Here is a 72089-nt window from a genome sequence, read left to right as displayed (position 1 = left end):
ATACTGATTCTGGCTCTGACCTCTCATACTGATTCTGGCTCTGACCTCTCAGTCTGATTCTGGTTCTGACCTTTCATACTGATTCTGGCTCTGACCTCTCAGACTGATTCTGGCTCTGACCTTTCAGACTGATTCTGGCTCTGACCTTTCAGACTGATTCTGGCTCTGCCGTCTAATACTACTTCTGGCTCTGACTTCTCCGACCGATTCTGGCTCTGACCTCTTAGACTGATTCCAGTTCTGACCTTTCATACTACTTCTGGCTCTGACTTCTCAGACTGATTCTGGCTCTGAACTCTCATACCGATTCTGGCTCTGACCTCTCAGACTGATTCTGGCTCTGACCTCTCAGTCTGATTCTGGCTCTGACCTCTCATACTGATTCTGGCTCTGAACTCTCATACTGAATCTGGCTCTGACCTCTCAGACTGATTCTGTCTCTGACCGCTCAAACTGATTCTGGCTCTGACATCTCATACTGATTTCGGCTCTGACCTCTCATACTGATTCTGGCACTGACCTCTTATACTGATTCCGGCTCTGACCTCTCATACTGATTCCGGCTCTGACCTCTCATACTGATTCCGGCTCTGACCTTTCATACTGCTTCTGGTTCTGTCCTCTCATACTGATTCTGGCTCTGACCTCTCAGTCTGATTCTGGCTCTGACCTCTCATACTGATTCTGGCTCTGACCTCTCATACTGATTCTGGCTCTGACCTCTCATACTGATTCTGGCTCTGACCTCTAAGACTGATTCTGGCTCTGACCGCTCAAACTGATTCTGGCTCTGACATCTCATACTGATATCGGCTCTGACCTCTCATACTGATTCTGGCGCTGACCTCTCATACTGATTCCGGCTCTGACCTCTCATACTGATTCCGGCTCTGACCTCTCATACTGATTCCGGCTCTGACCTTTCATACTGCTTCTGGTTCTGTCCTCTCATACTGATTCTGGCTCTGACCTCTCAAACTGATTCTGGTTCTGTCCTCTCATACTGATTCTGGCTCTGACCTCTCAGACTGATTCTGGCTCTGACCTCTCATACTAATTCTGGCTCTGACCTCTGTCTGATTCTGGCTCTTACCTCTCATACTGATTCTGGCTCTGACCGCTCAGACTGATTCTGGCTCTGACCTCTCATACTGATTCTGGCTCTGACCTCTCAGTCTGATTCTGGCTCTGACCTCTCATACTGATTCCGGCTCTGACCTCTCATACTGTTTCTGGCTCTGACCTCTCATACTGATTCTGGCTCTGACCATTCATGCTCATTCTGGCTCTTACCTCTCATACTGATTCTGGCTCAGACCTCTCATACTGATTCTGGCTCTGACCTCTCATACTGATTCTGGCTCTGACCTCTCATACTGATTCTGGCTCTGACCTTTCAGACTGATTCTGGCTCTGACGTCTAATACTACTTCTGGCTCTGACTTCTCAGACCGATTCTGGCTCTGAACTCTCAGACCGATTCTGGCTCTGACCTCTCAGTCTTATTCTGGCTCTGACCTCTCATACTGATTCTGGCTCTGACCTCTCATACTCATTCTGGCTCTGACCTCTCAGACTGATTCTGGCTCTGACCTCTCATACCGATTCTGGCTCTGAACTCTCATTCTAATTCTGGCTCTGACCTCTCAGACTGATTCTGGCTCTGACCTCTCAGACTGATTCTGGCTCTGACCTCTCATACCGATTCTGGCTCTGAACTCTCATTCTAATTCTGGCTCTGACCTCTCAGACTGATTCTGGCTCTGACCTCTCAGACTGATTCTGGCTCTGACCTCTCATACTGATTCTTGCTCTGACCTCTCATACTGATTCTGGCTCTGATCTTTCAGACTGATTCTGGCTCTGACGTCTAATACTACTTCTGGCTCTGACTTCTCAGACCGATTCTGGCTCTGAACTCTCAGACCGATTCTGGCTCTGAGCTCTCAGTCTGATTCTGGCTCTGACCTCTCAGACTGATTCTGGCTCTGACCTCTCAGACTGATTCTGGCTCTGACCTCTCAGACTGATTCTGGCTCTGACCTTTCAGACTGATTCTGGCTCTGACCTCTCAGACTAATTCTGGCTCTGACCTCTCATACTGATTCTGGCTCTGACCTCTCATACTGATTTTGGCTCTGACCTCTCAGTCTGATTCTGGTTCTGACCTCTCATACTGATTATGGCTCTGACCTCTCAGACTGATTCTGGCTCTGACCTCTCAGACTGATTCTGGCTCTGACCTCTCATACTGATTCTGGCTCTGACCCTTCAGACTGATTCTGGCTCTGACGTCTAATACTACTTCTGGCTCTTACTTCTCAGACCGATTCTGGCTCTGAACTCTCAGTCTGATTCTGGCTCTGACCTCTCATACTGATTCTGGCTCTGACCTCTCATAATCATTCTGGCTCTGACTTCTCAGGCTGATTCTGGCTCTGACCTCTCATACCGATTCTGGCTCTGAACTCTCATTCTAATTCTGGCTCTGACCTCTCAGACTGATTCTGGCTCTGACCTCTCAGTCTGATTCTGGCTCTGACCTCTCATACTGATTCTGGCTGTGACCTCTCATAATCATTCTGGCTCTGACTTCTCAGACTGATTCTGGCTCTGACCTCTCATACCGATTCTGGCTCTGAACTCTCATTCTAATTCTGGCTCTGACCTCTCAGACTGATTCTGGCTCTGACATTTCAGACTGATTCTGGCTCTGACCTCTTATACTGATTCTGGCTCTGACCTCTCATACTGATTCTGGCTCTGAACTCTCAGTCTGATTCTGGTTCTGACCTTTCATACTGATTCTGGTTCTGACCTCTCAGACTGATTCTGGCTCTGACCTCTCAGACTGATTCTGGCTCTGACCTCTCATACTGATTCTCGCTCTGAACTCTCAGTCTGATTCTGGTTCTGACCTTTCATACTGATTCTGGTTCTGACCTCTCAGACTGATTCTGGCTCTGACCTTTCAGACTGATTCTGGCTCTGACGTCTAATACTACTTCTGGCTCTGACTTCTCAGACCGATTCTGGCTCTGAACTCTCTGATCGATTCTGGCTCTTACCTCTCAGTCTGATTCTGGCTCTGACCTCTCATACTGATTCTGGCTCTGACCTCTCATACTGATTCTGGCTCTGACCTCTCACACTGATTCTGGCTCTGACCTCTCATACCGATTCTGGCTCTGAACTCTCATTCTATTTCTGGCTCTGACCTCTCACACTGCTTCTGGCTCTGACCTCTCATACCAATTCTGGCTCTGACCTCTCAGACTGATTCTGGCTCTGACCTCTCAGTCTGATTTTGGCTCTGACCTCTCATACTGATTCTGGCTCTGACCTCTCATACTGATTCTGGCTGTGACCTCTCACTGATTCTCGCTCTGACCTCTCATACTGATTCCGGTTCTGACCTTTCATACTGCTTCTGGCTTTGACCTCTCATACCGATTCTTGCTCTGACCTCTCAGACTGATTCTGGCTCTGACCTCTCATACCGATTCTGGCTCTGACCTCTCAGACTGATTCTGGCTCTGACCTCTCAGTCTGATTTTGGCTCTGACCTCTCATACTGATTCTGGCTCTGACCTCTCATACTGATTCTGGCTGTGACCTCTCACTGATTCTCGCTCTGACCTCTCATACTGATTCCAGTTCTGACCTTTCATACTGCATCTGGCTCTGACCTCTCATACCGATTCTGGCTCTGACCTCTCAGACTGATTCTGGCTCTGACCTCTCAGTCTGATTCTGGCTCTGAGCTCTCATACTGATTGCGGCTCTGACCTCTCATACTGATTCTGGCACTGATCTCCCATACTGATTCTTGCTCTGTCCTCTCATACTGATTCCGGCTCTGACCTTTCATACTGCTTCTGGTTCTGTACTCTCATACTGATTCTGGCTCTGACCTCTCATACTGATTCTGACTCTGACCTCTCATACTGATTCTGGCTCTGACCTCTCATACTGATTCTGGCTCTGACCTCTCATACTGATTCTGGCTCTGACCACTCATACTGATTCTGGCTCTGACCTCTCAGACTGATTCTGGCTCTGACCTCTCATACTGATTCTGGCTCTGACCTCTCAGTCTGATTCTGGCTCTGATCTCTCAGTCTGATTCTGGCTCTGACCTATCATACTGATTCTGGCTCTGATCTCTCAGTCTGATTCTGGCTCTGACCTATCATACTGATTCTGGCTCTGACCTCTCAGACTGATTCTGGCTCTGACCTCTCAGACTGATTCCAGTTCTGACCTTTTATACTGCTTCTGGCTCTGACCTCTCATACCGATTCTGGCTCTGACCTCTCATACTAATTTTGGCTCTGACCTCTCATACTGTTTCTGGCTCTGACCTCTCAGACTGATTCTGGCTCTGACCTCTCATACTGATTCTGGCTCTGACCTCTCATACTGATTCTGGCTCTGATCTCTCATACTGATTCTGGCTCTGACCTCTCAGACTGATTCTGGCTCTGACCTCTCATACTGATTCTGGCTCTGACCTCTCAGTCTGATTCTGGCTCTGATCTCTCAGTCTGATTCTGGCTCTGACCTATCATACTGATTCTGGCTCTGATCTCTCAGTCTGATTCTGGCTCTGACCTCTCAAACTGATTCTGGCTCTGACCTCTCAGACTGATTCCAGTTCTGACCTTTTATACTGCTTCTGGCTCTGACCTCTCATACCGACTCTGGCTCTGACCTCTCATACTAATTCTGGCTCTGACCTCTCATACTGTTTCTGGCTCTGACCTCTCAGACTGATTCTGGCTCTGACCTCTCATACTGATTCTGGCACTGACCTCTCATACTGATTCTGACTCTGACCTCTCATACTGATTCTGGCTCTGACCTCTCATACTGATTCTGGCTCTTACCTCTCATACTGATTCTGGCTCTGACCTCTCAGACTGATTCTGGCTCTGACGTCTAATTCTACTTCTGGCTCTGACTTCTCAGACCGATTCTGACTCTGAACTCTCAGACCGATTCTGGCTCTGACCTCTCAGTCTGATTCTGGCTCTGACCTCTCATACTGATTCTGGCTCTGACCTCTCATACTCATTCTGGCTCTGACCTTTCATACTGATTCTGGCTCTGACATCTCATACTGATGTCGGCTCTGACCTCTCATACTGATTCTGGCACTGACCTCTCATACTGATTCTGACTCTGACCTCTCATACTGATTCTGGCTCTTACCTCTCATACTGATTCTGGCTCTGACCTCTCATACTGATTCTTGCACTGACCTCTCATACTGATTCTGACTCTGACCTCTCATACTGATTCTGGCTCTGACCTCTCATACCGATTCTGGCTCTGACCTCTCAGACTGATTCTGGCTCTGACCTCTCAGTCTGATTCTGGCTCTGACCTGTCATACTGATTCTGGCTCTGACATCTCATACTGATTTCGGCTCTGACCTCTCATACTGATTCTGGCACTGACCTCTCAGACTGATTCTGACTCTGACCTCTCATACTGATTCTGGCTCTGACCTCTCAGTCTGATTCTGGCTCTGACCTTTCATACTGATTCTGGCTCTGACCTGTCATACTGATTCTGGCTCTGACCTCTCATACTGAATCTGGCTCTGACCTCTCATACTGATTCTGGCTCTGACCTCTCATACTGATTCTGGCTCTGACCTCTAAGACTGATTCTGGCTCTGACCTCTCATACTGATTCTGGCTCTGACCTCTCATACTGATTCTGGCTCTGACCTCTCATACTGATTCTGGCTCTGACCTCTAAGACTGATTCTGGCTCTGACCTCTCATACTAATTCTGGCTCTGACCTCTCATACTGATTCCAGTTCTGACCTCTCATACTGATTCCAGTTCTGACTTTTTATACTGCTTCTGGCTCTGACCTCTCATACCGATTCTGGCTCTGACCTCTCAGACTGATTCTGGCTCTGACCTCTCATACTAATTCTGGCTCTGACCTCTCATACTGATTCTGGCTCTGACCTCTCATACTGATTCTGGCTCTGACCTCTAAGACTGATTCTGGCTCTGACCGCTCAAACTTATTCTGGCTCTGACATCTCATACTGATTTCGGCTCTGACCTCTCATACTGATTCTGGCACTGACCTCTCATACTGATTCTGACTCTGACCTCTCATACTGATTCTGGCTCTGACCTCTCATACCGATTCTGGCTCTGACCTCTCAGACTGATTCTGGCTCTGACCTCTCATACTAATTCTGGCTCTGACCTCTCATACTGATTCTGGCTCTGACCTCTCATACTGATTCTGGCTCTGACCTCTAAGACTGATTCTGGCTCTGACCGCTCAAACTGATTCTGGCTCTGACATCTCATACTGATTTCGGCTCTGACCTCTCATACTGATTCTGGCACTGACCTCTCATTCTGATTCTGACTCTGACCTCTTATACTGATTCTGGCTCTGACCTCTCATACTGATTCTGGCTCTGACCTCTCATACTGATTCTGGCTCTGACCTCTCAGACTGATTCTGGCTCTGACCTCTCAGTCTGATTCTGGCTCTGACCTTTCATACTGATTCTGGCTCTGACCTGTCATACTGATTCTGGCTCTGACATCTCATACTGATTTCGGCTCTGACCTCTCAGACTGATTCTGGCTCAGACACCTCAGACTGATTCTGGCTCTGACCTCTCATACTGATTCTGGCTCTGACCTCTCATACTGATCCTGGCTCTGATCTCTCAGTCTGATTCTGGCTCTGATCTCTCAGTCTGATTCTGGCTCTGACCTATCATACTGATTCTGGCTCTGATCTCAGTCTGATTCTGGTTCTGACCTCTCAGACTGATTCTGGCTCTGACGTCTCAGACTGATTCCAGTTCTGACCTTTTATACTGCTTCTGGCTCTGACCTCTCATACCGATTCTGGCTCTGACTTCTCAGACTGATTCTGGCTCTGACCTCTCATACTAATTCTGGCTCTGACCTCTCATACTAATTCTGGCTCTGACCTCTCATACTAATTCTGGCTCTGACCTCTCAGTCTGATTCTGGCTCTGACCTCTCACACTGATTCTGGCTCTGACCTCTCAGTCTGATTCTGGCTCTGATCTCTCAGTCTGATTCTGGCTCTGACCTCTCAGACTGATTCTGGCTCTGACCTTTCATACTGCTTCTGGTTCTGTCCTCTCATACTGATTCTGGCTCTGACCTCTCATACTGATTCTGACTCTGACCTCTCATACTGATTCTGGCTCTGACCTCTCATACTGATTCCGGCTCTGACCTTTCATACTGCTTCTGGTTCTGTACTCTCATACTGATTCTGGCTCTGACCTCTCATACTGATTCTGACTCTGACCTCTCATACTGATTCTGGCTCTGACCTCTCATACTGATTCTGGCTCTGACCTCTCATACTGATTCTGGCTCTGACCTCTCATACTGATTCTGGCTCTGACCTCTCAGACTGATTCTGGCTCTGACCTCTCATACTGATTCTGGCTCTGACCTCTCAGTCTGATTCTGGCTCTGATCTCTCAGTCTGATTCTGGCTCTGACCTATCATACTGATTCTGGCTCTGATCTCTCAGTCTGATTCTGGCTCTGACCTCTCAGACTGATTCTGGCTCTGACCTCTCAGACTGATTCCAGTTCTGACCTTTTATACTGCTTCTGGCTCTGACCTCTCATACCGATTCTGGCTCTGACCTCTCATACTAATTCTGGCTCTGACCTCTCATACTGTTTCTGGCTCTGACCTCTCAGACTGATTCTGGCTCTGACCTCTCATACTGATTCTGGCTCTGACCTCTCATACTGATTCTGGCTCTGATCTCTCAGTCTGATTTTGGCTCTGATCTCTCAGTCTGATTCTGGCTCTGATCTCTCAGTCTGATTCTGGCTCTGACCTCTCATACTGATTCTGGCTCTGATCTCTCAGTCTGATTCTGGCTCTGACCTCTCAGAATGATTCTGGCTCTGACCTCTCATACTGATTCTGGCACTGACCTCTCATACTGATTCTGACTCTGACCTCTCATACTGATTCTGGCTCTGACCTCTCATACTGATTCTGGCTCTTACCTCTCATACTGATTCTGGCTCTGACCTCTCAGACTGATTCTGGCTCTGACGTCTAATTCTACTTCTGGCTCTGACTTCTCAGACCGATTCTGGCTCTGAACTCTCAGACCGATTCTGGCTCTGACCTCTCAGTCTGATTCTGGCTCTGACCTCTCATACTGATTCTGGCTCTGATCTCTCATACTCATTCTGGCTCTGACCTTTCATACTGATTCTGGCTCTGACATCTCATACTGATGTCGGCTCTGACCTCTCATACTGATTCTGGCACTGACCTCTCATACTGATTCTGACTCTGAACTCTCATACTGATTCTGGCTCTTACCTCTCATACTGATTCTGGCTCTGACCTCTCATACTGATTCTTGCACTGACCTCTCATACTGATTCTGACTCTGACCTCTCATACTGATTCTGGCTCTGACCTCTCATACCGATTCTGGCTCTGACCTCTCAGACTGATTCTGGCTCTGACCTCTCAGTCTGATTCTGGCTCTGACCTGTCATACTGATTCTGGCTCTGACATCTCATACTGATTTCGGCTCTGACCTCTCATACTGATTCTGGCACTGACCTCTCAGACTGATTCTGACTCTGACCTCTCATACTGATTCTGGCTCTGACCTCTCAGTCTGATTCTGGCTCTGACCTTTCATACTGATTCTGGCTCTGACCTGTCATACTGATTCTGGCTCTGACCTCTCATACTGATTCTGGCTCTGACCTCTCATACTGATTCTGGCTCTGACCTCTCATACTGATTCTGGCTCTGACCTCTCATACTGATTCTGGCTCTGACCTCTCAGACTGATTCTGGCTCAGACACCTCAGACTGATTCTGGCTCTGACCTCTCATACTGATTCTGGCTCTGACCTCTCATACTGATTCTGGCTCTGATCTCTCAGTCTGATTCTGGCTCTGATCTCTCAGTCTGATTCTGGCTCTGACCTCTCATACTGATTCTGGCTCTGATCTCTCAGTCTGATTCTGGCTCTGACCTCTCAGACTGATTCTGGCTCTGACCTCTCATACTGATTCTGGCACTGACCTCTCATACTGATTCTGACTCTGACCTCTCATACTGATTCTGGCTCTGACCTCTCATACTGATTCTGGCTCTGACCTCTCATACTGATTCTGGCTCTGACCTCTCAGACTGATTCTGGCTCTGACCTCTCAGTCTGATTCTGGCTCTGACCTTTCATACTGATTCTGGCTCTGACCTGTCATACTGATTCTGGCTCTGACATCTCATTCTGATTTCGGCTCTGACCTCTCATACTGATTCTGGCACTGACCTCTCAGACTGATTCTGACTCTGACCTCTCATACTGATTCTGGCTCTGACCTCTCAGACTGATTCTGGCTCAGACACCTCAGACTGATTCTGGCTCTGACCTCTCATACTGATTCTGGCTCTGACCTCTCATACTGATTCTGGCTCTGATCTCTCAGTCTGATTCTGGCTCTGATCTCTCAGTCTGATTCCGGCTCTGACCTATCATACTGATTCTGGCTCTAATCTCTCAGACTGATTCCAGTTCTGACCTCTCATACTGATTCCAGTTCTGACTTTTTATACTGCTTCTGGCTCTGACCTCTCATACCGATTCTGGCTCTGACCTCTCAGACTGATTCTGGCTCTGACCTCTCATACTAATTCTGGCTCTGACCTCTCATACTGATTCTGGCTCTGACCTCTCATACTGATTCTGGCTCTGACCTCTAAGACTGATTCTGGCTCTGACCGCTCAAACTGATTCTGGCTCTGACATCTCATACTGATTTCGGCTCTGACCTCTCATACTGATTCTGGCACTGACCTCTCATACTGATTCTGACTCTGACCTCTCATACTGATTCTGGCTCTGACCTCTCATACCGATTCTGGCTCTGACCTCTCAGACTGATTCTGGCTCTGACCTCTCATACTAATTCTGGCTCTGACCTCTCATACTGATTCTGGCTCTGACCTCTCATACTGATTCTGGCTCTGACCTCTAAGACTGATTCTGGCTCTGACCGCTCAAACTGATTCTGGCTCTGACATCTCATACTGATTTCGGCTCTGACCTCTCATACTGATTCTGGCACTGACCTCTCATTCTGATTCTGACTCTGACCTCTTATACTGATTCTGGCTCTGACCTCTCATACTGATTCTGGCTCTGACCTCTCATACTGATTCTGGCTCTGACCTCTCAGACTGATTCTGGCTCTGACCTCTCAGTCTGATTCTGGCTCTGACCTTTCATACTGATTCTGGCTCTGACCTGTCATACTGATTCTGGCTCTGACATCTCATACTGATTTCGGCTCTGACCTCTCAGACTGATTCTGGCTCAGACACCTCAGACTGATTCTGGCTCTGACCTCTCATACTGATTCTGGCTCTGACCTCTCATACTGATCCTGGCTCTGATCTCTCAGTCTGATTCTGGCTCTGATCTCTCAGTCTGATTCTGGCTCTGACCTATCATACTGATTCTGGCTCTGATCTCTCAGTCTGATTCTGGCTCTGACCTCTCAGACTGATTCTGGCTCTGACGTCTCAGACTGATTCCAGTTCTGACCTTTTATACTGCTTCTGGCTCTGACCTCTCATACCGATTCTGGCTCTGACCTCTCAGTCTGATTCTGGCTCTGATCTCTCAGTCTGATTCTGGCTCTGACCTATCATACTGATTCTGGCTCTGATCTCTCAGTCTGATTCTGGCTCTGACCTCTCAGACTGATTCTGGCTCTGACCTCTCAGACTGATTCCAGTTCTGACCTTTTATACTGCTTCTGGCTCTGACCTCTCATACCGACTCTGGCTCTGACCTCTCATACTAATTCTGGCTCTGACCTCTCATACTGTTTCTGGCTCTGACCTCTCAGACTGATTCTGGCTCTGACCTCTCATACTGATTCTGGCTCTGACCTCTCATACTGATTCTGGCTCTGATCTCTCAGTCTGATTTTGGCTCTGATCTCTCAGTCTGATTCTGGCTCTGATCTCTCAGTCTGATTCTGGCTCTGACCTCTCATACTGATTCTGGCTCTGATCTCTCAGTCTGATTCTGGCTCTGACCTCTCAGAATGATTCTGGCTCTGACCTCTCATACTGATTCTGGCACTGACCTCTCATACTGATTCTGACTCTGACCTCTCATACTGATTCTGGCTCTGACCTCTCATACTGATTCTGGCTCTTACCTCTCATACTGATTCTGGCTCTGACCTCTCAGACTGATTCTGGCTCTGACGTCTAATTCTACTTCTGGCTCTGACTTCTCAGACCGATTCTGGCTCTGAACTCTCAGACCGATTCTGGCTCTGACCTCTCAGTCTGATTCTGGCTCTGACCTCTCATACTGATTCTGGCTCTGACCTCTCATACTCATTCTGGCTCTGACCTTTCATACTGATTCTGGCTCTGACATCTCATACTGATGTCGGCTCTGACCTCTCATACTGATTCTGGCACTGACCTCTCATACTGATTCTGACTCTGACCTCTCATACTGATTCTGGCTCTTACCTCTCATACTGATTCTGGCTCTGACCTCTCATACTGATTCTTGCACTGACCTCTCATACTGATTCTGACTCTGACCTCTCATACTGATTCTGGCTCTGACCTCTCATACCGATTCTGGCTCTGACCTCTCAGACTGATTCTGGCTCTGACCTCTCAGTCTGATTCTGGCTCTGACCTGTCATACTGATTCTGGCTCTGACATCTCATACTGATTTCGGCTCTGACCTCTCATACTGATTCTGGCACTGACCTCTCAGACTGATTCTGACTCTGACCTCTCATACTGATTCTGGCTCTGACCTCTCAGTCTGATTCTGGCTCTGACCTTTCATACTGATTCTGGCTCTGACCTGTCATACTGATTCTGGCTCTGACCTCTCATACTGATTCTGGCTCTGACCTCTCATACTGATTCTGGCTCTGACCTCTCATACTGATTCTGGCTCTGACCTCTCATACTGATTCTGGCTCTGACCTCTCAGACTGATTCTGGCTCAGACACCTCAGACTGATTCTGGCTCTGACCTCTCATACTGATTCTGGCTCTGACCTCTCATACTGATTCTGGCTCTGATCTCTCAGTCTGATTCTGGCTCTGATCTCTCAGTCTGATTCTGGCTCTGACCTCTCATACTGATTCTGCTCTGATCTCTCAGTCTGATTCTGGCTCTGACCTCTCAGACTGATTCTGGCTCTGACCTCTCATACTGATTCTGGCACTGACCTCTCATACTGATTCTGACTCTGACCTCTCATACTGATTCTGGCTCTGACCTCTCATACTGATTCTGGCTCTGACCTTTCATACTGATTCTGGCTCTGACCTCTCAGACTGATTCTGGCTCTGACCTCTCAGTCTGATTCTGGCTCTGACCTTTCATACTGATTCTGGCTCTGACCTGTCATACTGATTCTGGCTCTGACATCTCATTCTGATTTCGGCTCTGACCTCTCATACTGATTCTGGCACTGACCTCTCAGACTGATTCTGACTCTGACCTCTCATACTGATTCTGGCTCTGACCTCTCAGACTGATTCTGGCTCAGACACCTCAGACTGATTCTGGCTCTGACCTCTCATACTGATTCTGGCTCTGACCTCTCATACTGATTCTGGCTCTGATCTCTCAGTCTGATTCTGGCTCTGATCTCTCAGTCTGATTCTGGCTCTGACCTATCATACTGATTCTGGCTCTAATCTCTCAGACTGATTCCAGTTCTGACCTCTCATACTGATTCCAGTTCTGACTTTTTATACTGCTTCTGGCTCTGACCTCTCATACCGATTCTGGCTCTGACCTCTCAGACTGATTCTGGCTCTGACCTCTCATACTAATTCTGGCTCTGACCTCTCATACTAATTCTGGCTCTGACCTCTCATACTGATTCTGGCTCTGACCTCTAAGACTGATTCTGGCTCTGACCGCTCAAACTGATTCTGGCTCTGACATCTCATACTGATTTCGGCTCTGACCTCTCATACTGATTCTGGCACTGACCTCTCATACTGATTCTGACTCTGACCTCTCATACTGATTCTGGCTCTGACCTCTCATACCGATTCTGGCTCTGACCTCTCAGACTGATTCTGGCTCTGACCTCTCATACTAATTCTGGCTCTGACCTCTCATACTGATTCTGGCTCTGACCTCTCATACTGATTCTGGCTCTGACCTCTAAGACTGATTCTGGCTCTGACCGCTCAAACTGATTCTGGCTCTGACTTCTCATACTGATTTCGGCTCTGACCTCTCATACTGATTCTGGCACTGACCTCTCATTCTGATTCTGACTCTGACCTCTTATACTGATTCTGGCTCTGACCTCTCATACTGATTCTGGCTCTGACCTCTCATACTGATTCTGGCTCTGACCTCTCAGACTGATTCTGGCTCTGACCTCTCAGTCTGATTCTGGCTCTGACCTTTCATACTGATTCTGGCTCTGACCTGTCATACTGATTCTGGCTCTGACATCTCATACTGATTTCGGCTCTGACCTCTCAGACTGATTCTGGCTCAGACACCTCAGACTGATTCTGGCTCTGACCTCTCATACTGATTCTGGCTCTGACCTCTCATACTGATCCTGGCTCTGATCTCTCAGTCTGATTCTGGCTCTGATCTCTCAGTCTGATTCTGGCTCTGACCTATCATACTGATTCTGGCTCTGATCTCTCAGTCTGATTCTGGCTCTGACCTCTCAGACTGATTCTGGCTCTGACGTCTCAGACTGATTCTGGCTCTGACCTCTCATACTAATTCTGGCTCTGACCTCTCATACTAATTCTGGCTCTGACCTCTCATACTAATTCTGGCTCTGACCTCTCAGTCTGATTCTGGCTCTGACCTCTCAGTCTGATTCTGGCTCTGACCTCTCAGACTGATTCTGGCTCTGACCTTTTATACTGCTTCTGGCTCTGACCTCTCATACCGATTCTGGCTCTGACCTCTCAGACTGATTCTGGCTCTGACCTCTCATACTAATTCTGGCTCTGACCTCTCATACTAATTCTGGCTCTGACCTCTCATACTAATTCTGGCTCTGACCTCTCAGTCTGATTCTGGCTCTGACCTCTCACACTGATTCTGGCTCTGACCTCTCAGTCTGATTCTGGCTCTGACCTCTCAGTCTGATTCTGGCTCTGACCTCTCAGACTGATTCTGGCTCTGACCTTTCATACTGCTTCTGGTTCTGTCCTCTCATACTGATTCTGGCTCTGACCTCTCAGACTGATTCTGGCTCTGACCTCTCAGTCTGATTCTGGCTCTGACCTCTCATACTGATTCCAGTTCTGACCTTTCATACTGCTTCTGGCTCTGATCTCTCATACTGATTCTGGCTCTGACCTCTCAGACTGATTCTGGCTCTGACCTCTCAGTCTGATTTTGGCACTGACCTCTCATATTGATTCTGGCTCTGACCTCTCATACTGATTCTGGCTGTGACCTCTCACTGATTCTCGCTCTGACCTCTCATACTGATTCTGGTTCTGACCTTTCATACTGCTTCTGGCTCTGACCTCTCATACCGATTCTTGCTCTGACCTCTCAGACTGAATCTGGCTCTGACCTCTCAGTCTGATTTTGGCTCTGACCTCTCATACCGATTCTGGCTCTGACCTCTCAGACTGATTCTGGCTCTGACCTCTCAGTCTGATTTTGGCTCTGATCTCTCATACTGATTCTGGCTCTGACCTCTCATACTGATTCTGGCTGTGACCTCTCACTGATTCTCACTCTGACCTCTCATATTGATTCCAGTTCTGACCTTTCATACTGCATCTGGCTCTGACCTCTCATACCGATTCTGGCTCTGACCTCTCAGACTGATTCTGGCTCTGACCTCTCATACCGATTCTGGCTCTGACCTCTCAGACTGATTCTGGCTCTGACCTCTCATACTAATTCTGGCTCTGACCTCTCAGTCTGATTCTGGCTCTGACCTCTCACACTGATTCTGGCTCTGACTTCTCAGTCTGATTCTGGCTCTGACCTCTCAGTCTGATTCTTGCTCTGACCTCTCAGACTGATTCTGGCTCTGACCTTTCATACTGCTTCTGGTTCTGTCCTCTCATACTGATTCTGGCTCTGACCTCTCAGACTGATTCTGGCTCTGACCTCTCAGTCTGATTCTGGCTCTGACCTCTCATACTGATTCCAGTTCTGACCTTTCATACTGCTTCTGGCTCTGACCTCTCATACCGATTCTGGCTCAGACCTCTCAGACTGATTCTGGCTCTGACCTCTCAGTCTGATTCTGGCTCTGACCTCTCATACTGATTCTGGCTCTGACCTCTCATACTGATTCTGGCTGTGACCTCTCACTGATTCCGGTTCTGACCTTTCATACTGATTCCGGTTCTGACCTTTCATACTGCTTCTGACTCTGACCTCTCATACTGATTCTGGCTCTCACCTCTCATACTGATTCTGGCTCTGACCTCTCATACTGATTCTGGCTCTGACCTCTCATACTGATTCTGGCTCTGACCTCTCAGACTGATTCTGACTCTGACCTCTCATACTGATTCTGGCTCTGACCTCTCAGTCTGATTCTGGCTCTGACCTCTCAGACTGATTCTGGCTCTGACCTCTCACACTGATTCTGGCTCTGACCTCTCAGACTGATTCTCGCTCTGACCTCTCATACTGATTCCAGTTCTGACCTTTCATAGTGCTTCTGGCTCTGAGCTCTCATACCGATTCTGGCTCTGACCTCTCAGACTGATTCTGGCTCTGACCTCTCATACTAATTCTGGCTCTGACCTCTCATACTGATTCTGGCTCTGACCTCTCAGTCTGATTCTGGCTCTGACCTCTCATACTGATTCTGGCACTGATCTCTCATACTGTTTCCGGCTCTGACCTTTCATACTGCTTCTGGTTCTGACCTCTCATACTGATTCTTGCTCTGTCCTCTCATACTGATTCCGGCTCCAACCTTTCATACTGCTTCTGGTTCTGTATTCTCATACTGATTCTGGCTCTGACCTCTCATACTGATTCTGACTCTGACCTCTCATACTGATTCTGGCTCTGACCTCTCATACTGATTCTGGCTCTGACCTCTCATACTGATTCTGGCTCTGACCTCTCAGACTGATTCTGGCTCTGACCTCTCATACTGATTCTGGCTCTGACCTCTCAGTCTGATTCTGGCTCTGACCTCTCATACTGATTCTGGCACTGATCTCTCATACTAATTCTGGCTCTGACCTCTCATACTGATTCTGGCTCTGACCTCTCAGACTGATTCTGGCTCTGACCTCTCATACTGATTCTGGCTCTGACCTCTCAGTCTGATTCTGGCTCTGACCTCTCATACTGATTCTGGCACTGATCTCTCATACTAATTCTGGCTCTGACCTCTCATACTGATTCTGGCTCTGACCTCTCAGTCTGATTCTGGCTCTGACCTCTCATACTGATTCTGGCTCTGACCTCTCATACTAATTCTGGCTCTGACCTCTCATACTGATTCTGGCTCTGACCTCTCAGTCTGATTCTGGCTCTGACCTCTCATACTGATTCTGGCACTGATCTCTCATACTGTTTCCGGCTCTGACCTTTCATACTGCTTCTGGTTCTGACCTCTCATACTGATTCTTGCTCTGTCCTCTCATACTGATTCCGGCTCTGACCTTTCATACTGCTTCTGGTTCTGTACTCTCATACTGATTCTGGCTCTGACCTCTCATACTGATTCTGACTCTGACCTCTCATACTGATTCTGGCTCTGACCTCTCATACTGATTCTGGCTCTGACCTCTCATACTGATTCTGGCTCTGACCTCTCATACTGATTCTGGCTCTGACCTCTCAGACTGATTCTGGCTCTGACCTCTCATACTGATTCTGGCTCTGACCTCTCAGTCTGATTCTGGCTCTGACCTCTCATACTGATTCTGGCACTGATCTCTCATACTAATTCTGGCTCTGACCTCTCATACTGATTCTGGCTCTGACCTCTCAGACTGATTCTGGCTCTGACCTCTCATACTGATTCTGGCTCTGACCTCTCAGTCTGATTCTGGCTCTGACCTCTCATACTGATTCTGGCACTGATCTCTCATACTAATTCTGGCTCTGACCTCTCATACTGATTCTGGCTCTGACCTCTCAGTCTGATTCTGGCTCTGACCTCTCATACTGATTCTGGCTCTGACCTCTCACACTGATTCTGGCTCTGACCTCTCAGACTGATTCTGGCTCTGACCTCTCAGACTGATTCTGGCTCTGACCTCTCACACTGATTCTGGCTCCGACCTCTCATACTGATTCTGGCACTGATCTCTCATACTGATTCTGGCTCTGACCTCTCATACTGATTCTGGCTCTGACCTCTCACACTGATTCTGGCTCTGACCTCTCACACTGATTCTGGCTCTGACCTCTCACACTGATTCTGGCTCTGACCTTTCACACTGATTCTGGCTCCGACCTCTCATACTTATTCTGGCACTGATCTCTCATACTGATTCTTGCTCTGACCTCTCATACTGATTCTGGCCCTGACATCGCATATATATGCGCTTATGCGGGTGTCCCATATATACATATATATATGTGCTCATGTATGTATGTATGTATATGTATGTATGTATGTGTATATATATACATATATATATATATATATATATATAGTTAGGGCTAGAAATATTTGGACAGTGTCACAATTTTCGCGAGTTGGGCTCTGCATGCCACCATATTGGTTTTGAAATGAAACCTCTACAACAGAATTCAAGTGCAGATTGTAACGTTTAATTTGAAGGGTTAAACAAAAATATCTGATAGAAAATGTAGGAATTGTACACATTTCTTTACAAACACTCCACATTTTAGGAGCTCAAAAGTAATTGGACAAATAAACATAACCCAAACAAAATATTTTTATTTTCAATATTTTGTTGCGAATCCTTTGGAGGCAATCACTGCCTTAAGTCTGGAACCCATGGACATCACCAAACGCTGGGTTTCCTCCTTCTTAATGCTTTGCCAGGCCTTTACAGCCGCAGCCTTCAGGTCTTGCTTGTTTGTGGGTCTTTCCGCCTTAAGTCTGGATTTGAGCAAGTGAAATGCATGCTCAATTGGTTTAAGATCTGGTGATTGACTTGGCCATTGCAGAATGTTCCACTTTTTTGCACTCATGAACTCCTGGGTAGCTTTGGCTGTATGCTCGGGGTCATTGTCTATCTGTACTAGGAAGCGCCGTCCGATCAACATGGCAGCATTTGGCTGAATCTGGGCTGAAAGTATATCCCGGTACACTTCAGAATTCATCCAGCTACTCTTGTCTGCTGTTATGTCATCAATAAACACAAGTGACCCAGTGCCATTGAAAGCCATGCATGCCCATGCCATCACGTTGCCTCCACCATGTTTTACAGAGGATGTGGTGTGCCTTGGATCATGTGCCGTTCCCTTTCTTCTCCAAACTTTTTTCTTCCCATCATTCTGGTACAGGTTGATCTTTGTCTCATCTGTCCATAGAATACTCTTCCAGAACTGAGCTGGCTTCTTGAGGTGTTTTTCAGCAAATTTAACTCTGGCCTGTCTATTTTTGGAATTGATGAATGGTTTTCATCTAGATGTGAACCCTTTGTATTTACTTTCATGGAGTCTTCTCTTTACTGTTGACTTAGAGACAGATACACCTACTTCACTGAGAGTGTTCTGGACTTCAGTTGATGTTGTGAACGGGTTCTTCTTGACCAAAGAAAGTATGCGGCGATCATCCACCACTGTTGTCATCCGTGGACGCCCAGGCCTTTTTGAGTTCCCAAGCTCACCAGTCAATTCCTTTTTTCTTAGAATGTAGCCGACTGTTGATTTTGCTACTCCAAGCATGTCTATCTCTCTGATGGATTTTTTCTTTTTTTTCAGCCTCAGGATGTTCTGCTTCACCTCGAGAGTTCCTTTGACCGCATGTTGTCTGGTCACAGCAACAGTTTCCAAATGCAAAACAACACACCTGGAATCAACCACATACCTTTTAACTACTTCATTGATTACAGGTTTACGAGGGAGACGCCTTTAGAGTTAATTGCAGCCCTTAGAGTCCATTGTCCAATTACTTTTGGTCCCTTGAAAAAGAGGAGGCTATGCATTACAGAGCTATGATTCCTAAACCCTTTCTCCGATTTGGATGTGGAATCTCTCATATTGCAGCTGGGAGTGTGCACTTTCAGCCCATATTATATATATAATTGTATTTCTGAACATGTTTTAGTAAACAGCTAAAATAACAAAACTTGTGTCACTGTCCAAATATTTCTGGCCCTAACTGTTATATATATATATATATATATATATATATATATATATATATATATATATATATATATATATACACACACACAGGGTGCTCACATATATATACTGGGTGTCCCAAAAAAATGCGCGCGCACATGTCGCATATATATGCGCTCGCATGTATATGGGACACCTGCGCACATGTGTGCGCGCATTTTTTTGGGACACCCTCTATATATATGCATATATTTATATATATAAATATGCGCGGGTGTCCCATATATATGCGCTCGCATATATATGCGCTCGCATACTTATGTATATGTATACATACATATACACGAGCACATATATATGGGACACCCGCGCATATTTATATATATAAATATATGCATATATATAGAGGGTGTATATGCGCTCGCATATATATGCGCTCGCATATATATGCGCTCGCATATATATGCGCTCGCATATATATGCGCTCGCATATATATGCGCTCTCATATATATGCGCTCGCATATATATGCGCTCGCATATATATGCGCTCGCATATATATATGCGGCTCTGACATCGCATATATATGTGGCTCTGACATCGCATATATATGCGCTCGCGCGAGTGTCCCATATATATGTGCTCGTGCATATGTATGTTTATATATATATATATATATATATATATATACAGGGTGCTCGCATATATATATGGGACACCTGCGCACATGTGCGCGCGCATTGTTTTGGGACACCCTCTATATATATGCATATATTTATATATGTAAATATGCGCAGGTGTCCAATATATATGCGCTCGCACATATGTATACTTTTTTTGGGAACCCTGTATTATATGCGTGCACATATATATATATATATATATATATATATATATATATACAGGATGTCCCAAAAAAATGCGCGCGCACATGTGCGTGGGTGTCCCATATACATGCGCTCGCATATACATGCGCTCGCATATATATATGCGGCTCTGACATCGCATATATATGTGTCTCTGACATCGCATATATATGCGCTCGCGCGAGTGTCCTATATATATGTGCTCGTGCATATGTATGTTTATATATATATATATATATATATATATATATATATATATATACAGGGTGCTCGCATATATATATGGGACACCTGCGCACATGTGCGCGCGCATTGTTTTGGGACACCCTCTATATATATATGCATATATTTATATATATAAATATGCGCAGGTGTCCAATATATATGCGCTCGCACATATGTATACTTTTTTTGGGAACCCTGTATTATATGCGCGCACATATATATATATATATATATATATACAGGATGTCCCAAAAAAATGCGCGCGCACATGTGCGTGGGTGTCCCATATACATGCGCTCGCATATACATGCGCTCGCATATACATGCGCTCGCATATATATATGCGGCTCTGACATCGCATATATATGCGCTCGCGCGAGTGTCCCATATATATGTGCTCGTGCATATGTATGTATATATATATATATATATATATACAGGGTGCTCGCATATATATATGGGACACCTGCGCACATGTGCGCGCGCATTGTTTTGGGACACCCTCTATATATATGCATATATTTATATATATAAATATGCGCAGGTGTCCAATATATATGCGCTCACACATATGTATACTTTTTTTGGGAACCCTGTATTATATTCACGCACATATATATATATATATATATATATATATATATATATATATACAGGATGTCCCAAAAAAATGCGCGGCGCACATGTGCGTGGGTTTCCCATATACATGCGCTCGCATATACATGCGCTCGCATATACATGCGCTCGGTAAATGGTAAAATATTTAATATATGGGAGTTGTAGTTTTGGAACAGCTGCAAGGCCACATTGACAGGTGACCCTGCAGCTGTACGGGGATGTATAGGGCGTTTTTTTTGTGGGGCCAGGTGTACTTTTTAGATATACCATTTTGGGAAATGTTTATTGCTTAGATCACCTTTTATTTAATTCAGAGGCAAAACAGAGAGAAAAACCCGGCGGTTTAGCACTTTTGATTTTGACGTTCTCTGTACATAAAAATATTAGTAGACCGGGCACTGTCAGACACAGGGATACCTAATGTGTATGTTTCACAGTAATGTTATACTTTTATATGTATTCTAGGGAAAGGAGGTGAACTTTTATTTATTTTATTTTTTATTATATTTTTTTTAAGTGGTTTTTTTTTTTTTACTATTTTATTATCCCCCGCCTAGGGGGCTTGAACCTGCAATCATTTGATTGCAAGTCCCATAGACGGCAATACAAGTGATTGCAATACAAGTGTATTGCCGTCTATGGGAGATTCTATACATTACTATCGCGGAGTGTCATAGACCAGCCGCGATAGTAATATATATCTATGACAAGCCTCGGAGCCTTCATTAGGCTCCCGGCTGTCATCGGAACAGGTCGGCTCCTGCGGCCTCGCCGTGCAGGAGCCGACCTGCATCACTAAAGGTATGGGGCCGGTGGGGACCGGCCCCGGGGCTAACTGACTGCCGGGACCTGTGGAGGAGGAGCGGATTTGCAGCATGGCCGCGCTACTGCCACCGCTGGTTTTCTTCAGCGGCAGCAGCGTGGCAATCTGCAGGTCCCGCCAGCTAAGACAGTCCCCGGCATCTGCTGTAATAGACCGGCGGATGCCAGGGAGTGTCTTAGCTGCCGGGGCCTGCAGATTGTCACGCTCCTGCCGCTGAAGAAAACCAGCGGTGGCAGTAGCGCGGCCATGCTGTAAATCCGCTCCTCCCCCCACATTCAGACTATAAGACGCACCCTCATTTTCCTCCGAAATTTGGGGGGAAAAAATATATATATATATATACATTATGTATATATATATATATATATACACGAGCCCATATATATGCGAGCCCATATATATGCGAGCCCATATATATGCGAGCGCATATACCGTATTTTTCGGACTATAAGAAATATATATGGGACACCCGCGCATATTTATATATATAAATATATGCATATATAGAGAGGGTATATATGCGCTCGCATATATATGCGCTCGCATATATATGGCTCTGACATCGCATATATATGCGCTCGCGCGGGTGTCCCATATATATGTGCTCGTGTATATGTATGTATATATATATATATATATATATATATATACTGTATATATATATATATATATATATATATATATATATATATATATACACAGGGTGCTCGCATATATATACTGGGTGTCCCATATATATGCGCGCGCACATGTGCTCGCATATATATGGGACACCTGAAGCACATGTGCACGCGCATTGTTTTGGGACACCCTCTATACATATGCATATATTTATATATATAAATATGCGCGGGTGTCCCATATATATGCGCTCGCACATATGTATACATTTTTTTGGGAACCCTGTATATACGCGCACATATATATATATATATATATATATATATATTTACACATACAGGGTGTCCCAAAAAAATGCGTGCGCACATGTGCGTGGGTGTTCCATATATATGCGCTCGCATATATATGCGCTCGCATATATATGGGACACCTGCGCACATATGCGCCCCCATTCTTTTGGGACACCCTCTATATATATATGCATATATTTCTATATATAAATATGCGCGGGTGTCCCATATATATGCGCTCGCATATATATGTGAGCGCATATATATGGGACACTCACGCACATGTGCGCGCGCATTTTTTTGGGACACCCTGTATATATATATATATATATATATATATATATATATATATATATATATATATATATATATATATGTGCGCGCATATACAGGGTTCCCAAAAAAAATGTATACACATTTTAGCAGCTGATATCTCAATTATTTATTCTTTCTTTACAGACTGAACCCATTAAACCGAGTGATGGCATACAGACTTGACTTTGAAAAAAGGAAATTTATTCTAAAATGCTCCTGGAAGTATGAAAACGCAGTAGAAGTGCAAAGACAATTTAGGAGGGAGTTTAACAAAGAACCACCTACACGAGTTACCATCACTCAAATTAGAGATAAGTTTGAAGCTGATGGAAATGTTCAGGACGTCCATAAGAAGCGTTCTGGAGGACCACGTACCTCGACAAGCCCCATAAAAGAAGAAAGATTACTGGAAACGTTTCAACGAAGTCCAAGAAACTCTTTGCGGCAAGCTAGTCGTGAGGTAGGGATTTCAAACTCATCAGTTCATCACATCATGAAACGTTGTCAGTGGAGAAGTTACATTCCAAGATTAGTCCATGCTCTTAATGACGATGATCCAGACCGAAGAGTACAGTATTGCGAGTGGTACTTGGAACGATGTAACGAAGATGCACACTTTCCCACAAAGATTGTGTGGAGTGATGAGGCCACATTCAAATTAAATGGTTCGATTAACAGACACAATTGCACCTACTGGGGACCTGAGAATAACACATGGTAGTGTGGAGGTGCCCCATCTTTCTTCTTTTATGGGGCTTGTCGAGGTGCGTGGTCTTCCGAAACGCTTCTTATGGATGTCCTGAACATTTCCATCAGCTTCAAACTTATCTCAAATTCGAGTGATGGTAACTCGTGTAGGTGGTTCTTTGTTAAACTCCCTCCTAAATTGTCTTTGCACTTCTACTGCGTTTTCATACTTCCAGTAGAATTTTAGAATAAATTTCCTTTCTTCAAAGTCAAGTCTGTATGCCATCACTCGGTTTAATGGGTTCAGTCTGTAAAGAAAGAATATAATTGAGTTATCAGCTGCTAAAATGTGTATACATTTTTTGGACACCCTGTATATGTGCGCGCATATACAGGGTGGGGCGCATATATATGTGCACGCATATATATGTGTGCACATATATATGTGCGCACACACACATATATATATATGCGCGCACATCTATATATACACACACAAACATATATATGTGCACACACACACACATATATGCACACACACATATATAGGCACACACACATATATATGCACACACACATATATATATATATATATATATATATATATATATATATATATATATATATATACACATACTAGCTGGTACCCGCGACTTCGTCTACGGTGATTGTAGAACTGGGTAAATACAGGTGCGGGTAAGGTTTTAGTAGTGTGTATAAGGTATGGGATATAAAATGTAACTTTGTATCTTGTTTTTGCTGTAATTCTGAGAATACGTGAGACTTTTGTGTTGAATGTAATGTGTAATGTGGACAGAGGTATTTATACTTTGATATACGACATTGTATGATTTGTTATTTTCCACCAGTATATGTAAGTTTTGGGCACAGGATACTCTGGAGCAAGCAACATAAAGTCTGGCCCTGTGCATGACAGTTTAGTAACCCATCATGTCCTTCACATTAACCCTTGTGTAAGAGTTACTGATATGTGAGAGACTTGGAGGTAATAATTAAGTATCTTCATTATTGAGGTCTTTTATTAGTACCTCCATATGTCTCACATATTAGTAACCTTTATATGGGGCACACAGGGGTTAATATGAGGGACATGATGGGGTTTGTTCCTATTAATGTGAGGCACATGGAGTTACTAACACTAAACGAATAACCCCAAATGCCTGACATTAATGAGAATAGGAAGTAAAGGAAGGGACCTGGGTGTTTCTTCACTTTGCTAGCAGCTTCCTCTCCTCCTCGGGAACGTTTGCAGGATGCAGACGGCAGGAGCTATCACTATAGCAGGCAGAGACCTGAGCGATTAAGCTCCACCCCCTGGGTTTCCTGCACCCCTCTCATTGGAGGGCAGTGAGAGAAGGGGAGTGTCCTTATGCCTCAGCTCTAGCAGAGCACTGAAGGGACGCTCCGACTTCATTTAACTCTTGCAGGTTCTGTGCTGCTGGTGTGCCAGTGAAATATGGCAGGAGTGCCACTCTTGACACGTGTGCCAGGGGTTGCTGACCTCTGCTGTAGAGGGTAATATGAATTTTGTGGCTTGCTATGGTCCAAAGTGTGTGAGATTGCAGAGATAGTGATGTGAGTTTGGGTTTTGTGGGGATCCTGGGAAAAACGTATGTGCGCTATTGTGACGAAAAGTAGCCTATTGTGCAATCCTGTGTAGTAACTATGTTTGTGGAAAATTTCAGCCAAATCGGTGGAGTGGGTTTTGCGTGATTGACCGCCAAACATCCAAATCCACAAACATTTCACAATTATAATATACTAGCTGGTACCCGCGACTTCGTCTGCGGTGATTGTAGAAGTGGGTATATACAGGCGCGGGTAAGGTTTTCGTAGTGTGTATAAGGTATGGGATATGAAATGTAAGTTTGTATGTTGTTTTTGCTGTAATTCAGAGAATACGTGAGACTTTTGTGTTGAAGTTAATTTGTATTTGAGCTGCTATACGGTGTTGTGAGAAACTTTACATAGTGACTTTGGGACAGAAGTATTTGAAGTTAACCCTTTCCCGCCGATGGCATTTTTTGATTTTCGTTTTTGACTCCCCTCCTTCTAAACCCCATAACTTTTTTATTTCTTCGCTCCCAGAGTCATATGAGGTCTTAATCTTTCCTGGGACAAATTTTTCTTCATGATGCCACCATTGTTTATTCTATATAATGTACTGGGAAGCAGGAAAAAAATTCTGAATGGGGTGGATTTGACGAAAAAAATGCATTTCTGTGACTTTCTTACGGGCTTTGGTTTTACAGCGTTCACTGTGCAACCAAAATGACATGTCCCCTGTATTCTGTGTTTCGTTACGATGCTGGGGATACCAAATTTATATGGTTTTATTTCCTTTTTGACCCTTTAAAAAAATCCAAAACTGTGTTAAAAAAATTTTTGGGGAAAAGTCGTCATATTCCGACAGCCGTAACCATTTTCGGGAAATGTTATTGCTTTGATCACTTTTTATTCAAATTTTTATCATAATCAAAACAGTGAAAAAACGGCGGTTTGGCACTTTTGACTATTTTTCTCGCTACGGCGTTTACCGAACAGGAAAAATATTTGTATAGCTTTGTAGAGCGGGCGATTTCGGACGCGTGGATACCTAATATGTATGTGTTTCACAGTTTTTAACTACTTTTATATGTGTTCTAGGGAAAGGGGGGTGATTTGAATTTTTAATCCTTTTTATTTGTTTTTATATTTTTTTTACTTTTTTTTAACTTTTTTTTTGCATTTATTAGACCTCCTAGGGGTATTGACATGGGTGGGCGATGTCGCGGATTGTCAGAGCGGTGGGGGTGGGCAAACATGGCTGCTCCGGAGCGTTAAAGAGAGCCTCCTGAAGTATCGTTAAGGTGAGGGGCAAAGTGGTAAAGTATATGTATATGAGATTGTGTGGGGTTAGGGGCGAGGCTGTAGAGGGCAATATGAATTTTGTGGCTTGCTATGGTCCAAAGTGTGTGAGATTGCAGAGATGGGGGTGTGAGTTTGGGTTTTGTGGGGGTCCTGGCACAAACGTATGTGCTCTATTGTGACGAAAAGTAGCCTATTGCGCAATCGGGTGTATTAACTATGTTTGTGGAAACTTTCAGCCAAATCGGTCGAGCGGGTTTTGCGTGATTGAGTAACAAACATCCAAACACACAAACCCACAAACATCCAAACTCACAAACTTTCACAGGATGTATCTTATGTCCAGGAATGTGTTTTTCCTATATTCTTATTGATAATCATATACATATACAATGTCTCTCTTGGCCAGTTCTGGCTCCTTCCTATAGACAGTCCACTCTACCGTAGCTGCTCCTGTAGTGAGGTGACTAGATTGGAGTTTCTGGCGGCAGCTCCTATTAGCAACTCCATTCTAGTCACTTCAGTACTGAACAGTCTACATTGGAGTTGATTCTAGTAGTCCCTGCCTCCAGCAACTCCAATCTAGTCACCTCACTAGTGAATTGTCTACATTGGAGTTGCTCCTGGTAGGTCCTCCCTACAGTAACTCCATTCTAGCCCGGTCACTAATGAGGTGACTAGATTGGAGTTGCTGGAGGGAGGACCTACCAGGAGCAACTCCATTCTAGGCGCAACCGTAGTTTCAGCCTAGCGCTTCCCGGCGAACATCCCCCTTAGAGTCACGTGACTAACACCGCGCACGCCCACAGATCACATGACTTTGACGTCATCCCAGGTCCTCTAGCATGTATGGTTGTGCAGGTGTGATAGGTAAGTTAGCGGTCGGGAATGTTTGCCTTGTCCGCAGCGCTGTGTTCCCCATCACTGGCTTTATTCTCTGTACCTGTGCGGACTTCTTGCTTCCTTAGTTATCTGATATTTTTTGCATGTGTGATGCTGAGCATTAAAGGGGCAGCTTTTTAGCCATCAGATGACCATCCTTAAAGGGCAGCTCCACTTGTTCTCCTAGTTAGCTCTCACCATCTGATGTGGTACAAAGATCTTGTAAGCTGAGTTACTATGACAACCATACCACTCTTGAGCCTCCTTCTTGGGTACAGTTCTAATGAATTGGACCAATGCTCTGTATTCTGCTGTGGTAGAGTCATCATATTGTATAGTGAGCAGCTGTCCCGCCACATTGTCATATCACACCGGACAACTACATAGTAGGAATGCTTTAGGTGTATGTTCACACAGGACTTATACGCTACAGATTTTCATTGTTTTCATAGTTCTTTAGGTTTCACCTGATGCGTCGCAGCACAAGCCTGTAAGTTAGATTGACTCGCTGCGAGCCTAATATCCGCACCACACTTGGTGGATTTTTTCGGCAGGACGTGGAGGACATTTTCTAAGCTCTCATCCACTTTGCCGGTACTGTAGATACATTTCTGCAGTTTATCCACTAAGTGTGAACATGTCCTAGTTATATTCAGTTCTTATGTGGTCACCACAATCATTTCTTCTGACCCCCTCCCTATACACCTGCATGCTCAGTTCAGGCAAGGAGGTATCACCTTTGAATGTGATGAAGGGTGTCAGCTGAGGACCGCTCATGTCCCAGAAGAATAAAGAATACAACAGCCCACTCCTTATGTCCCTCAAGATCTGCTGTCGAGGGAAAGTCCAAGACTCCTCCGCACAGGTTATATGTTCAGCCGGTCCTGCCAAGTTATGGGGTTCAGCCAGTTCCCATAAAAACAATTTATTCCTTATCCATGGTACAGGGGATTACTTTAAAACTCCTTTAATCTTATATATGGACAGCTTAAAGGGACGCTTCACACAAAAAAAGCAAAGAGGCAGTAAGAAGTAATACAGCATACCCAGTCAGGATAAGGCTGTAGACGTAGAATGCTCGGTTTCCACTGGACGTCTTCTTTAAGGAAGTAGCATCTTCAGCTATTCCTCAGGTTACAGGAGCGGTGACAAGTTCTCCCACACGTGTCACATCTCTATTGTGTGAGATGTCCTCAGTGACGTCCTCACTATGTGGATCAGGGGTCAGAGGACCCCTCGGTGATAGGTGCAGGTCCATTTCAATCATCTCATAAAGTGAAATAAGTATCATATAAATGTGTTCTCCTTTATTGTCCAGGTGGATCATGCCTGCGTGCTTTGTCCACGGATGTTGGTATCACTGGAAGAAAGACGATGATGTTATTCTTCATTCTTTTCCTCATGAATTTGATCTTATTAAGAATTGGCTTCTCCATTTGGATCAGGAACTTGGAGACGTAGATCAACTGGCTGAGAAAATCTCTAATTCCAAGAAAGGAGCTTACAGAATTTGCTCAAAACACTTCAGGCCAGAAGACTATGAAGTAAGAGGAAGTTCCAGACTCCTTAAAAAAACATCCTTCCCCTCTATTTTTCCAAAGGTATCACCATCTTCATGTATTCGCAGAAGAAAAAATAAGAAAAGCCCTTTTGCTCACCTGAGTGGCGATGTCTTTAATGAGGAGGACTTGACGTTTGCCCAGAGGTTGATGTTGATGCCTGAAAGCCCGTTTTTCTCCACAGGTGTGAGCAACTTTTTATCTGAACATTCATACTCCTCTGTTGCCCGAGATGGAGCGTCGCAGCCTATGCAGACTGTTGGAACGAACACTGAATATTTCCCAAGTCAAAGACATAAAAATATCCAAACTTATCATCTCATCCGCAGAAGCAGCAAAAGGATTCAAGTGAGCAGACACTCCTCACAGCGCAGCTTTGGGATCCAGTGTAGTTTGGTGCCACTGCCCCCTTTACAGTGTTTTACAGCTTCTGGAAATGACGCCAAAAAATGGCCAAGTCCACCTGCTGACCCTGTCTATTTACCAGTGGAGGATGAGGAGGATGATGATGTGGAGGAGGACGATGTGGAAGAATATGGCGATGATGTGCAGGAGGATGACGTGGAAGATGATAGTGAAATGATGTTAAATTTAGACATTAGTTTTGACTCAACAGATTTGGACAAATCTTATCTCTATGGGAAGGATCTGCAATCAGACTCCAGAGGGTATCATAGGGGGTCTATACTGCCATTTAATGTATTAGACAGAAATCGCCACTCCTCTCATCTGTGGGCCACAGATACAAACATGGCAGCCGAGAACCACCGGCAGGTCCTAACTCCGCAGGAGAGAGGAGGGAGGCGGCGGTCACTACCAAATGCTGGACACAGGGTTCCTAGGTACGTCATTTGTTAAGCTAAATTTTGGATATGCAGCATATTTGCCCACAGAAAATATTCAGCATATCAGGGGGTGAAATTTTAGCAAATCTCATTTACACACCGTGAGAGAGTGAAGGGTGTGGTCTGGGAAGACAGGTACATTCCAGCCAGGCACCTAAAGGGTGTATGGTAAAGGTTCACACCAGGGAGGTCCGCTGACTAATCAGGCCCTAATAACAGTCTGAGTGTGAAGACTAGCAGGGTGGCACCACACTGACAGAGCTGATCTCTCCATACCAAACTTACAGAGCAGGTACTGTGCTGCCCGTTGTTGTTGCCATGGTGGGAGATTGGTAGCCAGTCACCTGTATAGTCAGGGAAAAGTTTTTGGCGCATTAGTTCACCTGCTTCTAGTTTTGGTGCATTAGTTCACCTGCTTCTAGTTTTGGTGCATTAGTTCAGCAGCTTCTAGTTTTGGTGCATTAGTTCACCTGCTTCTAGTTTTGGTGCATTAGTTCACCTGCTTCTAGTTTTGGTGCATTAGTTCACCTGCTTCTAGTTTTGGTGCATTAGTTCAGCAGCTTCTAGTTTTGGTGCATTAGTTCAGCAGCTTCTAGTTTTGGTGCATTAGTTCACCTGCTTCTAGTTTTGATGCATTAGTTCAGCAGCTTCTAAGGACTCCCTTTTCCTTCTGTTTCTTCAGTACAGAGTCTTCGCAGATGAAGCCTCAGCAGAGAGAACTTGACACTACAACATTCCTTTCCATGAATGATTCACGGACGATGAAAATAAGGAACTGGATTACAAAGAAGATCTTCACCCTCATCCTGGAGGTCATCTTTCTGTTGAGTGGGCAGGTGAGGCATTTAGGGAACTATGCCACATGTGTTCACGTATTTCAAAAAAGTGATCAAACAATAGACATTCCACCTAATTGTCATAACTAAAAAGTACATCTGGCCCCGCAAAAAAAAAAAAAAAAAGCCTTATGTACACAGAAATATAAAAAAGATATTTATTTTTTTTTTGCAAAGGTTTGGATTTTTTTTAAGGGTTAAAACGTAAAAAAACAACAACTCTTATATAAATTTGGTATTGCCATAACTGCACTGACCCATAGCATACAAGTCACATATAGAATACAGGAGACATAGAATACAGGTGATGTCATTTTGGCTGCACAGTGAGCGCCGTAAAAATAAAGCCCTTAAGATATGCTGGTTTTCTTCAGTTTAATACCCATAACTTTTTAAAAAAATTTATGTACATATGATGTCTTTCTTTGTGGAGTCAGATGTACTTTTTATTTATACCAATTTGGGCAGTGTCTATTGTATTGATCGATTTGTATCTAATTTTTTATAGGAGGCAAGACAAAATTTAGGCTCTTTTGATGTTTCTACCTGATTTGGCGTTTACCATATTCTGAATTTCTCCCAACTTTTAGTACTTTGTACCGAATATTAAATGGTTGCATTACCAAATAAAATTTGTCCCCATGAATTAAGATCCCATACGGGTCTAAGATCAGTATAACACAGTTATGGATTTTGGAAGGTGGGGAGTCTAAAATGAAAATAGAAAAATGGAGTGTCACCAGAACCAGCATATCAATCCAGACTCAGATAGTTAGGGTCACCCAAATTAAATGTAGTTTCCCCCCTATGAATTACTGCCTCTATTGCTGGGACATTTCGGTTTTTGTCAGTATGGAAATAAGCTCATCAATTAAAGCATTGTCCGTGACAGAGGTAGCAGCAACACCCTCATTGCTCCAAAGAGGCAGTGATTCACAAGGGGACACCATGGTTGGATTCAGGTGACCCTAACCTATCTATCTGCATGGCTGGGATCTGGTGACGGACTCCCTATTATAAGACAGACCATGACAAGAGGTGAGGGACTCTACAACTGCATATAGTAATATCTAACATTGTCTGTCTCCATATAGGATTATACAATTGTGAATAAGTCATCTGGTGAGCATTTGACATCCAAAAATCATCTTCTTCGGTCAGGGGGATATAGCAGTGCTGGAAGCACCATCTTTAAACCTTCACCTCACACACCAAACAACATACAGAAGATCCTGGACCTCACCAAGAATATCATTGAGCTGCTGACCGGAGAGGTGAGCGCTGCTGGGAAGGCCAGGACATCAGACAGTAACATAAGGGATGATGCGTCTGGTGATGACTGTATCATTGTGTTGTCAGGTTCCTATAAGGTGTCAGGATGTCACTGTCTATTTCTCTAAGGAGGAGTGGGAATATTTAGAAGGACACAAGGATCTGTATAAGGACGTCCTGATGGAGGATCAGCAGCCTCTTCCATTAGTGGGTGAGACTTTCTTTGAAAATAAGAGAACAGTTTTGATACGTCCAATATCTGATCATAAGACACAATGAATTCAGTCACTTTGTGTTTCCTACAGATGCAACAAGTAAGAATTCTCCACCAGAAATATCTCCCAGACCTCAGAATCATTCATATGAAAACCAGAATATCACAAAGAATCAGGTAGTTGGAGCACTCGCCGACTATAAGTTATTTAGTATCATCTGTAGAGGACTTGTTCTTCATTTGTTGTAAATGTGTATCAGGGTGAAGACTTCATTGTTGTTAAAGTTGAAAACATGGAGGATGAAGAGCCTAGGTATATGTTGGGGGACCAACCATGGAAGGATGAGGATATTCCTGTACCTATCTATTTAGGTGAGTATTAACCATATACAAAAAAAATCCCATACTGCCCTTGGTTAGTCACCAAATAGTCTTATATGTCACATGCTAGTGGGGGTAAAGTGTCTGCTGAGAAGGAGATTTTCAGTTGGTCGTACATGTGAGATTAATATTGACCAGACCCATTGGTTCCAATGCCAACCATTCAGTGTGTATGTGTGAGCCGACATCAGGGAAGGCGCTGTACGATTTCAGTGTATCCTTCTGTTTTCTTAGAGAGAAGCTGTTTCTAGAAGTGTCTGTCAGCAGTTTTCTCACCTCCTTCCATGCAGAATATAGGCAGGTTCAGCAGAGCGTACATGTGTATGGAATGAGAGATATTGTGCATTGACTCATATATTCAGAGTCTTAAATGGCTCGATGTGATTTTCTACACCTAATAGCCCTAACCATTTAAAAAAAAAAAATAATTTTGTATTGTTTGGGCCAAAAAAAAAGATTTTGTGCTGTTTTATTCCTGACGCATGTTGCTCTATAATGGTGAAAGCATTTGGCGTTTTTGAGGCGGATTCAGTGTCAAAATCCGCTGCCAAAAAAACTCTATGTGAACTAGCCCGTAGAGAAAGGCTTTGCTACCACAATCATATATTGGTGTATGCAATAGCGATTAGGACATTATCAGTTAGTCAGAGGCTTTCATGTGATGTCCCATACAGTATTTAGTATCTATATATTTTTTAACAATACAGGTTCCAGTTCATCTCACTTGAACTCTCTTCATAAACTAATCCAAAAGTCTGACCCTTCAATGAAGGGCAGAGATGAGATGACCAAGAGGATACTGAATCTCACCTTGAAGATTATCTACATGCTGACCGGGGAGGTGAGACATTATTGCGGTAATGTCAGGATATCACATGGCTAGGTCCGAATAGGTTGGGATTCTTCAGAATGTATATGGGGATATCAGATCAGAGTCTCTGTATACACAGGAGTACACAGTAGAGAAGAAGACATCTGTTGAGTACCAGACCACCACCAGCCATTCCAGTATGTCTGGACGGTGGCGCAGAAGCCAGAGCCCTATAACGTTGTCTCCCCCTCACTTACTGGTACATGAGAGAGACAACAAGCAGAAGATCCTCAAACTCACCCACAAGATTATACATCTCCTGACTGAAGAGGTGAGTAATGCTATAAAGGTATACTATAACAATAAGGAATGTGTCTGGATGATGACTGTATATCATTGTATTGTCAGGTTCCTATAAGGTGTCAGGATGTCACTGTCTATTTCTCCATGGAGGAGTGGGAGTATTTAGAAGGACACAAGGATCTGTACAAGGACGTCATGATGGAGGATCATCAGCACTCTTTAAGAGGTAAGAAAAAACCTAGAACACTGATCACATGATTGTCACAAATATACAAAGTATTCAGTCACCCTGTGTGCCCCCTACAGATGGCGCTAGTGAGAGAAATACACCAGAGAATTGTCCTAGTCCTGTATATTCCCAGCATTGTCAAGCAGAAGATCAAAGTGTCCCACTGGACCAGCAGGTAGAGAAGCCCAAATACTGGCCTGGATCTTCTGCATGTGTCCATAAATTCTAAAGCGTCTGTGTAGATCGCATAAACTGAGATGTCCAGCTTGCATTACGGAAATATTAAATGGTATAGTTTTAGCAATTACTTATGTTTTCAGTGTAAATAGACTTTTTATTTTTTTATTTTTTTGTCAGGAACATGAGTTTTTTGTTGTTAAAGTTGAAGATGTGGAGGAAGAAGGAATGTACGATATGGGGACTCACCAAGATAGCGACATTTCTACATATAATGGCACAGGTAAGAAAGGTTTCCAGTTATTGGTCATTATTAGAGATGAGCGAGTAGTATTAATAGTAATAGTAGTAATACGTCGCTCCCATAGGAATGCGTGTAAGCGGCCGAACACCAAGGGGTTAAGCGCAGTGAATATTTGATACGCTTAATCCCTTGGTGTTCGGTTGCTTACATGCATACCTATGGGAGTGAAGTATTCGATCGAATACTACTAGCTCATCTCTAGTCATTATTAGGTGTCAACTATTCCACAGAAGTCATGGCCATTGAAAAACGGGACCACAGTTGGTTTTTTTTCAACTGTAATTTTTATAAAATTTTTCAATATAGAGAACATGAAAATGGTTCAAGGTATCACATAATAAACACAATAACGGTATGTTCACATGGAGTTTTTTGGCAGAGGATTTTGATGTGGAATCCGCCTCAAAACCCTCTACCAAAAATGTCTCCCATATACTTCAATGGGAGCCGCTCACTTCTTTTGTCTGCTAGCTAGCGAAAAAAAGAAGCGACCTGCCCTATCTTGCAGCGGATTGCAGCAAAAATGTGCAACAAAAATGCTGCATTTCTGCAACATGGGGATTGCAGAAACGCAGGTTTTTTTGTTGCAGACTTTGGCACGTTTTTTTGAGCCAAAGCCAAGAATGGCTACAAAAGGAATAGGAACTTGTAGAAGAAAAAAGCGGGGGGCACTCACCCAGTTGAACTTTTTCTTAAAACTCTTTACCTTTTATTGAAACATTATGTGTAAAACAAAACCAGGAGGGAGAAGCGACATACAGTGGCGTTGGCAACAACCGTTTCGCACCAACACCTAGGCTTGAGAAAGCACCTGTGTTGGTCATGGCTTCCCCTTCCGGAGTCGACTCAAATGCATGGGCCGAGCCCGGAGGTTGCTGCTGCCAGGCGGATGCTGCGGCTCAAGGAGCCGCGGAATCCGCCTGAAGAAAGGTCCTCGCTTCTTTTTTCCGCAAGCGGCATGTAAAAAAGAAGCCTGGCGGTCTCCATAGACCACCATTGTGAGGGGGCGGATTATGAAGTGGATTACGCACCATAATCCGCCCCCTCTGTGTCCATGTGAACGGGCCCTTATACTTCTCCCTTCTGCTAAATCCACTCCTGTGTTTGGCTCAAACAAAACGCAGCAAAATCTGCAACAAAAAAGCTGCATTTCCGCAATGTGGGGCCTCATCCTTAAGGCAGTTCCTCCCATACTTACACAATTTTTTTTCCTTCCTAGAAATGATATATCCATGTACAGACTGTGGCAAGTTGTTTACTGAGGAATTAAGCCTGGTTGAACATCAGAAATGCCACTTGGAGGAGAAGCCGTATATATGTTGTGAGTGTGGACAGTGTTTTATACATAGACATGAATATGAGACACATCAGAGCTCTCACCGAGACGAGAAGTCGCTTCTATGTCCGCAGTGCGGGAAATGTTTTTTTCAGCCTTCTGATCTTATGGAGCATCAAAGAAGTCACACGGTGGAGAGGCCGTATTCATGTTCAGTGTGTGGAATATCCTTTACTCAGGAGTCATATCTTGTAAAACATCAGAAGGCTCACACAGAGGAGAAACCATTTTCATGTCCGGATTGTGGGAAATCTTTTACACTTCAAGTTTACCTTGAGAGTCATCAGAAGATTCACAAGGCAAAGAAGTCATATTCATGTACAGAATGTGGAAAATCCTTTAGTAAGAAATGCGATCTTGATGTACATCAGAGATTTCACACAGGGGAGAAGCCATTTTCATGTCCTGAATGTGGAAAATGCTTTTCGCAGAAATCTGACCTGGCTAAACATCAGAGATTTCACTCAGGCGAGAAGCCATATTTATGCCTAGATTGTAGGAAACGCTTTTCCCAGAAATCGGACCTCGTTAAACATCAGAGAACTCACACGGGGGAGAGACCTTTCTCATGTTCAGAATGTGGGAAATGCTTTACACAGAAATCTGTTCTTGTTCAGCATCAGAGAATTCACACAGGGGAGAAGCCATTTTTATGTACAAAATGTGGGAAATGTTTTACACACAGGTCAAATTTCATGAAACATCAGGCTCTTCACACACGATAACCAGTCAGTGACATCATCAGTGATGCGGCTTTCATCATGGTGGATGATATATTGAATGAAGAAAATGGTTTTCTAATGATTAGATCTGAGGGTTCGCCTGTAAGGATTAATCCACAAGTGGCAGATTTTGTTGCACAAATTTTTGTGCCTCTCCCAATTGTTTCATTGGGGCAGAAATTCATGTGATTGCGGCCGTACAACCCTATTCAGATGAACGGAGCTGATATTCAGTTGCATCAAAACTGCTGCATGAGACTAACCCTAAAGATCGGAGCAGTATTCTTTAGCAAGGTTTCGAGGGAGTTCTCCTGGCCTGGTAAGTCTCCTAGTTTCTTCAGGACTGGTTGTTGACTTGCCTATTCTTTGCCTTGTCATCACTGAACTACAAATTAAAAGGGAAGATGTTACTGTTGTGTTTTAGTTTTCTAATTTTTCTTGTCACTTTTTTTTTTTTTTAAAGTCCTGAAAGTATGCAATTTTCTCTGCAGCCACTAAGCCTAAAACCGGCTGTATTGACAGTTGATGACAGAGGAAAAAAAGAGAAGAAAAACAGGTTCAGGTTAAGGCTCCACATTGTGGTAAAGAAGCTTTTTTTTTGGTTGCAGATTTTGCTGTGTTTTTTGAGCCAACGCCAGGAGTGGATTGAGCTGAAGGGAGAAGTAGAAGCTTCCTTTATATGTCTTATTTATTTTGTACTCACTTTTGGCTTACGCTAGAAAAAAAAAAAAAAAAAGCTGCATTTCAGCAATATGGTGCCTCAGCCTTAGTCTTATGCTACAGTTTTCTATTGCATCCAAAGTGTTATATTGACTTCAGTTCACATCTTTACTTCTCTATATGTCCCGCATGGTCCTGGAGCTGTTATACAGTTATAGTGTAGATTTGGCTCTACTCTACTATATGGCAGCTCAATGAGGAATACAAGCTAGAGACGCAGCATGCAGAGGGGAAAACTGCTAAGGGCAAAGGCCCCACGTTGTGGAAAAACAGTATTTTTTGTTGCAGATTTTGCTGCGGTTTTTAACCCCTTATGGACACCGCTCAAAAGTGGGTTAAGGACAGGGCCTCGTTTTTCAAAACTGACGTGTCACTTTATTTTAATGGATTCTTCCATTAAAATCACATTTTTGTAGATCACACGTCGGAATAGCCTCAAGAAAGGCTATTCTTCTCCTACCATTAAATGTCTTCTGCGCCGCTATTCGGTAGAAATCCCAGTTTTTATCTGTATGCAAATGAGTTCTCTTGCAGCACTGGGGGCGGTCCCAGCGCTCAAACAGAATTAGGGGCGTCCCCAGTGCTGCAAGAGAAATCTCCAGCGCCGCTTCCATCTTCTTCAGGAACGGCCTCACCGCGCTTCTTCCATTTTCTTGTGGCCTGTGGGCATGCGCAGTCGGCTCTACCTGAGGCCTAGAAGTTTGAACCCAGCTCCGGAAGAAGTCTTCCGTCATAGGATTATAGTAACGGTATGACCTGCCCCCTAAGGCTTTAACACATCCTGTTACGTCACTTATGTGTGTTAATCCCTTAGATAAGAACGATCACTGCATCTAAGATGTTTCACACACAAGCCCACATATTACTACGTCAATGGTAACATAACAAAATATAGGTTTCCAATGTGACAATGAAAACAAAAAATCGCCACATCCTTTTGGGGCATACCTGGCTGCAACAGGAAGCAGAATGTATAGGCTGTGTGATGGAACAAGAAAGCAAACCCCAAGTATAGAGATTGTGAGAGAAAAGATACTAGAATTAACCCCTCAGTTCCAGGAGTTAATGGGAAAGTAGTATCGGCTTTGGTGCATCCAATGTCAACTACACGGCTCACTACACACCTTGATAATGACTATAGGGCGCACCGGAACATAAGACACCCCCATAATTTAACCCCTTCCTGCTGAAGGTATTTTTCAATTTTCCTTTTTGACCTTCCTCCTTCCAAACCCAATAACTTTCTTATTTTTCCGCTCTCAGAACCATATTAGGGCTTAATGTTTGTAGGACAAATTGTTCTTTATAATGGCGGCATTTATTATACTGTACAATGTCCTGGCAAGCTGGAAAAAAAAATCTGAAATGGGTGGAATTGGAGAAAAACTGCATTTGTGTATCTTTCTTACGGGCTTCGTTACTATGACACTCACTTTACAGCCACAGTGATGTCACGTTATTCTCAATTTAGGGATACCAATTTTATATGATTTTTATTTACGTTTTAACTCTTTTTTCAGATACAGGAATACCTAATGTGCATATGTTTCATAGGATTTTTTAACTTTCATGTGTGTTCTAGGGTAGGGGGGGGTGGTTCAAATTTTTTTTATTTTTATATATTTTTTTTTTTTTTACTTTACTGTATTTAGTAGACTCTCCAGGGGACTTGAACCCCCACGGGGTCTGATCACTAATGCAATGCATTACAATGCTACTGCATCACAAAATGTCATTACTTCTATTATACGGGGCTTTTTTTCAGTTCCGGGGACTGGTAATCCTCTTTAAAATGGCAGCACCCATGTGCCTCCAGGAAAATGGCACCTTGACAATGCAGGCAAGTCTTTGCTGTAGATCACGGCAGAGGCCCGGTGGCTTTAGCTCCTGAGCAGCCAACATATTTAAATACCAAATATCTGCCGTAACAGTGCAGCAGATATCGGAACTCTCCCCCCAATGCTAGTCACAGTGTCATATTGCCTGCCAGTGCTCCACTAGAATATCTGCCACAGATCTCTACTATCAAGCCTGCCGCAGTGTACCAAGGACAGTGTTTGCCACGTTCCCTCATTGCTGAGCACAGCATCCAGTTGTGGCCATGACACCTCCATAGGTTTTTGAGGCAGTTGCTGCCGCTCCTTTCTTAAGAGGACATTGTTGGAAGGTCCTGGCAGCGCTCCTTGCATTTAGAGTGTTAGATGCACCAGAAGATTACAGCAAAGTATGGAGGAGCAAAAAATGTGGTAATGCAACATTCTGGCTATAATTCCTTGAGGATTGTAGTTTGCAAAGTGGGGTTTTTTGTTGGGAGTTTCTACTGTTCTAGGACTCTGCAGATGCTTCATGAACACAATCCAGCAAAAGCTCAACATTGCTCCGTCTCTTCTGAATCCCGTCATGTACCATAGGATGGGGGGATAAGTGCCACATTGCTGAGGGTCCGACCACTATGACGCAATTCTGCACGTGAGTAGAATATTTCTTTTTGTATAATGTGTATCAGTGATCTGCTATCTGTATCAAATTCCTCTTTCTGAAGGGTCCATTCCTCAAGTTAACCAAACTGAGCTACAAGGATTGTGAGCAGAGTTACACTTTAATAACAGGCGGTCATTGGTGAAGAACATATACACAGACATAGGACTATACATTGAACATGTCCCAGGAATACAGTGCAATTGCCTTTCCTTACAATGAGGTTGGTTGGTTGGTTGTTATTAAAGGGCTGTTCAGCCTCATGAGATACATCTAGGGTTTGTTTGTTTTTTTAAACAGCTCAGAAAATAGCAAAAGTAATAATAATCACCTTACCAATTCCCTAATACCGTACTCCCATGCCAACACCTCCCCAGTTCATCAAGGGTCTCTGGTTACTTGGCTGCAGCTAATATGTGACCTCAAAGGCAACGATACGTCATGGCTACAGTCAGCGATTGGCTGCAATGATCACATTGTGTTGGTGTATCAGTGGTGGAGCCAGGTTAAGAGAGATTGGCTCTGTACCGGAGCAGGACGTGACACAGGAGCGGCAAAGGGCTGGTAAGACAAGTATCACTCTCTTTGTTATAACATGCAAACATTGGGCTAGAAAACCCTTTAATGCAATACTTGTTTCTATAGGTCATGCAGGAGGATTTCAAAAACATGTGACAACTATACATAGGAACATGAAACAGGCTGCATATTTGTGACACAGCACATTTTGGGTGATGTAACCCATTATATTGCTTGCATTTAAATAAAATACTGATTTTTTTTTTTCTTCTTGGAGTCATTTCTTATGGGGCAAAACAAGTGCATCTCCATAAATTACAATATCAAAAAGTTACTTTTTTTTAGTAATTCAATTGAAAAAGTGGCCTCCATATATTATATTATACAGTGACCCCCATATATTTATTGTATTATATTATACAGTGGCCTCCATATATTATATTGTATCATATTATACAGTGGCCTCCATATATTATATTGAGTCATTACTAACAGAGAACTTTTCCAAGTGTTTCTTTTCATGTTGATGATTACGGCTTACAGCCAAGCAAAAGTCATTATCTCAGAAAATTTGACACATTGATTAAACCTGATTACCGGTAAACCTACAATTCTCATATACCAGGCGCTATAACTGACAACCCCACCTATCCAAATTCATATATAAAGCCTATAAGGAGTGGCAACAAAAATATGAAGATATGCAAGAATTAATTTTATTAAATAAAAAAAATGACATTAAAAACATATAAACAAAATGTATTATAAACACTGAAAAGAGGCAAGGTCCCGGTGTCCCCAAGCAGGAACATCACAGCAAAAGGAAAAATATATACCAATTACACCATGTGCACATGTCCTTAAATAGATATAATGCTAGGCACAATGCACATAATTAGAGATGAGCGAGTACTATTAGAAACTCCTGTTTCGAATAGCACGCGCCCATAGGAATGAATGGAAGCGGCTGGCATGCAGACGGCAGACGGACGCTTAACCCCCTGCGTCCATTCGTCCCTATGGGTGCGTGCGTGCTATTTGAAACGAGAGTTTCGAATAGTACTCGCTCATCTCTACACATAATAGATATATTGTGGGAAAGTCCTGGAAGGACGCTATATCTCCTCCAGATTTCTCACGTATGTGTGCTGAGTGAGGGTAACACGGGGCTGTAGCAAAACCTCACCTGTGAGCTTAACCCCTTCTTATCCTACTGCAGGAAAGAGCTTACACGCATAAGTGGGAGCTGGGCCTCAGTACAGGCCTAGAAAGCCTGACAAGACCTCAGTCCTGGGGGAGAGTGGAGGAGCCGGGCTCTGTCCCTGCAGCCTGATCTCTGGTGAGAGACCTGTGTGCACTAAAGCTTCTGTTTTCCTGTATGGCTGAAGCAAGCCACATGTATAGCCAGAGTGCTTTTGCTTAGCTAGGGGGTGTTCTCACTACCGTTGGTGTCCGCGGCTATTGTCCGTACAAGATTTTAGCAATGAACACTAGCTGGTCCGTTTGCATTTTCCATTAATTTCATTGGGATTTTATATCGTGTCCTTTAGTGTCCGTTTACAACCATGTCCGTTTTTCAAGCGGACAAAAAAAATCCTACTTGCAGGACTTTTCTGTCCGTTTGAAAAAACAGATAAAAAGTTTCCGTTTTTGATTTGGGTTTTTTTTTTTAACATTGAGGCAACAATGGGCAACAGACATATAACAGACAGTAACTGATTTGTGTCCGTTAAGATAGGTGTCCGTTTTTTTTGTTGTAGTTGTTTGTTTTTTAAACAGATACCTTCTGAGCAGACACCAACGGTAGTGTGAACCCTACCTTAGTCGCTCAGACGAGCAGGAGTTTGCATTACTATTTTTGCCTGAAAGTAAATGCACGGACATAAAAACCTGGTGAACTGATTTTGTAGTCTGTCTCTGACTGTCTGGGTCCGCTGCTAAAACTGCTGAGCTTTCCTTCCCCACAATATATATATATATATATATATATATATATATATACACACACATACACTGGACAAATAGAAACATGCATATATATGTATATGAATCAGATTGCACATTACACCATATGCATGTGTCCAAGTAGAGTGCACCAAAACAATTGGACAAATGCAATCATACAAGGAATATCATTCAAGGGTATACTGCACAAACATTTCAATCATAGAGACATATCCAGCAAGTCAAGATGGTCTGATTTCGCTTCGTCAGAGTGAACTTGAAAAAGTTCTCCCTGATTGTAATGACTCAATATATGGGTTACACTTTTTCAATTGAAAATAATAACTTTTTGATGATATTCTAATTGATTGAGATGCTCTTGAATCTTCACATCCCAGACACCACATTCACTGGACAGTACTGTTTCCTTCTGAATGAGTCTTCTGATGTTTAAGAAGTTCAGAGTTGGTGAGGAAACCTGCCGAACATTGTGAGCAGGAATAGACTTTCTCCATCGTATGAGTCTTCTGGTGACTTAGCAGGTTGGAATGACGTCGGAAACACTTTCCACACTCAGTACAGCAATGCGGTTTTTCACCAGTGTGTATTTTATTATGGTCAATGAGATTTGATATTCTTGAAAAGCGTCTTCCACACTCCACGCAAGAATATGGTTTTTCCCCTGTGTGGGTTCTCGCATGTTTAACCAGCTCAGACTTGCTGATAAAACTCTTATTACACGCAGAGCAAGAAAATGGCTTCTGTCCGGTGTGGATTCGTAGGTGACTTATAAGATTAGAATTCAACTTAAAGCTTTTGCCACATTCAATACAAGAATACGGCCTATCTTCCACGTGAATCTTCTGATGACGAACAAGATGTGACTTGTATGGGAAGTTCTTGCCACATTCTACACAAATGTAACACATGGGTTCTTTCTTTTTAAATTTGTTGTCGCTTTTAGTATAAATCCACGATGGTAATGGGTGGTCCATGAGATTTTCGTCATCACCGGAGGCTGGTTCCTCCTTAACACCAGAAAATGAATCTTTGTTATCATCTCTAGGTGTGTATCTGTCCGCGTACTGTTGGGAATTTATGCACAATTCAGAGTTAGTGAGATTTTCTGCTTTACCTGACGTGGATTCTTCTTTAGTATAAGTATATGGATTTGGTGAGTATTCAGAGGATGAATAGAGATCAGTGTTTGAGATATTTTCTCCAGTATGTGAGACTGATTCCTCCTTAACACGTGAAGGTGAATACTGTGTATATTGGGTACGTATATATATTTTAGTCTTGGTGGGGCATGGCTCTTTATAGGAATCTGGTGTCTCTATAGAGTTCTGTGGACTGTGATCATCCAGGCCATCCGATGAGTATCTTGCAGTGATACGATCGGGTGAAGAACTAGGAGAGCGAGACCCTCCTGATATGTCTGTATCATCACTGAAATCTGCTGGGAAACAAAGACTGTGGTAAGATTTTACAGTCACTACTATACATAAGCAAAGAATAGAAGCCTTTACGACAAGGCAAATCCAGATTTCTGCTAGAATTGCGGTTCTGCTTGACCTGACTTAGATCACACCTTGAAGGACCGACTACAGACTGCAAGATGAAAGTTAAAAAAAAAAAAAAAAAAAGTTCTCTCCAAGTTTTCCATAAATCTCTAATTTTATGACTGGTTAATTCTTTTACTGGAATTTCTTAGTGGCGGATCAGCAAAATACCACGGTCAGACCAGTCCACCGAGCTCACAAGTGAACTCGAAATATATGGAGATGAAGATCACAAAAAACTTTATCCAAAGACAACTATTAACGTTTAAGTGACAGGAACAACACTGAAGCCTTGCAGCGTTGGAGTCCTGGGTTCGACTCTCGCCAGGAACAACATTTGCATGGATTTCCTCCCATTCTACAAAGACATACTGATAGGGTTCACAATGTACTTTTTTTTCCCCTATATGGGGCTCACAATCTACAAAAAAAAATAAATACAGTTTAAGTGACAGAAATGTCACAAATGTGGAAGCTTTGAAGAGGATTCCATAGACTGGATACACAACTAATGTTAGAAATCTTATACCTGGTGAATCAGAGCCTTGGTGAGTCTCCTTCTTGACATTCATGTTAGGATCCTTTTCGCTTTCAAAATAATCCCACTCCTCCATTAAAGAATCTCCATTTTCATCTTGAAACTTGATGGGGACCTGACACACAATGATATGGTCATCATGCAGACAACACCTGTTTAATGTCATCCTGACTGTATTACATGACTAAATACTGTATATGAAATCCATCTATATAGCAGTGTTCTTTGCATTCAGTCTGAATGAGGTTACAGAAGCCATATACTGAATGCTTATTATACACTGAGGCTCAGATAGATGGATATGTGTATAGTTACGTTTTATGCCTTTTTACATACACATTTGTAATTATGTAGAATGAATAGGTTTCTATATGTTGATGATGGGGGGGGTTTTCCTGTGACCTCTAGCCCTTACAGTGGACTTCTGGGGATAATCATCAATATTAGATCAACAGGGATCCAACGACCATAGATCAGCTGTTCACAATGTGATGTCATAATTATCGACTGCAGCCCTGTCCTATTCAATGGAACGAGGCTGAGCTGCAATACAAAGTACAGTCGCGATACAAATGTAGAGTGCTGCGCTTGTAGAGCGCTGCAGTCTCTTCCAACAGCTGTTTGGTAAAGGTGCTGGGTGCCTGATCCCCACTGATCGCATGTTGATGACATACCCTAAGGATAGGCTGTCCACACTTTGAGAGCCCTTTTAACCCTTGACATTAAATGTTTGTTGAATACTTAATTTTGTAGATGAACCTTGAAACACATTGTAAATATTGCAATAAACCATTGTTGGAAGAAATGTGTTCTCCTGCACTGGCAGCGCACCTCTATACACTGGGAACACAAAGTATACATACATATCCCAGCAGCACTCACCTCTCCAGTCAGGAGTTCAATGATCTTGTTGGTGAGTTCTAGGATCTTCTTGTTGGTCTTCTCATTTATCAGTGAATGCGGTGCAGGCTCCCTGGTGGGGCTCTGGGTTGTGCCCCATGCTCCTGACACAGTAGGTCGACTGCTAGAGGTCGTCTGCTTCCGGGACTTCTTCACTGGTCCATAATCCTATATCGTTATAAATATAAGAGTGATTCCTAATGAAATAACCGTGGACTCTGACTTCAAAATAAAATGATTATTTTCAATTATATGACACCATTATTGATATTATTTAGTGGATTAGATGCTTTATGACTTAATTAGATGCTTATGACTGCCATGGCTGTCCGCCATTTATGAAGCAGTCACGGCAGGAGTCAGACTTTGGACAAATAGAGGAGTCCGAGTCAGTGCTTTGGCAGACCAACTCCACAGCCCTGATATTTTGTCCTCCAAGTCACATCCATGTCCTATAAGGTGGAATAAGCAAAGGTATGTGAGCTCTCACCTCTCCTGTCAGCAGATATATGATCTCCAAGGTCAGTTTCAGTATGTTCTCAGTCACGTGATTTCTGTCCTTCCCCATTTAGTCAGGTTGACAGTCTGAATGAAGCTGTGTGGTTTATTAGAAAGTTCTGCCAGACTTCAGATATTGGTCTCTTCAAATGTAAAAGTTTCTAATGGAGCTAAGGAAAAGAAGAAAATCTGCTAAAGTTATTGTTAAAGTCAATGTTAAAAACATCTCCATTCAAGAAGCTTGTGGCATAAAAACATTCAAGGGTTTCCTGAGCTTATTGATTGATGAGATGAAGATAAGACGGACCCCCACCCATCAGATGTTTGAGGAAACTGCAGTGTTCAGGTGAGTGAACAGAAACCCAGAACCATGTACGTTGTGTAGCAGATGTGTTTGGTATCAGAGCTCAGCACCATTCTCTTGAATGAGACTGAACGCCGAACAGGTCGTGTGACCTGAGAATGTGATGTTACATGGCCTGTGAAGCGAAAGTGGGTACTCAGGGGGCACCATTACCACAAAGAGATGATCTGTGCGGGACCCAGGCAATAGACACATGGTCAATCAATGACCTCAGAACAAGCCATCAAGTGATGAAGCCTGGAAAACCCCTTCAAGGAGTTCAATGCATAGCGGGACACACGGCCATACACATTGCTGCCAGCCAGTGACATATAGCAGCATAAAACACATACAACAATTGCTTAGAACATTAAGTTAACCATATATATTAGATATACAATGGTCACACTAAATTTATGGACATGTATACCTTGTGCTACTAGGACAACTGATCATGTAGATCCATGGTGATCTATGGACATGTATACCAGTGCTAAGAGGACAGCTGATCATGCAGAACCTCATACACCAATACTACAAGGAGAGCTGATCATGTGGATTCATGTCAGGACTATGGCGACCTTTCCAGGCCAGATGAGCTAATACACATGGATTACTTCTACCCAACTCCTAGAGTGATGTTTGGAGGTGCATGACGTCATCATGGGGGTATAGGCTCCCCCAGTCCTCTCCTACAGGACTAGACACGTCTTGTACACCACAACTGCATCTAGCAGCGTTATAAAGCCGAGTCATCACAGCAGCCACCCGGGCCGACATAACAGAGACTAAAAGCCGTCCTGGGAAGAAACCTGCAGACACCCGGCACCACTCACCTCCTCACGGTCCAACCAGGAAGTCGGCGTCCAACCACAGCAGGGATTACTTCCGGATTAGAGCTGACGTCATGGTAGAAGGGACGAGCATGGACGTAGTTAGTTCCGGAATGCAGCGCAGTACATATGACGTCATTCATTACCCCTATGTAGCTGTAGTCAGTATGGCTGCTCCTAGACATCTAGCTACAGCAAGGGAAGTAAGGACGGGCGATAGACTGACAGACAGGAGGATATTCTGTGTGACCACAGGGCCTCCATAATAGGAGAAGACCCTGCTTCACCTCAGAACAGCCACAACTCCAGCGCCCCCATAACATGAACAGTAACAGCACCAGTGCCTCCAGAATAGTGTACATTACAGCGCCCCCATAAGGTGAATAGTAACAGCACCAATACCTCCAGACTCCAGTATATTGTACATTATAGCGCCCCCATAAGGTGAATAGTAACAGCACCAATACCTCCAGTATATTGTACATTATAGCACCCCCATAACATGAACAGTAACAGCGCCAGTGCCTTCAGTATAGTGTACATTACAGCGCCCCCATAAGGTGAACAGTAACAACACCAGTGCCTCCAGTATATTGTACATTACAGCGCCCCTATAAGGAGAACAGTAACAGCACCAATACCTCCAGAATAGTGTACATCACAGCGCCCCCATAAGGTGAACAGTAACAGCACCAATACCTCCAGTATATTGTACATTGCAGCGCCCCCATAAGGTGAACAGTAACAACACCAGTGCCTCCAGAATAGTGTACATTATAGCGCCCCCATAAGGTGAACAGTAACAGCACCAAAACCTCCAGAATAGTGTACATTACAGCGCCTCCATAAGGAGAACAGTAACAGCACCAATACCTCCAGAATAGTGTACGTTATAGCGCCCCCATAAGGTGAACAGTAACAGCACCAGTGCCTCCAGAATAGTGTACATTACAGCGCCCCCATAAGGAGAACAGTAACAGCACCAATACCTCCAGAATAGTGTACATTATAGCGCCCCCATAAGGTGAACAGTAACAGCACCAGTGCCTCCAGTATATTGTACATTATAGCGCCCCCATAAGGTGAACAGTAACAGCACCAGTGCCTCCAGAATAGTGTACATTACAGCACTCCCATAAGGAGAACAGTAACAGCACCAATACCTCCAGAATAGTGTACATTACAGCGCCCCCATAAGGTGAACAGTAACAGCACCAAAACCTCCAGAATAGTGTACATTACAGTGCCCCCATAAGGTGAACAGTAACAACACCAGTGCCTTCAGTATATTGTACATTACAGCGCCCCCATAAGGTAAACAGTAACAGCACCAGTGCCTCCAGTATATTGTACATTATAGCACCCCCATAAGGTGAACAGTAACAGCTCCAGTGTATTGTACTTTATAGCGCCCCCATAAGATGAACAGTAACAGCACCAATACCTCCAGAATAGTGCACATCTCAGCGCCCCCATAAGGTGAACAGTAACAGCTCCAGTGCGTCCAGAATAGTGTACATCACAGCGCCCCCATAAGGTGAACAGTAACAGCACCAGTGCCTCCAGAATAGTGTACATTATATTGCCCTCACAACATGAATAGTAATAGCCTCAGTGTCTCTTGAATAGTGTACATTACAGAACCCCTATAACCTGAACAGTAACAGCACCAGTGCCTCCAGAATAGTGTACACTGTAGTCATACCTCCCAAACATCCCGATTTCCGCGGGACACTCAGGATTTTGGTGTCCTGTCCTGGTCGGTGGGAGGTATGGCCTGATTTCAACTTATCGGTGTCCCTCTTTCTACTCTTCCAAAGTTGGGAGGTATGATTATAGTGCCTTCATAACATGAACAGCAACAGCCCCTATAGTGCCCCCATGCACAGTATGATGACCACTTATATCTTCTACACAATATAATGCCCTGTCATGTGCATAGCTCATACCCCACACACTGTAATACCCCAGCTCAGCCCTACACAGTATAATGTCTCATCTTCCATCTCAGCCCCCACACAGTACATGGTCTAGGGAGCTTCTTAGGACTCTCTGTAGTCCAGCGTAGACTACGTCACGGTAATAGCAACAGAAGAACCAATGGTTGGTATCGCTATTCAGGGACAACACTTTTACAATTGTAGGCAGAGGGAAAGGTTGTGTAGGGAAGTAGAGATGAGCGAACACTGTTCGGATCAACCGATCCGAACAGCACGCTCCCATAGAAATGAATGGAAGCACCTGTGACGCCGGCCGGCCGCTGGCAAAGTCAGCGTCACAGGTACTTCCATTCATTTCTATGGGAGCGTGCTGTTCGCTCATCTCTAGAGGGAAGATGCCTCCTGCTAAGATGGCTCCTCTCCACTAGGTAATGGGCTGGAATCCATATCTGGGTTTTGGGTGTGATTATAGACCTGGGCTCAAGCTCTAGTCCTGGGTTTTGTTAGAGCCAAAGTTGAAGCCTTAACACTGACCAGGTAAGAGGGTATGGCCCTCACTCTCTCCCTCTTCTGTTGGTGACTCTGACCTACAAACACTCTGCCTGTGTGGAGGCTACAAATGGAGACAAGCTGCTGACCAGGTGAGCCTGTGGGATTGTTTCTGTCACAGGGACTGTTTTGTGTTGCTGAATGAAGCCATGTTGTTTTATGTTGCCCTATGCTGCTGAAAGCCATTTGTGTTTAGACTTTGTGAACTCCTCCTAGTAAAGCACCAGTGTGAACTTGCAGACAGCCCTCCACGTGTCTTACTTGCCTGGTAACCCCAAGGTCCTGAAGTTACACACTGCAAAGTAATATTACTTTTCTGGATCACTGTAGTCCACTAAGCAGTTAAAGCATTTTCCAAGTAGATCCAAAAAGAAGTCAACAAAGGCTGCACACTTTCATATCCTGGCTTTATTTGAGGCAAATAGCGACTGGCCGTTTCTTGCACACTGGGCTTCTACGGCCCGTCACGATTTGTTACTGGCAAGGCCTATTTTTATTTGTCTCAAATAAGGCCTGGATATGTTACATTTACTCCAACACACGACAGAAAAGGTGCGGGAAGTCCTAGGAGTGGTGAGTATGTGCTGCATAGTGACTGCTCACTCCCCATACTGACCTCTCATCCTTGCCTCTTATCTCTGGTTCTAGACCTTCCAAAACTGCCCTCAACTCTGTCAGGGTTGAGAAAACTAAAACTTGTGTGATTGTTTCTCTATAGAATTACTGTATATGTAAATATTCATAGTATGACGGATGGTAGGGATGTCCTGTGTGCACCTTCATGTTACAGCACCTAATGCTAATGGGGTAATGCTGTTTTTAGTATCATGGACCATCCTATCTGCACTGCTCACTTGCAATACAAACAGTAGCAGTGACTGTAGGTACAGCAGGGCAGGCCCATTAAGGTAGACCATGATGCAGTACCTACCCTCACCACTGAAGATTGCAGGGTAAATGAGCAGCACAGCTCCCAGAATATAAATAATACCGGGAGCCGCACTCTCAGTACAGCTAATCTGTGGGGGTCCTTGGTGTCAGACCCCCACAGTTTTAATAAGGATAGGACATGACTACTAGAAACCAGATAACATTTTTCGGTGCTTACTGTGCCAATAAAGTATCAGCCCCAACCTGAATACACAGTTACAGCTCCAGAACCAAACAGCTGCATAATGTGACTCCGACAGGGGCAGAACTAGAAAATGGACACCCCAATGACCTGAAAAATAAGGATAAAGGGTGCGACACACGATGCAACATAGTGATCCTCCGTCAGACCCAGTATAAATATTCTCATCTTGGGACGTACAGATGATTGTCTTCTCCCATTGTAGCAGCTTATTTCCACTCGGCCAAGACTGCCATGATGACTTCTCTTCAACTTTCCTTTGGAGAGTTTGCTGATGTTTTTACTTTCTGCCTTTTGCAGCACACCTGCACCATATTTGGCAACACAAGCCAGCCCCCCCCCCCCCCCCCCATACCTTAACAGAGAGTTCCCCAAAAAAATAAAGTGCCACACAGGTCTCACCCCCATTAAAAAAAAGTCTCAAAAATAACTCAGATAGAGGCCCCCACAGACAACCGAAACCAACATGGGAATTTCATTAGAATTCTCCTCAAAAACCCTTGAGGGTTAGTACAAGGTGCCTCCTAGTATCAGAATGACACCCCTAGAAGATGCAAGGTCCTCAGCACATCAGCCAGAAACTATCAATAGGAAATGGCGGCTGCTGGGGAAATCTGTCAACTGCTTGAGACACGGTCACTGTCTGGGGAAAGCAAATCACAAGACTTGGGTCAAGCTGAATCTGCTTACTGGCTTGCTGAGTCTTGTGGTTCTCTCTGGAGCACTTAATTGGAGAGTTGTTACATTGTGCCAAGTTGAACTGTTGTTTTGTTTTTAACCCACTTTGGCATGTGGCAGCATTCAGCAATTCAAGAAGGGTAATGAACAGAAACCTCTGTCACTTCGTACTACTCTTTTTCTTCTTAAACAATCTCTGAGACCTTTTAGCCTATCCAGTGCCAAAAATCCTGCCTCATTCATGGCTATGGAAGGCTGACCTGGGATCAGGTATCCTTGGAGCAGGGCTGCTTTAACCAAAGGGCCAATGGTACACTTACATTGGGCCCTATGATAGCGGGGACCCCCTTGGGACAGTAGGGCAGTACTATATTTGCTGTCCCAGGTCACCCCAAACTTCAGCTCATTGGCGTCCTTAGAATGTCGATGATTTGCATACAATGATGAAGCAGGGAGACATCCGTTCCCTTCTTCACCATTCATCCTCTCTCTTCCCTAGGAGATGCAGGTGCCCTGTGACGTGACTTACATTACGCTGGCAACTCCCTGAAGTCTCCGGATCTCAGACAGCAGGGGAGCGAGGGGAGGTGAGTATTAGTGTTTTGTTTTTGTTTGGTAGGAGAGGGACATTAAACTGTGGGGAGGATTGCAGGGGGACTTTGAACTGTGGAACAGCTGGAGGGGGACATTAAACTGTGGGGGTAGCTGGAGAAGGACATTATATTGTATGGGATCACTAAGGAGGCATTATACTGTGTGAGGGCCATTAAAGGGGTTGTCCCACATCGCATACTTACCCGTCTTCGTTCCTCTAAAATCTTCTGTCTTCCGTCTTTGTCTCGTCATTGGTGGGCGGGGTCACATATGCAAAGCCAAGCGGCGAGATGCCGCCGGCCCTGCGTGCACGCTCATACACCATTCTACCCTTCACAATGCAAATACAGACCCGACACCCTGCGGGTCTGTATTAGCATTGTGAAGGCTAGACTGGTGTATGAGCTTGCACGCAGGGCCGACGGCATCTCGCCGCTTGGCTTTGCATATGTGACCCCGGAGCGGAACAGCATCGCTTCTGCCACTGCTGTCTTCATGCGGGGCAGAAGCATAGCAATGTGCCTGTGCCGGCGTCTAACAGTCCCCAGCATCCACCTATTACAGCGGATGCTGGGGAGTTAGATGCCGGCACAGGTGAAGCCAGCAACATCACTATGTGCCTGCCCTGCATGAAGACAGCAGCGGCAGAAGCGATGCTGTTATTCCGCTCCTCCGCCCCGGAATAGCAGCATCGCTTCTGCCGCTGCTGTCTTCATGCAGGGCAGAAGCATAGCGATGTTGCTGGCTTCACCTGTCCCCCAAAGGGTAAACTACCCCCCCCCCCCCCCTCCAGGCTCGCTCCCGTGTACTTAGCACCTCCTCCCTCCCCCCTGAGAGCAGGCAGACACATCACTTGACTCAGGTCAGGGCTGTGGCCACAAAAAAATGAATAAAGTAAGATCGTGGCCAAACAAAGCAGTTTTGCTGAAGCAATGTATTTAGGAAAAGTCTTACATTCACATTTACAAGCATTATAGATAGGATCCTTGTGACGGGACAACCCCTTTAAGGGGACATTACAGTATAATTTGTGAAAGTTGGGTATTTGAGTGGTGGTGATAAAGGGGCCCACTTGTGAAACCTCTGCACGTTTGAGAACAGCGGTGCTCCGGCAACAAAATAGTCATTAGGGGGAGTTCACACGGAGTTACGTGCCGCGTGATGTGGCACGTAGACGCCGCGGGACCCTTTGCGGGCCGTACACGCTCCCATTGATTTCAGTGGGAGCGGGGATCGTATGCGCCGCGCTAGTTTGCAGCCGTGCATTTATTCATGAAATCAATGGGAGCGTGTACGGACGGAAAAGGGTCCCGCGGTGTAGACGTGCCACATCACGCGGCACGTTACACTGTGTGAAACCTCCCTTACAGACAAAGTCCTTTATAAAGACTGGCACAAATGCTAATATTTGATGTAACGGTGCTTTGGGCGTTAGGTGATCATCCACTTGTTGCTGATTTCGTGCTTATAGGCAGCTTCATTGCTCAGCCTCCCCTCCTCACACTCTGGTTCTTGGTCACAAGACCAACTCAATTTAAATCTATGGACCTGGAGCCAGAGTCGAGTCTGTGGCATTAGAGAGCTTGTATGTCACCAGGGGTGGCCGAGTATGAAGACTTCTGGTCCACCCACTGGACTCTGCAAAGCTAATAATCGGGGTGCTGCAGGACCGGCGTCTATACAATAAGCAAATTTGTACACCGCAATGAATGCTCTGTTAAAGAGGTTGTGGGGGGGATACAAATCTTTTAACATCTTAGAAGATAGTGGCTCTTTTAAGAAGCTGTTTTGTTTCCTTACCTGTAGAGTAGAAGGCATACTAGAAAAGCAGGAGGATTTCTCTGGAAGAGCACAGAACCTACTGGCCACTCCTAAGGGTGCATGCACACTACGTAACGCCGGGCGTGTATGAGAGCCGTACACGCCGGCGTTACAGCAGGGCTGCCGAACACTTCCCATTCACTTCAATGGGAGCGCTCGTAACAGCGGCGTTTACGAGCGCTCCCATTGAAGTGAATGGGAAGTGTTCGGCAGTCTGCTGTAATGCCGGCGTGTACGGCTCTCATACACGCCCGGCGTTACGTAGTGTGCATGCACCCTAACTCTTGCCTCTAATGTTCTTCATTCACCTTTTTTTTGGGGTCACTTTTTTTTTTTTGTAGATTTTTAAATATATTCTGCACTTCTTTTTAGCTCCTTGGTTAAAATCAATTATAAGAACTTCCCTATATATTTCCTATTCCTTTTGTAGCCATTCTTAGCTTTGGCTCAAAAAAAAAAAACTGCAGGAAAATCTGCACCAAAAAAAGAAGCTTATAGCCTCAACCTTACATATCACCAGTTACCAGGAAAAAAAAAATCACATAGCAATATTAAATTGATGGGGACCAATCCGCTGATGGAAGGGGCTGCGGTACTCTGGCCTCTTCAGTGTTGAATTTTGGGGGAGAAGAAAGAAAAACAAAAACTTTGCAAATAGCATTCATAATATTTTGTAGTGTATGTGAAGTATTTTTCTACTTTTGTGCAATAAAAAAAAAAAGTTTTGAAAGTAAAATGTTTTTGTACTCAGATACCCACAGTGCTTTTGATTTTCCATCTACAAAAGCTGTGTGTGTATTACTCCTCAGTGTTGTAAATCTGACAGGCTGCCTATTAGGCCCTGCATTTGCAAACCTTGTAAGCCATTGCTAGGGCCTGGTTGCTGTGGTAACCCGTGGGCATCCCATTTTGATGGTCCATATTCACAGGCCATCAAAAAGTAGAATCATGTCCTATTTTTTTAGTTTTCAGAAATCACTCAATAGACTTAAAGGGGTTGTCCCATCACAAGGATCCTATCTATACTGCTTGTTAATGTGAATGTAAGACTTCCTAAATACATTGCTTCAGCAAAACTGCTTTGTTTGTCCACTATATCACTTTATTCATTTTTTTTGGGGGGGACACATCCCTTGACTTATCTGGTCATAAGTCAAGTGATGTATCAGCCTGCTCTCAGGGGGGAGGGAGGAGTGGCTAAGTGCACGGGAGCGAGCCTGGAGGGGGGGGGAGGTAGTTTACCCTTTGGGGGGAAGGGGCCGCCAATACAGGGTTAGACGCCAGCACAGATGCCAGCAACATTGCTATGCTTCTTCCCTGCATGAAGCCAGCAGAGGCAGGAGCGGAATAACAGCATCGCTTCTGCCACTGCTGGCTTCATGCAGGGCAGAAGAATAGCGATGCTGCTGGCATCTGTGCCGGCGTCTAACCCTACCCGGCATCCGCCTCTCTATTACAGCGTATGCCGGGTCACATATTCACATATGCATAAGCCAAACGGCGAGATGCCGCTGGCCCTGCGTGCGCACTCATAGACCAGTCTAGCCTTCACAATGCAACTACAGACCCGGTATCCGCTGTAATAGAGAGAGGCGGATGTCGGGTCTGTATTCGCATTGTGAAGACTAGACTGGTCTATGAGCGCGCACGCAGGGCCAGCGGCATCTCGCCGCTTTGAATATGTGACCCCGCCCACCAATGACGCAACAAAGCCGGAAGACAGAAGATTTTGCAACAACGAAGACTGGTGAGTATGTGACGTGGGACAACCCCTTTAACAAAAATGTATGTTTTTTCATGGCCGATTTCCTACATGTTCGTCTGAATAGAGCCTAAAACGTCTCTTAAATATAATTTCTTAAGGTCCAGTTCACATAAGCGTCCGGGTTTCCGTTCAGGGAGTCTGCTTGGAGACCCCCCGAATAGAAACCTATCTGCATAAAAAAAAAAAGCAGTTGCCTAAAGGAATCCCTCAGACCCCATGGACTATAATGGAGTCCATGTGCTTTCTGCATGACAAATGCCGAGAAAAAAGTGCTGCTTACAAGACTTCTCCCTCTGCATATTTCATGCGGATAGGCGAATGGAATGATCCGAACATAAATGTGAACCGGGCCCAAGAAAGATTTGCTAAACAAAGATGATAATACACTAAAAACCTCCATCTGCCGTATGACACAAGTTTATACTCCTCAAACAGTAGAATATATTTTATTTCTCCCAAACCATATAAAACATTCACATAAAATAAGTATAAACTATATTACAACAATAAACTTTTTTTTTTTTTTTTTTTTTTTGCACTTCACAGAACTTGAAGTTTTCCAGTCTGAGTTCTGAGGCTGGCCATACATTAGGGACGTCAGACGGCCATTCGCGCTTGGTCTGTAAAAGTTGTCATCTTGAATTCTGATGCCATTTGTTCTATAAGGTTGTGTCATGAAAAAGATGCCGATACTTGTAAGAAAATGTCCTAAATCTGCCAAACCCAAATTCTCTAGTGTGTTATCTGCTTAACTCCTCTCTCATTCCTCGAATGTTAATCTTTACTATGTCCAGGAAAATAACATGTATAAGGTCTTTGGTGGCTCCTTATTCCTTAGAGCTGCTTTGCTTGTCCTTGTGCCCGCTTCTGACATTGGACAGTCAATTCAACATAGTCATTTCCGAATCTATTGAGTGCAGGCCGACGTTATGCAATAGATAAACCTGAGTTAAAGGAGATTGCACGTTGTAAAGTGTTTTCTTAGGCCTCTCCTGAGCTGCTCCCAGTAGTGTGATCGTCTACTGGTCTAACCATAGGCAGTGCCATGGATGATACATAAAGACTCCTGCAAGACAAAAACACAGACATAGGTTTAGATTCCATATATTATATAGCTACAATATCATCAAATCCAATTTTTAAAGTACTATGATACTAATTCCTGATTCCTGGTTCATTACTTTGTAATAGGTGACAGGGAGGGGTCATAGGACCTCCACCATAGCCTTTCCATTAGACACCTTGAGACTAAGGTCCCGTGTGATGACCCTTAGCCAAACAGCGCTGCAGGAAAAAGTTCTTCCTGCAGCGCTTTAAACAGAAAGTTTGCAGCGTTTTCCTCCGGACTTTTTGTTACAATTATAACTATAATTGACAGGCAGCGATTTCTAAAACCGTGGAGTGTCTGCACCGTGGTTCTTATCGCAAAGTGAGCATGGGATTTGCTTAAATCCCATCCACTTTGCCTGTACTGTAAATAGCACGATTTTTCCCACAGCGTTTTCAGCCCGTGGGCCCCTGGCCTGACAGGTTTTTTTTTTTTTTTTTGTACTGCAATGTCTATGGAGAGCAAAACTCTACCCAGCTACACTGTATAACCAAGGCATCACATGATAATGACACGGATATGTTTGGAAATATAAACAAAACAAAAACTTGATAGTCTTCAGTAGTTGATACCTTTTTAATGGCTAACTAATAATGATGACAGATTACAACGGAACTCTAGGCTCCTTTCTCAAGTAAAAAGGTGTCAACTACTGAAGACTCAAGTTTGTTTGTTTTTTTTTTTAAATATTTCCTACCCACTGGCTAACACGGTACGAGAACAAACGTTTTCCTTATACGGCTATGTTTGGTAATACTCTTATTCCTCTATTCCTTATTGCTCTGCCTAGCCTACGATGGCCTCCACCCCTCTGGCTGACACTCCTATTGTGTGACTTCTGGCATGGACTTTGCTTTGTGCTCGGGACACACAAACATCTTACAGACTCTGCATATTTTGGAGGCATCTTTGCAGTGTCTGAGATTTCCCTATCTAACTGCAAGTTAATGAAGAAACCTTTCTCTCATGAGAGAATGTGTTCCCATTGCGTCTGCATCCAATGGTGATATATAATACACCACTGCTTGGCAAATGCAAGCCTAAGTATCTGCACAAATATCCAAAATCCTAACCATGAGGATGAAGCTTATTCTGTTTCTCTTAAATTATTAATAAAAACCCGGTCACAGTAAATTGTGGTACGCTGCTGTAAGCCACGCAATTTTCCAACAAAATTTTCTAACAATATATTACGATTTTCTGTCCCAGTGTGTGCCTGAGATAGGTACTACATAAAAAATACAGTCACAGGAGCAGAGAGGTGCAAGGCTCCAGGAGGCAGGGTCAAAGTCCCAAAATATAAGCCACAAGAAGGAGAAGCTGCAAGGTGTATAAGCTATTCATTTACTCGCCCTCTGCAATGCTAAAGCTCAACACAGAAGCTTTCTTCAAGCTTCAGTTTATACAGACTACTATCTCTGTCTTTTTGTGGACACCTTAAATTTGAAAGCCATGGCAAAAAATTTTTTTACTAAAGCCACCGCTCTAGACCTGATGTAATCTTGTGGTGGAACAATTCTTACATGTAGCACCTGTGTCATGCGCTTTGCATTGCCCACCTACAAGATACTTGAAACTATATTTCAATTCATAAGGTTATATATATATGACACCGCGGATGCAGCAAGGGCTTCCTTGTCAGCCGGTCCTGCTGAGCACTTTGTGGCGGCTGCTTACTATTGTAAACGAGGTTCTTTAATGGATGTTCAACTGCATTTTTTTTTAAAACAAACTCCAGTAAAATCTCACAAAATTCACATGACTACAAATAACCTTAACCCCTTCCCATCCTACACTTCCAAGGGGGTCCATCAATCTGAGATATAAGAAGTTGATTAGTGTGTCTGCCTGTGAATTGGATACCATATGTGATTTTCTTTCCAACTTTTTTTTTTTTTTTTTGCTATCGTATAGGGAGGGATTTGCTGAACATTGTAGTGCAATACTTTATTAACCTATTTTACTTTCCTTTAACAGGAAACAAGTTCTTAAGTTCATCCAGGCAACACAATAAGTAACCAGTATATACACAAGTAGCAAATGCCAAATATTTGTAACTCTGGTTCTATACCACCTAGAAGAACTTTTCTAGGGGATATACAACCAGAGATACAGTGAGATATGTGTCTCTCTCTCTCTCTCTCTCTCTCTCTCTCTATATCTATATATATATATATATATATATATATATATATATTTTAGATTTGTGTATATTGGCACTACAGCAATGCATAACCATTACAATTCTATGAGTTGCAGCGGCGCTCTGCACACTGCACTAGGATGTATATAACATACAGATCAAAATTATATTATTGCTATGCCTAGCAATGCTTAGTTACCGCGTTGCTAGAGAGAAGTTTAGAATTTGTTTTTTGCTAAAAGATAGTAAAATAGGTTAATAAAGAATATTACAAATATGTTCAGCAAAACCCTCCCTATACGATAGAAAAATAAGAGAAACTACTACAATATAAGGGTGCGTTCACACGATGTAAAATTGAGCGTGATCTGGCACGTATATGGCATGTCAGAGTTTGAGCGCTCAAAAAGATCCCATTGATTTCAATGGGAGTTATGAGCGTATACGCCGCGTTATTTTGCGTTATTATACACTCGTAACTCCCATTGAAATCAATGGGATCTTTTTGAGCGCTCAAACTCTGACATGCTGTATACGTGCCAAATCACGCTCAATTTTACATCGTGTGAACACACCCTAAGAGGAATTTCAGGGTTATAGATCTGTGTGGGTCTGACACTTGGCACACTTACCAATCAACACAGAAAACAGAGCCAAAAGCTATATTCTCTAGTAGCGTCCATTTCATTTAAAGCGAACCAATGATCACTACAGAGAGAAAAGAACTGCACTTCTGGCTCTGTTCTGTGAAAGGTTGGGGTGACAGGTGTGGGCCCCTAACTGATCTGATATTGATAACGTATCCTTAGGATACCCCATCATTACCTATAACCCGGAAAACCTCAAAGACTTTTTTTACAGAGTGTCAAAGTTAAGCAAAGAAGCAGCAAAGCAATCCAACCAAACACTCATATTTCAGCTCTATGGACCCCTGTGAGAGTGACATGAGGGGAAATACTGGGGTCAACTGAGCATGAAAGTTTTGCCTGGAGTTTAGCTATAAGAACCAAACTTTCATTCGTGACTATGAAAAATATGAAAATGTTTACTGATGAACAGATTGATGGCGAAGAAGTTCAGAGTTGCAGGAAAATCCCTTCCCACATTCAGGGCAGTACTGCAGTCCGTGTCCGGTGTGAATCCTCTGATGTCTTACGAGAGCCGATTTAAAGGAGAAGCACTTCCCACACTCCGCACATGTATATGGTTTCTGCCCCGAGTGAACAGCCATATGTCTAATGAGCTCAGATTTGCAAGCAAAGCCTTTCCCGCATGCAATACAGATCAGTGCTACGTCTCCTCGGTGGACGACTCTCTGATGCTTAGAGAGTCCTGACTTTCTCATAAAAAGCTTCCCACAATCGGGGCACATAAGGGGATCATTCTTAAAGTGGCTTTTCTGATGCTGTAGAAACTGGCTACTGCTATAGAAGCATTCACCACATATAGAGCAAGAGAATAATTTATCTTGACTTCCAAAATGTTGATAGTCCGTCAGATTAGAGTCTCCTCCTGAACTATCCCCGGCATCAGCACCGGCGCCTGAGCTGTCCCCGGCCTCGCCATGTAACTTTTGGTGCAATATGAGATGAGCGTTGGAAATAAAGGTTTTGCCGCATGTGGAACAATCATAAAGTCTCTGTAACGCATGGGTTTTCTGGTGCGTGACCAGTCCTGAGCGGCTGTAAAATCCACGGCCACATATTGAACAGGGATACGGTTTCTTGATATGGCTTTGATGGTGGTTGACAAGATCAATAGTATTGTTGAAACATAATCCACAGATCTGACATTTATAAACTTCTTCTCCACCCCTAAAAATAGGATTTGGAATGGGGTTATTAGAAAAGGATTTCCTTGCTTTATTATGACCCTCTTGGTGGGAAAGCAGTTCTGATTGACTAGGAAGACATTTTCCACAATCGCAGCAGATAAAGGAATGACAATCTGTATTATCAACCATATGGTCAAGGATCTTAAAAGGTCCCTGACATCGTGAGCCATTGTACTTCTTAGCTTTATTGTATGCTGTTTGGCCACGAGATAAGAACGACTTATGATAGAAGCTGTTCACCAGGTTTTTAGGCTTCTCCAAGATGTCCCAATCTATTTCTTTTGCCTCAGACCAATCATATTCTTCAACCTCAAACCGGGTTGGAGAATCATCTGGGATAGTAATAATGTCAATGTCCGTCTGATTTTGACCCTCACTCAAGACAATTTTTTCAGTGATAGAGGTAGTTGGAGAATGTATTGGGTGATCTACAGGTATATAAATTTCAGTGTCAATGATATCTTCTTCTTTATACCCATCAACTTCCATATGAAGAGTACAGGATGAATACTGGTGAGTATGGTTTGTGGATTTGTGGAGATCAGTGCCCGGTACGTCACGTATGTCCGATATGTCTTGGTAGGATGTGGATTCTTCATGTACATTATTCACTGAAACACATTTTAAGAGTACTGCAGCGGGCTGACAATGTGAAGCATCTGGGATAACATGTTCTTCAAGTATTTCCTCAACATTTTTGAGACCTGTTTAACAGAAATACATTTTTAGTGATATTTCTAAAATGATATAACCAAGATGATGAATATTAGTCCTCAAACGTCTCTTACCCAATGAAGTAAGGGGCTGGCGGTACTCCGTTATCACATCCTTGTACAGATCCTTGTGTCCTTCTATATACTCCCACTCCTCCATGGAGAAATAGACGGTGACATCCTGACACCTTATAGGAACCTGACAACACAATGATACAGTCATCACCAGACACATCATCCCTTGTGTTACTCTCTGATATCTCAGCATTCCCAGCAGCGCTCACCTCTCCAGTCAGCAGCTCAATGATCTTGTGGGTCAGGTCCAGGATCTTCTGATCGTTGCTCTTCTCGCTTTTTCTGGACTGAGGTGAAGGCTCGTGGATGGGACTCCGAGTCTTATCCAAGCTTCCACTTGTTTTACTCCCACCAGTCTTCTTCTCAATAACATATTCCTATGAATTTTGGACCACGTTATTACTCCTCAATAGCACAGCCATGGTTTATATAAAAAAATGTAATTTAATAATTTCTCACCCCTCCAGTCAACAGGTAGATGATCCTCAGGGTCAGACCTAATATTGTTTCTTTCAATTGCCCCTTGTCTTTCTCCATCTTGAACTTGTCAGACTTATGCTACATACGAGTTGAGAGAAGCTTGAGGAGAGATTTTCTCACACGACCTTTGATTCATAGGCAGACTGACCCTATTACAAAAAATAATGATATATTATGAAATGATATATAGGTTTTATTAAATAGGAGTGATGGTGGTATAACTGACAATGTATAAGATGTGTGCCCTTAACAACCAGGCCTGTTTGGGCCTTAAGGCCTGCGAAATGAGGTGACAGAGGCAGCCTGCTCCTCGTTTCTAACCACAGCATCTATAGGGTTAAACAGCCAGGATCGGGGTTATTGTAGGAGCCTTGTTATCAGTCCAGCTTCTGTAGTGCCCATGGCATCACATAGACGTACACAATCAACATCATGCAGGAAATACACCCTGTAAATAATGTACATGTGCAGCAACTTCTGAGAAACAAATTGTTTGTAATAAGCTCAAAGGTGGTGACCTGCACCAGCCAGACATTAGCGAGTGTGCAGCTCCATCTTATTCATGTATGAAAGACCAGGGCTGAACCCTTGTCTGCTCTGCTCATTATTTTTGCTCAATTTTAACCACCTTTGAGTTATTTTTTTTGTTTGCTTATTAAATGTGGTATAATATGTGATATATCTGCCTTGCATAGAAATAGAACGACATCCTCCAGAACATTATAGACATATACAGGTCTCTGTACAAGTTATACAGGGAAATGTATGGTATGAAATAGGATGTCAAATACATGTGGGTGGACATATTGAATAGTCTAACATATGAAGAGCAGTATATATGGTGTGTACAGGGAGGAACATGGGGAATAAGAAAAACGTAGATAAGGAAATTTCAATATACATTAAGGTCTGTGCAATTAATCACAAAATAGCTGAGACCCGGTTAATGGATGTGAATTTGATTACTTTGATAATTTTGCACCCATGTCATCCTGTCTCACACTGTCATTGTCTACAGGATATAACTGGACACTGTCCATTGAGGATCGCTGATATGTGAATAACCAAAACCAAACTTCAGATGCAGGACGAGAACATGAGGTAAATAGGATATAGTACACAGATGATGTATTGTATATTCTAATATAATATTCTATATTGGTGATCCATAGAGCAGTGTATATGTTATATAGGGAGGTAGAATATACTGATGATACATAATGCAATGTATATGGTATTATAGGGAGGAATACTTGGTGGTATGGTATATTAGTGACATAGAGAGTAGTGTATATAGGGTGGTTCTCTATACAGAGCAGTGTATATGGTATACAGGGTGGTAGAATATACTGATGATACATAAAGCAGTGTATATGGTATTATAGGGAGGAATACTTGGTGGTATGGTATATTAGTGACCTATAGACTAGTGTATATAGGGTGGTTCTCTATACAGAGCAGTGTATGTGTTATATAGGGAGGTATACAGGGTGGTAGAATATACTGATGATACATAAAGCAGTGTATATGGTATTGTAGGGAGGAATACTTGGTGGTATGGTATATTAGTGACATATAGACTAGTGTATATAGGGTGGTTCTCTATACAGAGCAGTGTATGTGTTATATTGGGAGGTATACTGGGCAGTGTATGTGGTACAGGGTGATAGAGCTATATACTGAGGGTCTTCTCACCTGTAGGAGCCGCAGTACAGGATAGGATAGAATATGCCGAGGACAGGACTGGGAGGACATGAAGATCCCGATGACTCCTCAGCTCCAACAATGACAGAAAACACACTCAGCCCTGCTGCTCTCTCACTTCCGGTGTGTGATGTCAGCTGACCGGACACTTCCTAGGATGCGTTCCAAGGCCTTCCGGGATGTGCGGTCCAGTAGATCTCATTATGTGACGTTAACATTCACCTCTCCCCCTCCAGGAGTCTCCCTGCAATACTGGAGCTCTTCCGGACGTACCACCAGCAGCGGCCACTAGTGGGAGCTACTTAATCTAACTATGGTGTTCCCTACTGACGTCACTACAGGTATTGTCATATGTGATAAGCGCCCCCTAGTGGTAGCAGGAGACAGTCACAGGTGTATCCTAAACATTTTGGTCATGTTCACATCTCGTTTGTCATCTTTGTATGAAAGCCCCACACATATTATCTAGACCTCTGTTTACATCTATTTTTATTGAAGATCAAAATTAATGGCTTCTGCCTCCCTAGTGGCCCCATAATGTCCCCTTCCATGTTGCCTCCATAGATTCATATTCCCCACCCTCATGGTTACCCTCTGGTTCCCCCCCTCAGTGTCATATACCCCCACCTCCCAAGTTGCCCCCACAGTATGTCCCCCAGTTTTAGGTGCTCCCCAGGTTGCCCCCACAGTGTCGTGTCCCCCCCTCCCCCACCACTTCCTAGATTGCCCCCACACTTTCATGTTTCCACTGTATATAAGAAGAAGGCCAAAGTTCCTCTGCAGTGCAGATAGGCGAGCAACAGCTGGGTGTGAACGCACATAGTATGCACTTTATGCAGCAGCTCTAGCATGTCTGGATGACTGGCCAGAAAACCTTGCACCACCAAGTTGAGCACATGCACCAGGCAACAGATGTGCGTCAACCTGGCGCAGCCCAAGACTGCTACTAGATTATTCCTGTTGTCGCACACCAACATGCCAGGCTTAAAGGTGTATTCCCATGTACATAATTATCTTTAAATTTGTAGATAATTAAAAGTTAATCATTTTTGCAAATATAAGTAATTAAACATTTTGCAGAGTTTTAAAGATTTTCTCTAAATATCTTGTGGTCACAGTCTGTTGCCGATGGATACGACCATGAATGCAGGACCTTTCTAAGGTCAGAAAATCAGCTATAATCAGCTTTATTGTGGCTGGGATATCTTCTGATACATGTAGTGTCCCTGGCTGATAACCCAGCTACAATAAGAAAATCATAGCTGGGTTCCTGACAAGTCCACGACCACAGAAAGTTTCTGCATTAGTGGTCGTATCCATTGGCAACTGATCAAGACAACAGACTGTCACCACTAAGAAAGTTAGAGAAAATCTTTAAAACTTTGCAGAGTTTTTAATTACTTATATTTGCAAAAATGTTTAACTTTTAATTATCTACAAGTATAGGTATGATTATGTACAGGGGAATACCCCTTTAAGGTTCAGTGGCAGCAACCACTCATCTCTCTGCCTTTCTATCCCATCCCACAGCTCCCATCGGCCAGACAGATGAGTTTCAGCACAGTCTACTGCCATTTCCCCATGGCTGTGCTCAATCTGATGGTCAGGTGCTGCGATGACTGGATGAGGAGGCAGGAGAGGAGCAAGTGGAGTAGAAGGAGGCAACGAGTGATGTCCGACAATCCTGGCACCTCCCGCCTCTCACCCAGCCACCACTACGTCCAGAAGTGGTCTTAACTGGTTGACTGCTCAACAGTGTGTGTGTGTGTGTGTATGTGTATATATATATATATATATATATATATATATATATATATATATATATATATATATATATATATATATATATATAGTACAGTCATGGCCAAAAGTTTTGAGAATGATACAAATATAAATTTTTACAAAGTCTACTGCTTCAGTTTTTCTAATGGCAATTAGAATTAGCATATACTCCAGAATGTTATAAAGAGTGATCAGCTTAACAGCAATTACTTGCAAAGTCAATATTTGCCTAGAAAATGAACTTTATCCCCCAAAACACATTTCAACATCATTGGAGCCCTGCCTTAAAAGGACCAGCTAACGTCGTTTCAGTGATTGCTCCATTAACACAGGTGTGGGTGTTGGTGAGGACAGGGCTGGAGATCAATCTGTCATGATTAAGTAAGAATGACACCACTGGACACTTTAAAAGGAGGCTGGTGCTTGGCATCATTGTTTCTCTTCTGTTACCCATGGTTATCTCTAAAGAAACACGTGCAGTCATCATTGCACTGCACAAAAATGGCCTAACAGGGAAGATTATCGCAGCTAGAAAGATTGCACCTCAGTGAACAATCTATTGCATCATCAAGAACTTCAAGGAGAGAGGTTCCATTGTTGGCAAAAAGGCTCCAGGGCACCCAAGAAAGACCTGCAAGTGCCAGGACAGTCTCTTAAACGTGTTTCAGCTGTGGGATCGGGCTACCAGCAGTGCAGAGCTTGCTCAGGAATGGCAGCAGGCAGGTGTGAGTGCATCTGCACGCACTGTGAGGCGGAGACTCTTGGAGCAAGGCCTGGTCTCAAGGAGGGCAGCAAAGAAGCCACTCCTCTCCAGAAAAAACATCAGGGGCAGACTGATAGTTTGCAAAAGGTACAGGGAGTGGACTGCTGAGGACTGGGGTTAAGTCATTTTCTCTTATGAATCCCCTTTTCGATTGTTTGGGATATCTGGAAAACAGCTTATTCGGAGAAGACAAGGTGAGCGCTACCACCAGTCTTGTCTCATGCCAACTGTAAAGCATCCTGAAACCATTCATGTGTGGGGTTGCTTCTCAGCCAAGGGAATCGGCTCTCTCGCAGTCTTGCCTAAAAACACAGCCATGAATAAAGAATGGTGCCAGAATGTCCTCCAAGATCAACTTCTCCCAACCGTCCAAGAGCAGTTTGGCGATCAACAATGCCTTTTCCAGCATGATGGAGCACCTTGCCATAAAGCAAAGGTGATAACTAAATGGCTCAGGAAACAAAACAGAGAGATTTTGGGTCCATGGCCTGGAAACTCCCCAGATCTTAATCCCATTGAGAACTTGTGGTCAATCATCAAGAGACGGGTGGACAAACAAAAACCTACAAATTCTGACAAAATGCAAGCATTGATTGTGCAAGAATGGACTGCTATCAGTCAGGATTTGGTCCAGAAGTTGATTGAGAGCATGCCAGGAAGAATTGCAGAGGTCCTGAAGAAGAAGGGTCAACACTGCAAATATTGACTTGCTGCATTAACTCATTCTAACTGTCAATATAAGCTTTTGTTACTCATAATATGATTGCAATTATATTTCTGTATGTGATAAAAATATCTGACCAACACACATAAAAACCTAAGGGCAGCAGATCATGTGAAAAAACTTTGTGTCCGGTTTAAAAAAAAAAAAAATGTTTCGCCGCGGAGAGCATAAAACGCTCACCGGCGCTCACAGCCGGACACGGTCTGACAGGTTTCTGTCTTCTGCCGACACTCTGTTTATGATATAACCAATAAAGTTGCTGTGTCTCTTAGAAAACCCATTTTTATACTGACCCAGGGAATTCTGAGGTAATAGAGGGGGGTCCTCCAGCCAGGACCCCCAACTATTACCCAGAATGGAAAAAGACTAAAAGCAGAGCCTCTTGTTCTAGAAGACCCAACAAGTCCATGGACAACACAGTGATGTTGGTGAGAAGTGTGTTATACTTCATTACCTCTAGAGGCGCTGTAGGGAATGTGAACACCTGCAGTCAGGTCCGACCACAGGTTACAGGAAGGGATGGTAACGAGCTGACAACCCTTTGGGGCTCTGTTCACACCACCTATAGACATCTATAGGTAGAATCACTTAAGTGAGATTGAAGATCCCGAGTGCTGAGGAAAGGACATTGAGGCCTGTACAAGATTTACTACAAGGACATCCAATGAGAATAAAGACAAGGACAAAGATGTAAGAGGTAAAGGGGAGAATTTTATTTATAGATGGGGCGGGGTCATATTATATTCCTAATATATATACTATGTCTATGCAGGGTCGGACTGGCCCGCCGGAGTACCGGGGAATCCCCCGGTAGGCCCCAGCCTGGACTGACAGTGCTCATTTCGTCAATGCAGAAGCACTGGTCAGGGGCCCGATCGGGATGTCAGGGGCTGGTTCAGGCCCCTGTCCAATGCATTTGCATTGATAAACTGAGCACTGCTAGTGGCAGGGGCCCGATCGGTAAGCTCGGGGCCCCAGGCTGCCGGCAGCGCTGTAATTACTAAAGATGCCCGGCTGCCAGTTTCCCAGGGCCCCGACACTTACACAGAGGGGCCTCCTGCCGGTGCTATACTTTCCCTATTAATATAAGGAAAGTATACATCGGACTCGGGAGCACACCAGGGGCTGCAGCTACTATCCCTGCAATCTTTAGAAGTGATCTCTCTGCAGCCTGGACTTCCTTCCCCTCCCCCTCCCAGCAGTGAGTCATCGCTTACATCGGCCCGTGTGGGGACAGAGGAGTCTGCTGCTGCAATGATCCACAAATGTGAGTATATTTTTTCCTTTTTTTTTTAGTAAAATGTAATGTTTAATATGTATATGTGTACATTTGTTTAACCATTAAGTCCTATCATGGTGTCTATCATACACCACTACCATACACATATCATTATGATAGACACCATGATAGTGCTTAAGGGTTAAAGCATGTGTCTTGTATACTGTGTGAGGACTGTATGTTTGTATTCAGGTATGTGTGTGTATATACAGTATGCTATAATAATGTGTGTATGTATATATGTGAGTATATATAGTATATATGGTATATGAATGTACATACACATTTATATGCTAAATATATATATATATTTATATATATATATATATATATATATGTGTATGTGTATGTATGTATGTATATATATATATATATATATATATATATATATATATATATGTGTGTGTGAGTATATATGTATGAGTGTGTAGTGTTGCAGTATAGGTATAATGGAAACAGAAAGTCCTCAGAGCAAACCTCTGTGGAGTTTCTGAAAAAAGCGCTGCAGGAAAAACTGATGTGTTGCTGCCGGGGGTTTTCCCGCAGCGCTTTTTGGCTGTGGGACGCTGTGTTAGGTCTTATCCTTTTAGTGTGATGTACAGTATATTGTGATGTTACAGAGGACCTTTCACCTCCTGGGGCACATGCGGTTTTACATACCGCTAGAAAGCCGACAGTGCGCTGAATTCAGTGCAGCTTTCCTGTTCTGTGCCCCCAGTAAAGAGCTATCGGTTCCGGTACCGTAGCTCTTCTGTCAGAAGGGCATTTCTGACAGTCAGTCAGGAACGTTCTTCTTCCCAGCAGCACCTATTGCACTGTACTGTGAGATCGGAAGCATTCCTCACCGCTCAGCGTCATCACTAGGCGGTAGGCAAAGCCCCCTCACACAGTACAGCGCAATAGACGCTACTGTGAGGAAGGGTGTTACTGATTGACTGACATAAACGCCTTTCTAACAGTGTATTAATCCACATGTGCCCCAAATGGTAAAAGGTCCTCTTTAAAGATTAGGCGCAGACGTGAGACGCAGTGCTTTTCATTGAGCTTTTGTCCCCAGCGCCCCGTTATCCTCCTGCCTGTGTCCATTCGGTCTCATGGCCTCATTTCTGGAAATCCTGTATCTGATTGGTTTCAGTGGTCCCATGAGGTGCAGGACTCCCAGCAAGGAGGTGCCGGCACGAGACTAAATGGACACTGGCGGCGGACAATGGAGCAATGGGGACAGGTGAAGGCACTTTTTATTTATTTTTTTATTTTACACCTTCCATCAGGCACATGGGTTGATCCAATTCCTGGACAAATCTTTAAAGGATTTATCCATCTTTATAATGTTGATGGTCTGTCCTTAGGATAGGCCATCAGTATTACATCTGTGATGATACAACATCCAGGACCTCTGCAGATCAGCTCTTCCAGGACATCCTGGCTACAGGTAATGGTAACATTTCTAGGAGCTGCGCTGTTCACTTTCCATACAGAGTGTAGCAGTAGGTTTAGGTAGTATGTTGTTGCACATTGTATGGCAGGTGAGCTGCATGGCTCCCGAGATGGTATTACCTTTAGCTGCCCTGTCTCGGCATCGCTGGTCTGCAGGGTCCTGGTGGTGGGCCCCTAGAAACAATTCCACTGGTGGGCCCTAGACACCCCAGTCCGACCCTGTGTCTATGTGTATGTTACTAATCTTATTTATAGATGGGTGGGGTCATATTATATTACTATATTACTATTATATTATGTCTATATGTATGATACTAATCTTATTTATAGATAGGGAGGGGTCATATTATATTACTATAGTGCTATTATATTATGTATATATGTATGTGTATGATATTATATTATTATATTGTACTATTTATTACTATGCAGTAAAACAATATATTATGCAATTTTTTTTTTCTTACTGAGCCACTAATAAATATAAATATAAATAAATATATATATATATATATATATATAGTGTGTGTGTGTTCTAACATATTTTATTTTAATTTTTCTATATTTCCCTCCAATCTATAATCTTAATACTATGTATTAAGTTTTATTTTTAGCTACGTCTACTAACCTAGCGTATATGTGTATGAGATCTAGAAATTATATTTTATTCAATTTTTTTTTTTTTTTTGGTACTATAATATTAGAACTACCGGTACATATTATCCTATTTATTATACTAAGCTAGTGTATGTATATATATATATATATATATATATATATATATATATATATATTCTATATGTGTGTGTACGTGTTTGTGTGAACTATAAGCTATATCTTTTTTTTTTTTTTTTTTAGTTTTTTCCTAGATTTCTATTCTATTTGTTTCTTATACATTTATCTAATCTTTATAGTTTTGTAACTACATTTTTTTCCTATTAATTCCGATTTTTAGCTTACTATTACTACTACTTACTTCTCATCTAATCCTATTTAAGGCCGTGTTTTGATCCTAAGGAAGGCGAAAACCCTGTGAGGAATGGGCCAATTATCCTCAGCATAGGGGAAAATTCCTTCCTGACCCCAAATCTGGAATCGGAATAAATCCCAGGATCAATGGCCGCTATCTCTGTGTCTACGTGTGGTGCCTATACCTATCATGTAGTGTGTGTGGTGCCTATTTCTATCATGTAGTGTATGTGATGTGTGTTGTGCGTCATACTTACCAGGCCTGCGCTCGGCTGAGCACAGGCCGCTCCTGGGGACACAGAAGATCTTCACGCTGGAATGGCAAGTGTGGCATGAAGGAGGAGAGAGTCGGTGTTTCATTGCAGCCGTGGTCGTACAGAGCAGCAGAGACATGGAGGAGTCAAGTTCTGGGCTGTGGGCGCCGGTAGGTTCTACAAGGCATCCCAGCTTGGTGATGTATAGTCCTGATGTTCCGCTGGGTGAAGGGCGCTCCAATCCTCAGGCCACTGTAGATGTTCCTTCTCCAGAACTGGCTGAAATGGTGTAAAAGGTGGCCGTGCTCTCCTCTGCTCCAGTTCCTCCCAGCTGATGGTAGAAAAGAATGGGTGTGCCTTGATGTTCCTGCACAAACCCAGGCGCTGCCTAGGATTCTTGCATAGCAGATTTTCGATGAGTTGTTTCAAGTCCGCATCAATGTCAGCTGGAAATTCGGGCTTTCTGGTGAGCTTTGCTATAAAGGCTTCCCGTCGGATTGAACCTTCATACAACGGGTGGCGTCCTGTTGACATCTGGGACACCACGATGCCTAAGCTCCACCAGTCCACTGCTATGCCGTATCCTTGTTTGAAATGCACCTCTGGGGCCATATAGTTGAAGGTGCCCGTCACGCCACAGATTTTGGTGGAGGCGGTGATTCCATCTCGGGCCAGCCCCAGGTCGATGATACGGGTGTGCCCTTCTGCATCCAACATAATGTTCGCTGGTTTGATGTCACTGTAACAAAATAAAAGAAGAAAATGAGGATCTGCCCAGTGGCAATGGAGACGGGGGATGGGTAAATACAAGACCAGGCAGAATAGCCAGGCAGGACCCTAGGAAAGCTGGGTGCATGAAATCCAGAATGTAAAGGAGAGACATAGAAGGAAGAAAGTTCTTACCGATGGACGATGCCATGTCCATGCAGGAACTGAAGTCCGCAAATAATCTCTGCCATGTAGAATCTCATGGGAAGAACAAAGAGAAATCTCAGTGTTAGTAAAGCCCTGACTACAACCCTTGACCTCAGCTTTTAGCTTCTCCCCCCCCCCAACCCCGGTATTTACCCCTTTCTCTTACCTTACGTTGCCGATGTTCAGGCAGCCGCACATCTTTATCAAATCCGCCAGGCTGCCTCCAGGCAGATACTCGGTGATGAAGTATGCCCGCTGCTCAGAGTGGTGTGCGGCATAGAGGTGGCATATGAAGGGGCATTCTCTGGCAGCGGCGAGTATCTGCTGCTCCCTCAGGATGGTCTCCATATCGTCCTCTCTTTTCTCAATGGTCTTGATGGCCATGAAGATCTGTCGGCCAGGGACTGATGCCAAGAAAACCTGAAGGAGACAAATAGAAAATGGTTGTTACATCGAAAAGGAAAAGGGGCTCATAGGCATCATGTAGTGTCAGTTCTGGGATTGTGTATGGAAAGGCTATAAAGGGAGTCTCTACTATTACCATATGGGAATGTACAGAATAGGCACAAGATGG

At 43.8% G+C, this 72089-nt stretch overlaps 3 protein-coding genes across 5 annotated transcripts; 1 reads left to right on the top strand and 2 right to left on the bottom strand.

Moving 5' to 3' along the window:
• The first annotated feature begins 27480 nt into the window (after positions 1–27480).
• On the top strand, positions 27481–36886 carry LOC142183035 (uncharacterized). 2 transcript variants are annotated; one of them, XM_075257927.1, is made up of 13 exons: positions 27481–27520; positions 28851–29933; positions 30619–30772; positions 31867–32046; positions 32132–32255; positions 32350–32435; positions 32519–32630; positions 33347–33480; positions 33590–33781; positions 33859–33979; positions 34060–34157; positions 34340–34442; positions 35683–36886. In XM_075257927.1, the coding sequence occupies exons 2-13, from the start codon at positions 28858–28860 to the stop codon at positions 36522–36524; spliced, it is 3222 nt and encodes a 1073-aa protein (XP_075114028.1). In that variant the 5' UTR covers positions 27481–27520; positions 28851–28857; the 3' UTR covers positions 36525–36886. The 2 variants fall into 2 exon arrangements, with proteins under 2 accessions (XP_075114028.1, XP_075114027.1); XM_075257926.1 differs by lacking the exon at positions 27481–27520 and adding an exon at positions 27745–27804.
• A 2943-nt stretch (positions 36887–39829) lies between these two features.
• On the bottom strand, positions 39830–46904 carry LOC142183060 (uncharacterized). Of its 2 annotated transcripts, none has more exons than XM_075257965.1 (5): positions 46860–46904; positions 45673–45850; positions 45165–45350; positions 44274–44397; positions 39830–43641 (listed from the first exon to the last, which is right to left on the bottom strand). In XM_075257965.1, exons 2-5 carry the CDS (start codon positions 45748–45750, stop codon positions 42590–42592), a joined length of 1440 nt encoding a protein of 479 aa, XP_075114066.1. In that variant the 5' UTR covers positions 45751–45850; positions 46860–46904; the 3' UTR covers positions 39830–42589. The 2 variants fall into 2 exon arrangements, with proteins under 2 accessions (XP_075114066.1, XP_075114067.1); XM_075257966.1 differs by having other exon boundaries at positions 39830–43638.
• Positions 46905–55906: 9002 nt separating this feature from the next.
• On the bottom strand, positions 55907–63515 carry LOC142183042 (uncharacterized). The gene is made up of 6 exons (XM_075257939.1): positions 63384–63515; positions 61668–61837; positions 61418–61585; positions 61209–61332; positions 59636–61124; positions 55907–56401 (listed from the first exon to the last, which is right to left on the bottom strand). The coding sequence occupies exons 2-6, from the start codon at positions 61743–61745 to the stop codon at positions 56317–56319; spliced, it is 1944 nt and encodes a 647-aa protein (XP_075114040.1). The 5' UTR covers positions 61746–61837; positions 63384–63515; the 3' UTR covers positions 55907–56316.
• Between the last annotated feature and the right edge of the window lie 8574 nt (positions 63516–72089).

This window comes from Leptodactylus fuscus, chromosome 10 (assembly GCF_031893055.1).
Source record: "Leptodactylus fuscus isolate aLepFus1 chromosome 10, aLepFus1.hap2, whole genome shotgun sequence".
Taxonomy (NCBI): domain Eukaryota; kingdom Metazoa; phylum Chordata; class Amphibia; order Anura; family Leptodactylidae; genus Leptodactylus; species Leptodactylus fuscus.
Note: the sequence above shows the minus strand (reverse complement) of the source record. Positions and strands in the feature narration are given on the sequence as shown.

What these genes read in the sequence shown, in the direction of transcription:
- LOC142183042 (XM_075257939.1), bottom strand. Translation starts at nt 61,745, where the DNA reads ATGGAGAAAGACAAGGGGCAATTGAAAGAAACAATATTAGGTCTGACC. An exon ending in TCTACCTGTTGACTGGAGGG is followed by an intron (nt 61,586 to 61,667) that starts GTGAGAAATTAT and finishes CAAAATTCATAG; the next exon opens with GAATATGTTATTGAGAAGAA. An exon ending in CCAGCCCCTTACTTCATTGG is followed by an intron (nt 61,125 to 61,208) that starts GTAAGAGACGTT and finishes TCTGTTAAACAG; the next exon opens with GTCTCAAAAATGTTGAGGAA.
- LOC142183035 (XM_075257926.1), top strand. Translation starts at nt 27,770, where the DNA reads ATGACAACCATACCACTCTTGAGCCTCCTTCTTGG. An exon ending in TTGAGCTGCTGACCGGAGAG is followed by an intron (nt 32,047 to 32,131) that starts GTGAGCGCTGCT and finishes TTGTGTTGTCAG; the next exon opens with GTTCCTATAAGGTGTCAGGA. An exon ending in TACATCTCCTGACTGAAGAG is followed by an intron (nt 33,782 to 33,858) that starts GTGAGTAATGCT and finishes TTGTATTGTCAG; the next exon opens with GTTCCTATAAGGTGTCAGGA.
- LOC142183060 (XM_075257965.1), bottom strand. Translation starts at nt 45,750, where the DNA reads ATGGGGAAGGACAGAAATCACGTGACTGAGAACATACTGAAACTGACC. An exon ending in TATATCTGCTGACAGGAGAG is followed by an intron (nt 45,351 to 45,672) that starts GTGAGAGCTCAC and finishes ATAACGATATAG; the next exon opens with GATTATGGACCAGTGAAGAA. An exon ending in TTGAACTCCTGACTGGAGAG is followed by an intron (nt 44,398 to 45,164) that starts GTGAGTGCTGCT and finishes ATTGTGTGTCAG; the next exon opens with GTCCCCATCAAGTTTCAAGA.